Source organism: Camellia sinensis, chromosome 4 (assembly GCF_055761805.1).
Source record: "Camellia sinensis isolate YWXY chromosome 4, ASM5576180v1, whole genome shotgun sequence".
Classification (NCBI taxonomy): domain Eukaryota; kingdom Viridiplantae; phylum Streptophyta; class Magnoliopsida; order Ericales; family Theaceae; genus Camellia; species Camellia sinensis.
Window position 1 is genome coordinate 167,881,330 of NC_138964.1, and position 72,089 is coordinate 167,953,418.

General features: G+C 37.2%; 3 protein-coding genes across 3 annotated transcripts; all 3 read left to right on the forward strand.

Annotated features, from left to right (window-relative positions):
• The first annotated feature begins 19,628 nt into the window (after window positions 1-19,628).
• Window positions 19,629-20,264, forward strand: LOC114314157 (uncharacterized). The gene has a single exon (XM_028260622.2). It carries the CDS (start codon window positions 19,629-19,631, stop codon window positions 20,262-20,264), a length of 636 nt encoding a protein of 211 aa, XP_028116423.2.
• Window positions 20,265-48,534: 28,270 nt separating this feature from the next.
• LOC145824208 (uncharacterized) lies at window positions 48,535-53,041 on the forward strand. Its single transcript, XM_082923829.1, has 5 exons — window positions 48,535-49,164; window positions 49,611-49,839; window positions 52,090-52,191; window positions 52,772-52,836; window positions 52,916-53,041. Exons 1-5 carry the CDS (start codon window positions 48,535-48,537, stop codon window positions 53,039-53,041), a joined length of 1,152 nt encoding a protein of 383 aa, XP_082779955.1.
• Window positions 53,042-53,380: 339 nt separating this feature from the next.
• On the forward strand, window positions 53,381-55,000 carry LOC145824209 (uncharacterized). Its single transcript, XM_082923830.1, has 3 exons — window positions 53,381-53,998; window positions 54,152-54,329; window positions 54,552-55,000. Exons 1-3 carry the CDS (start codon window positions 53,381-53,383, stop codon window positions 54,998-55,000), a joined length of 1,245 nt encoding a protein of 414 aa, XP_082779956.1.
• Window positions 55,001-72,089: the final 17,089 nt, after the last annotated feature.

A 72,089-nucleotide genomic window follows, 5' to 3' on the forward strand; every position in this document is an offset into this window, starting at 1 on the left:
CTGGTACTTGTCTGTCCTAGGCTTCTTTTGTTGGACCTAATACACATGCTATAAGTGTTTCACCCTCTGAGTCTCCCCTCGTACCTCATTCTCATTGACCCTCGAGTGACTCACATTGATCACCCGAGGTCCGTCTACTTGCGATTGTAGTGCTGGTAGAGGTGGTGCTGCCGATGCCTGGGCCAGCCTTGCCTACTCTTCCCTCATTCTGGCTTCATCTACTAAGTCCCTTAGGTGACATTGTCTAACCAGGTCTTTCAGATGCGTCTTCAGGGCTCTGCACCCCTAAATCAGATGTCCATCCTCATTGTGGTAGGCACAGTGCTTCCCAAGGTTTCTTCCCATAAATTCGCCAGGAATCTTCTCTAGTGTTCTATAGTACAGCTGGTTTCTGATCTTTTCCAGGACTTTATAAACCGGGATCCGAAACACTGTGGTGACTGCCTGTGCAGCCCTTAGTCCTGTTTCTTGTCTATTAAAATTTGTAATACCTCAATCTTGCTTCGGCGAGTCGTTCCTCTTCTCTTGCTTTGACATATTCATTCCTGGCATATCCTCTTCTGCTCTAGCATATTTCTCGATCATTGCCATGAGCTCCTCCATGCTTTTTAGCAGAGTCTTTGCCAGTGACTTCTAAAGCATGCAATCATCTTCTAGGTCATTCTTAAAAGATACGACTGCTAACTCCTGGTTGCATCCTGGTATTCGGTTGAATACCTCATAATACCTTTGGGCATAAGCCCTGAGGCTTTCACCCTCGCCAATTTTCAGAGCCATTAGGGAGTCTACCCTCAACGGCTGCAATTTGTTTGTAACAAACCTGGCCACGAACATCTCCGCCAGGCCTTCCCAACTCTTCACAATTCCTTTCGGTAACTTGTGAAACCAATCCGACACGATTTCCCCAAAGGATGAGGAGAACACCTTGCATAGTAGCAGCTCGTTCCTGATGTATAGTGCTATTGAAGTCAGGTACAAGCCGACGTAAAAGTTTGGATCGGACTTGCCGTCATATATCTAGAACCTCAGCATATGGAACCTTTTTGGGGCCTTAAACCTATCCAGTTCTATTAAGAACGGCGTCTTTGGCTTAACCGGGGATGTGACCTTGGCCTTCTGCCTCTTTCTCTAGAGGTAGTCCCTTAGTTCCTAATTAGTCCGACCAGGAGCTCAGCTGTTAAGGGACTTCAGCCTCTTTGGTGCACTGCTCTTGGTGTTGTTATGCATCCTCTTGGACTTCTCTTCATTCACCGTGTCAAAACAAAGTTCATTCCTTTGAACATGGCAATGTTCTTTGACACAAGTTCCCTTAGCACGAGTGTAGACGTCCCCGAATGCCCCGGGAGGATGGGTCCCGTTCTGTTCATTTTGGGCTTACTACAGTTCGGACTCAAATTCTCACAGTTCTCAATCTAAACCAAAGAGTCCAAATCCAGCAAATCGTTTTAAGAAAACAGATTTTTTTTTAAAGAAGTGCCAAACATGGACTGCTTTGCCAGATACAGAGTCGCCACCTAAATATTTTATTTTGGGAAATTTAGGAAACCCTGGCTCATGCCTAAGGCCACGTGTCCGTCATCACCAAAGTTGCCTCGGCTCGGGAACTTGGGTATGATTGGGGAAGGTCACTTCGTGAGCACCCCCGCTCGCCCGATCAAAGATCGGCCTCTACTAATCATGATATCTAGTTTTGAAAACGTTATGTGTTCTTATTCTGGTTATTAGCCTAGATTTACTATGTGATGCGCACAGCATACAAGTATAGACTAGGTCGCCTGAATTGGAACAAAATATTTCATATTTGTTTGTTTGAAAGATGGTTTGATGGTGCTACCCGCAAGTAGGCTAAGACGTGGATTTGCCACCCTCGGGTGGGCTTGAGAAAACATGATTTTGCCACTATCTAGTGGGCTTAAAACTCACAGTTGATGAATTGTTCCAATCCAAATAACCCAACCTTCACCCACAAGCATTCAGGCAGATGTATCACATAAGCATATAGCCTCATGGTAAGCATGCTATCATGGCAGTTATTCACACGCATGCAAGGATGCTAAAGCATAAAAACTTACCGAGTACTCCAAGCCAAAACAGAAACTATGTTAGAAATCCATGCATGATCTTAAATATACAGAAATGCCTAATGCAACACATGCAAAATGCAACTATAATAGGCTCGGCTATTCTAAACATGGCATGTGGAATGCTACAGCTAACATGTATTCAACTTGGAATTGAAATACGAATGCAGTTAGTATGATGCGCCGAGCCCGGTGCATGCAAAACAGATGAATGAATGCAAACATGCTATCATACAGTATGCTAATTGAAATATGCCCTAATCTAACCATCATAAGCTAGTAAATAAAAGGGAGAAAGACGTGGGGTTGGAAGACATACATCACACGCACGCACACTTATTACAATTGTGCCCTCACTCGGAGGGTCCGAAAGAATAATACAGTCCCAAATAAATAATTACAGTCCAAATGAATACAAAACCCTAATTAATTAACAAATTAATCTAGGAAAGCAGTAAATTGGCACGCAAATCCATGGACTACCTCAGCTCTGTTCCGAATGATGGATGATGCATGCTTGAGTCGCCTTGCGCGAAAATCCACTGCGATGCCCCGGTTTGCCTTTGTTTGCAATTGTTCTCAGGATGCGTGGCAAGCTCCGGAAGGCTGCCGATTTCTGATTTGCTGCAACAGAGAGCAACAAAGAGGCATGGCAAGGTATTTTCACATATGTATGCATGACTACTCTTCAGGGAGTGTAGTCCTCGATCCTCGTGCCACCAATCACGCATCTCGATGCATGATGGTCGAGGAGTCGATTTGCACAACTCAATATGAAATGAATGCACATATGGACACAACAAGGCCCAAACTCCATCATGGATAATCCGAAATGTCGGCGACAGGGAATTGAGACACGTTCCGTCACTCGGAGTACGAAACGTCCCTCGTTTCGCGTGCTAGGGCTAACTCCTATCCCAAGCACAATGCAATATGCATGACATGCATGAATACAATCCTAACATGCAACCTAGCATACGCAATGCTATGAGATGGCATACACAATGCATGATGTAGCGAGACATACACGATGCTCTAACATACAACCTAGCATACGCAATGCTATGAATTAGAATGGCGTACATAATGCACAATGGACTTACACCAACATGAGTGGACCTCAACCACACTCACATCAGTGGCCATGAGATGAAAATGAGACACTCGAGATGCGTGCACACATGCACGCAAACCGAGGACCGATCCTGAGGCACGAATGCCACTCTAACAAGGCATGGCAAGGTATGCAAGATGGCATACAAACTCACAAATTCCAGCACTGAAATATGATGCTAAACAGCCCTGAAACATGCAAAAATGGCACCCGATGCATGAGATGAACCCCGAAACTCGAAACTAGGCACATGGAATGACTTATAGCTATACAAAGCATGCATTATTTGATCATGAAGTCTAAAGACAGAGCCAAGGCAGTCCCAAAACATGAACATTTTCAGTTCAAAGCATGGCCAAAAGATGCTAGCAAGATGGACTAAAATAGCATGCAACTTTGACTAGCAAACATGAGTTATATGGAAATTATAGGATGCACATGGAATCTTACCAAACTAGAAAAAATCAGTGAATAAAACATGTGAAAATATTCCCAAATAACCATGGAGATGCAACCAATACATGTAAAAATGATGAGCTCCTTTAGAGGGCCATGCAATGGATTATTAAGCACATACAAGGTGGACACTTAGCATGGCATAAGCAACTATGAAAATCAAATATGGTAGTCTTAGAACTCATCAAATTGACCCTGGAAAGTGACTTCAAAGCATGCAATATAGGGTCTCTTTGGAAGGCCAAAAATGACCACCAAACAAGTCAAGGTGAGAAGGGGTCACCCTCCTCTGATTTGGAGGCTCAAAACAGTGTGCTAGCCACTGAAAATCCACTGGATTTCAGTGGCTAGAAGGCCAAACCAAGCATGCAACAAGAGCTTAGTTGTAAGGCTCAAAATAAGGGACAATCAAGCATACAAGGAAGCATATGACCTCAAACAAGAAAATTCCCTTAATCAAACATGAAGATGATGTCAAAAGGAGACTTTTTCCAGTTTATAACGAATCTCAAAAGTGAACACAAATAGGGCTAATCTATTATGCAAAAATGGCCCTAAAAGAGAGATTAAACACAAAGGGTAAAGAGAAGACCTCAAACAGCAAAAAGTCCCTGATCAAACATGAAGATGAGCTCAAAATAAGACTATTTATAGTTCGGGTCGGATCCCAAAAATGCTTGCAAGTATGGCTTATAAATGAAGCAAAAAAATGCAAGTTTAAGGGAAATGTGTGTTTACCCTTGAAGATCAGTGAACCAGCAGCTTTTGGACCAAATTTCTGAGCTTCCAACCTCTGCAAATGGCCTCCAAGTTTCTGGAATGGAGTGTGGAGGTATGGTGCTATAGGTTGTAGTGAAAATGGTGCAAGACTCTTAGGGTTTGGAGGGTTGAAGGAGAGAGAGATGGAGGATTGTATGTAATGGCTCTAAACAATTTTTTGTAACCCTTAGAAATGAAGGGGAGAGGCTGGTTATATAGAGGGAGAGGGGTGGAGAAAAGGGGGAAAAATAAATTCAAATTTTCCCCCCAAAAGGCAGCCTCTCAGATATAGGATCTGGGGGGAAACAGCTGGCACAGCTGGAATACACTTGGAGAGAGGATCATGGCCGGTCAGGTTCAAAAGGTTCAGGGGGCCGGCCGGCCAGGGGTCAAAAGGGTCAATCAAAATTGCTGGCCGGCCATCCCAAAAAGGTGGCCTCCCATGCGTGCACAACACAAATATGTGGTCAAAACTCAGAAAATATGAATCAAGAAAGAGAAAAACCCACTTTTTAGAGGGGTTCAAAAGGGTCAGAGAAAATTACTGGTCGGCCTACCAATATTGGTGGCCTCCCAGGTGTGTACAACACAAATATGGGGTTTAGGGCTAAAGAAAGTGGCCCCGGAGTTGTCAACATTAGCTTTCTATTGAGGAAAACGGGTGACAAAGAGCGATGAAGAAATAAAATTAGCTTTTCAGAAAAATTGCTGGCCTCCCACCCTCCTACAAGCTTTATAACAATGAAAATAAGGTCTCCACCAAAAATGAACCAAAACGGATGCAAAACGGAGGTTCGGGGACCGAAACGCGCGGCCCGGGGCCCCGAAAATGGGCTGTTAAGCACCGGAAGTGGCATTTGACCACGAAGTTGGTCTCTCGGGCCACAGTGTTCCTCAAAAGGGAGGAAATAAGGTGTATGTCGAAAACCGGAGCAAACGGAGGTGGTTAAGCGGTCCCGAACCGAGGCACACGGCCGACGGCTCCAAAAATCGAGAACTGCGCTCCAAACGGGAAAAATGGCCTACGGCCACGAAACGTAGCCTACGGCCACTGAGAGATGGTCTACGAGACCTCTCCCTCTCTTTGGGAAGAGAAAACGGAGAAAACGAGACCCGGTTCGCAAATCGAGGCAAAGCACAAAAGAGCCCGAAAGTCCGGAGGCAAGGCTCGCAGCCGTGACTCCAAAACCTCAGGACGAGCACAATATGCAATATCACCGAGCGCTCAGTTGGTGACGTCTGAGTCTTAAGGTCGGTCAAAATGGGGTGTCTACAACGAGGTGTCTTCTGAGACTCTCCTCTCCTGTGAAGGCCAATGCAAATACTCATTTGTCCTGTCATGCTGAGGGACTGTAGGGACTGCTTTCTGCCCCCTTTTTAGGGCGTCGTTCTTGGTCACTAGAATCGGCGTGTCCATCAATGGAAACGGTGGTTGCATGACATTGTTCTGCATCATGAAGTTGACAACCGATTGTAGGTCTTCCAACTTGTCTGTCATTCCCGTCATCTCGCCATCCCTCCTTAGGCATCTATCTTTCCATACTTGGAGGTCACTTTCGTTATAATACTCACCTCGGCCTGCTTTCTTTGGTACGTCTCCCTCTTGGTCGACGTCCTTTTCCCCGAGATTATGCTCCAGGGGTTCTTCATTACAGTTCTCCTCTTCTACATTAGGATCGGTGTGTTTGCCACTCCCACTAGGGATGTCATCCCCGACCTTTTCTTTCTGTCCGTCGTTGGCCATCTATTCTCCTTACGTTTCCCATAGACAACGTCAAATTATGGGTGTTGATTTCTGACCACATAACCAAATAGAGAAACTCAACAAGAGAGCACCGGTAAAATAGATTACGCCCGAACAACCTGTTACAGAAAGATAAGGATCCGGTGGTGGTTCGTCTACCCTGGGGCACTCCGACGATCAAGTTAGTAATTATCTCTCAAAGATAGCCAATAGTGTTTAACTCACTAGATAGAGCATAAAAAGCATACCTTAGACCATGAGGGTGCCTTACTTTTATAGCCAGCACTAACATGTTCCCTGTAGAAGCCTAGCTTCAATGGACTTTGGCTCATTACTCATCTTGGACTCCCAACTAGGTAAAGATAAACACCCTAAGAGTTCTATCTTTATCCAAACTAAGGTCCTCCCCAATTTTAGGACTCTTGTCCCTTATTCGCTCATCTTGGATTCCAATATCTCTAAAGATAACATCGGCCTAGTTGAGATCATCTCGCACATGACCAAGCCACGTGGCACTCTGGCTGACACGTCGACATCACTTCAGCCACGTGCTATCATTCATAAAATATGCCGCCACAGTATATATATGAATGCCATATCTAAATTGATAATTCATTTCATACGAATTTACAATATATATACATGCAATCAAAATAATATCATAAATAATTGTGATGACCCCACCACTTATAATATCTTGCATTTAATTAATTAAAGAGATTTGCATTTTAATTAGTTATTATTCTGAGCTAGTTTGGGATTTATGAGAATTATGAAGTCTGATTATTAAGGATTTATTTTGAAATTAGAAATTGAACGTTTAAATGGCTTCAGGAGGTAAAATTGATGAGTTGAATCAGTTTAATTTCAAGTATTGAACTATATAGGAGTTTAATTAAATATTCGACTCAATTTAGTAAAATTAAGATTTGATTAATGGGGTCCAACTTGGAGTTAATTATGTTATGAGGATTAGGAATTATGATTCTTATTAATTAAATTTACTTATGAGGTATCCAATTTAGATATGTAATTTATGTTTATGAGTGTGTAAATGAGGAGAGAGAGTAGACAACTTCATTTCCCTTCTTTGTGCTTGAGCATTGAGTTCAAGAACTATCTCTCTCTCTCTCTCTCTATATATATATATATATATATATAGAGAGAGAGAGAGAGAGAGAGAGAAGAAAAGAACAAGAGCGCAAGTCTTGTGTAAGAAATTGGAAGAAGTAAACTCAAGAAATCAACAATCCAAGGTTTTAGGTAAGAAATCAAAGTTTAAATGATATAGATAATTTACCCAAAAGCTGAAATCAAGAAGTAATTAGGTTCATGATTTAGCCAAACAGATGGAGCTAGTATATGATTGAGCTCTCTTTTCAGTGCCAACCTATAGTTGGGATCGTCTAACTTAGCTATGTTACTTTTGCTCTTCCTTACTTTATTGATGCTTGTGGTGAATCTTGTACTTTCCCTATTATCAATAAAGCTTTCATTTTTGCTGATCAAAAAAAAAAAAAGTAATTACGTTCAATTTCATGAAATTAGAAAGAAATTAAGGAAAGAATGAAGAAAATTTCAGTTAAGTTTGATAGTTAAGAAATTAATATTGTAATTTAATATTTGAGTTTGATTTATGTCATCCTTCATAAATTTGAAGTTCATCCTTACTTGCATCTTGGAATTTCAAGGTTTTAGACTTTAATCCATGTTTTAAAGTTTGTGAGTTTGAATTTGGATTTGATATGAAGAAAATTAATAAAAATCTAAATTAGAGCAATTCAAGAATTAAATTATGATTTGATTTTGAAAATATAAAATTAGTTAGTTTTGATCTTAAATTCATACATGCAAATACTTTTCTAAGAGTTTCATAACTTCAGTTTCTTGATTTAAAGGAAAATAGAAAAGAATTTGAAATCAATTTCATGTAATTTAAAAGGAATTAGTAAAAGGGTGAAGAAATTGAATTAGATTCAAGATTATAGAAGTTAAATTGGAATTAACCATTTTGTGGGCTTGATTTTTGTTGTCTTGCATAAATTAGAGTTTCATCATGAAATTTTAAGAAGATTTGAAGAATTGATTTCATATTTTGAAGAGAAAAAGGGAAAATTTTATAAAAATCAAGTTTGTGAAAATTTGGAGTTTAATCTTGACATTAAAAGAGTTGGGATATAAAGGGTTTAAAATTGATCATGTTTTCTTGATTATTAAAAGAGATTATATGTTTTTAGCAAAGCCATACAAGACCCTAAGTTTTGGAAATGTGTTTGGAAACTATTTTACTGATTTTTGGAACCTAAAAAATTGTTGACTGCTCGAGTGGTCAAGTTACTGTTCGAGCAAACATTGAGGCGACCTAGAATCTGTTTCTATAGACCAAAATATTGAAAATCTGTGGTCACCATTCGAGCGACCAAATGTTCGCTCGAGCGAACTACTCTGTTTCAGCATATTTTATAAAATTGTTTTAAATTTATATTTCCGTCCTCATCTTTTTCCGAGCATCTTGAGGCATGAGTTAAGCCTCATTAAGAATTAATAAGTTAAAAACCAACATAAGTCAATTGGTTAAGAAAGAAAAGTAAGAGTTTAATTAAGAGTTAATCACGATAAAAACCCAACATAAGTAATTGAAGAATAAGTGAAGTGAGAATTCGGTTTATCTAGAAAAAAAAAATGAATAAGAGAGTAATATTGTGTTTCGATATGTTTGTTTGTGTGCTATGTGTAGGTTGGACATCTGATGAGTGATATTCATTCAAGCCCACTGTGAGTAATATCTCTATAAAGATATGTTTGAAAAGTATTTTGTAAATTGTTATGTGAATCATATTTATGAAAAAAAGAACGGTTGGGATGGATTTCGGTGGCAAGGCACAAAGTAAGGCAAGGCAGCAAGGAGGATGGATTCCGACGGTAAGACACAGAGCAAGGCAAGGCAGCAGGGAGGTTAACTTTGGTTTATTCACCATCTTTGTGGATAACTTGCCAAGAAATCCAAATCCAAAGAGCTTATTCAAATAATTTATGAAGTATGGAGTAGTTAAGGATGTTTTTATTACGTAAAAAAAAAGACGAGTAACAAACTTAAGATTCAGATTTAGAAGATCTGATTGCGCAGTAGCAGCTCAGGTAGCTGTGCAAAAAGCTAATGGTTTGTGGGCGGATGATCAAGCAATCAAGGTGAAGTTTGCAGAGTTTGGAAGGGAAAGAGTGGAAAAAGGCCCTAGTCATTGTCATCAACCAAAACCATTGAACCCAGTTGTTGAAAGTACAACTAGAAAGAGTACCTTTGTTGCTCGGAGGACCTACGTAGAGGCGGCAAACCCAGTTGTAGAAGGTACTAATACAAACAATGCCTTTGTCGATCGGCGGACCTACGTTGAGGCAATAAAAAGAGTGACTGGTGGTGGTGGTGGTGGTCTTTTAACAATAAAGGCAGAGGAAATTGGCAATGGTTGGTTACATGAGAGTGTTGTAGTTCGTTCCAAGGCTATTTATGTAGACATAAAGTTAGTCAAGGAACTAGAAGAAAAAGGTATGGAGGGCATCATGGTTCGAAAAAGAAGGGGTAGAGATGTAGTGATATCCTTTAACTCCAAGGAGGAAATGAACACTAAACTGCAGGTCGTCCGAGAGATAATTAGGGAATAGTGTGATGACATAATCTTATGGAGGCCTGGATTAGTTATGCAACAGGAACGAAGGGTTTGGCTCAACTACTATGGTATTCCGTTAAACCTATGGAATAGAGCAAACTTCCTTAGGATTGGTAGTTTATGGGGAGTGGTTCTATACTTGGAAGAGGATAAGTGTCAAACACAATAATTTGTTTGCAGAAGGATCATGATTCTTACAAGCAGTATGGATCAGATCAACAAGGTAATAAACTTGGACTGCAAAGGTACATTCTATCTTGTGAGGGTGAGTGAAGACCACACCATCATAGAACAAACAATTAAGGAATCATGTATATGTAAGAAGCATCAGGCTCTGGTGGATGATTACACTAGTTCAAATGGCCATAGAAAACAGAGTAATGAAGGGATGAACAGAGGTGAAGATGATCATGCTGACAGAGCTGATGAGTCAACCAAGAAGCTGAACCAAAACTCTGAGATAGCAAGAGGTGAGATACTATATGGACAGGATATTGTTGTCCCGATGGACAAGGATTCAAATAGGGAGAATGACACAGAAGTTGCAGAGTCGTGCAGCGTATTGGCCAAGCAAATTGAGGTAGGCGCAAGTCAGAAAATAATAGAGGTGGGTGATACCAAAGACGGCAATACAAAGATGTGTCAGAGAATTGATGATCAGGTATACACTCTTGGCTTTGTTAGGAGTTTAAGTGGATCAAATTTCAATAAGCCTAGGCTTAATATGGGCCTTACCAAAGGAAGTAATGAATTGGGAGAAATTAATACAAATCAGTCTAGGCCCAATGTAAATGATTGGGTTCGGGCAAATGGGCCTCTCAATATAATCCCTAGTTCATCTCTACTGAAAGAGAAGGATAGGAAGTGTAACTCTATCCTGCAGAGGAAGAAAGGAAAAAGGAAAGTAACTGTGAAAGCCAAAAATAGCTATCATCCCCCAGGAAGAGGATATTTTGACCTAGTAAGAAGATTTGGAAACAAAGGGGCATCATCAAGCAAAGCAACTACAAAAGGAGCAGTTTTTTGGGCAACTACAGCTGAAGCATCCCAATCAGCTTCGATGGAGAATGGTGATGATGGAGGCAGACTAATTCTGAACGAAGCCCAAGCTACATTGTAGATGGGAAAACTTTTGGGTGTGAATTTCAATGGGAAAGATGATGAAGTTCTCAACAAAATTATGGAACTTGAGGTGAAGGACAAAGAAAGAATTCAGAGGGTTATTGGAGCATCTAGATAGTATATCTCTGATTTGGGGTTCAAGAGGTATATTAGATGTTATTATGAAGATAATCCCATGGAACATTAGAGGTGTAGGTAGGCAACAGAACCAAGGAAATGTAAGATAGATTCTAAAGGAAAGAAAAGTAGATGTAGCCTTATTTCAAGAAACCAAAAGAGCTTCACTTACAGAAAAGGAAGTCAGATCAATATGGGCCAGAGACAAAATGGATTTTATGGTTGTAGACTCCATAGGCCTATCTGGTGGGCTCTTATGCATTTGGGATCCTGAGGTGTTTCAACTACAAGCTTATAGTAGCAGTGGAAGATTTATCCTACTGTCAGGTACTTTGTTCAATTCATTTGATTGTGTTATTCTTAATTTATATGCTCTAAATTCAGTTGGTGATAGAAAGAAATTATAGGATAGCTTGATTAAATTGAAGATGAACTTCCAAAATCCTTGGTGTTTATGTGGAGACTTCAATGAAATCGAGAATATAAGTGAGAGAAAAGGTTGTAATAGGAGAGATAGGGGTATGAAGGATTTGAATGATATTATTGACAAATGTGAATTAAATGACATGCCATTACTTGGGAGGAAGTTCACATGGTGTAACTCAGCAGAATGTGAGAAGTGGAGCAGAATTGATAGTCCTAGTAGACCCAAAATGGTTAGAGGAGTTTAATTTAAAACTTTAGGGACTACCTAGACTTATTTCTGATCACTATCCTTTATTGCTGATAGAGGATGGGCGAGATTGGGGCCTCAAGCCTTTCAAATTCCTTAATGCTTGGGTCTTGCATTTCAATTTTTCAGCTGTTATAGAAAATGTTTGGAAGGAAACAGTGGTTAAGGGTTAGGCTGGCTTTACTCTACAAATAAAATTGAAGACTTTGAAGCATACTCTAAAAGACTGGAGCAAGGAGGTATTTGGGAATGTTACTTTCAAGTTGAAATCAGTTGAAGAGGAACTTCAGTCATTAGATCTTATTACTGAATCTAGAGATCTTGCGGATGATGAAATATTAAGGAGAATATAAGCTTGTGTGGCTTCATTATATCCCACCCAAAGTTTAGTTCTTCTGTTGGTTATCCTGGAAAATAAAATCAAAACTTCTGTTTTCCTTCAAGGAATTGGTGTCTTACCAGGCAATGCCCCCACTCTCTGTATTTTCTGTAAGAATGAGAGTGAAATAGCATATCATCTATTACTATATTGCCCCTTTGCTTGGAGGTTATGGTCTACTATGTTGAGCTAGTGAGATCTACAAGGGGCCTTTCCATGATCAATCGATAACTTACTACTATGGTGGGATGGTGTAAGACTTAAAAAGTGGGAGAGGAAGATTTGGAGAGCTATTCCCCCTATTGTGTTGTGGTCCTTATGGAAGCATCGAAATGATTGTATCCTCAATGACATCGCTCCAAATCTGCCTAATCTATGAGAATTGGTCAATATTAGAATTGCAATTTGGCAAAGACCAATCCTCAAGGTGCATCATATAAATGTTCATGACTTCATAGCTAATTTACGGGAAATCAGGTTTTATATGGGCAATAGTAGCCAACTGAGCCTTGAAGATTGACAAAAGAGGAAGGTAGATGCACTGATCTGATATAGGGGTTGTTCATTGCTTCTACTACACTAATCTGATACGGGGGATAATTCACTGTTATGATCTGATATGGGGATTTTTTATCTAATATGTTTGTATACTAATTTGCGAGGTTGTCCACTTTTTGTGGAGACTGTTATGTTTTTGTGCTGTATTTTGTTGGTTGCTCACCAACTTCGGGGGTGCTAGCAAATGATAGGATGGACTTTTGGTGCCAACTTAGTTGGGATAATCTAACTCATCGTGATACTTTTACACTCTCCTTTCTTTATTGATGTAAATTGTTTCGTACCCTGTTCTTTGCTATTTCATTAATAAAGTTTCTTTTTTGCCGATCAAAAGAAAAAGAATCATATTTATGAAATGCTATTTTATATGAATGAATGAATGTCCCTTTTCGAAATGTATTCATGGCATCCATTAATAAAGCGATTGCTTAGGGAAAATAATACCATGGCCCTTCGTAAATAAGGCCCTCTCCTAGGTGAAAGAATACTATGGCCCTTTGTTTGATAAGGCCCTTGCTTGAGGGAAACAATATCAAGACCCTTTGTTATATGAGTACAGAGGTCTCTATTGAACTGAGTGGTCCCTTTGCTTGACCTCTAAGGTCTTTTTGTTTAGACCCATGTGGTCCCTTTATTGACCTTCATGGTCCCTTTGCTATATGCCTTTGGGTCCTTCGTATTCAACTGAATGTATCACGTATAATATTTTGTCAATGTATTCGATACGAAAAATACCTTATTTTATTCAAATATGTGTTTCATTTTAAAAAGTATGGATTTAAATATGATAAATTTTGGCTTTAAAAACGATGATATATGATATTGGAAATGCAAAATATGGCAAGTATTCTATTTTGAAAATGATATAAGATTCATTTTGAAAAATTAAGACTTGCTTTTCAATTGTTATGGATTTCATTCATTAACCTCTTTATTTTGGTATTACTCACTGGACTCTAACTCACCCCTCAACCTTATATATACGTAGGTGAGCAATTGAAAGATCAGTATTAGAGTTTGTTCTAGAGTCTGCCATTTGCATCAAGCCACCTAAGTGTGCCTCCGTGTCGAGGCTTTAATTTTTACTTTTATCGAGCTTTGGTCAACCTTTATATTTTGTTACAAATCCTTTATGTAGTGTGTGAGATATGTATAAGATATGTCTTCGTATATGTATATATTAGAAGTGTGTTGAGAATGTTTTAATTATTTCAGTTGATCATGTATGCACAACTCAATGGACATTATTCATTTTGTTTTGCTTCCGCTTCAAGCCCCGATATTAATTAAATATTTTTGAAATTTTGTCTTTGAGGCCTAATTACAGGCCAGTCATGGCCTAAACCTTTAGGGACGAGTTTGAGTCGTAACACCATCTCTTAAGATCATTGACTAAAAGATGATCTTTTCCTAAAATCAAATACAAAAACACGGATTGTTGACCTTCCAATTTATTTGTCCATATTCTAAAATCTCTACCTAAAATTTTATATTCCTTAAAATAAATTAAACAAAAATCAATTCAAATCTGTTTAAATTTTTTTTTTCTCCTTATAATTAATTTGTAAAACTAATTTGGTTGTTTTCCTATAATTAAATTGTTTCCCTATAAATAAATTAAATAAACTGATTTGGCTATTTCTCATACTAAATTTGTGAATTTTTAGGTTAAAAATAATTTTTTTCTTCATAATTTATGACTTAGAAAAGGAAAGATGAAGAAAATCCTTCTTCTGCATTATTTCTCTAACCAATTCTTTCTTCTACCCCAAAACTCTAGCCGTCATACATTTCACATTCTCTAAGTCATTCACATCCTCCTCATCCTATAAATATCACATTAATGGAATGGTACAATTCATTATTTCTTTCTCTATCTTTATGAGACAATTAGAGATTAGTTAATATTTAATTTCTTGCATTCTTTAAACAAACTCTTTCATCCTTTAAGTACACTTTTTTTTTATACCATTTTGTTTTTATTTTTGCATTTCATATTTTATGTATCATTTGTCCCTCTACTCTCTACGAACCATTATTTGTTTTTTTTTTTTTCGGCTTATAACCATTTTTTTTTTTTTTGTTGGAAAATATTATTTCACTAGAATTTTTATGCAGTATTTTACGCAAAAATAATGTGATAATGTCATTTGTATAATGAAAAATATGTCAATGGACTATTTATTACAAGGTGATTGATCAAAATTCAACCAAATTATTATTAATAATTTTTTTGTATTGATTTTATATTTGTATATTACTACTCTTTTTTATTTTCAATTTTTAATATTTTGTGACATCATGATATATGTTAATTGATAATTGGGGTAGAGTATTACTTCAAAAATACCTAATAATTTTTCCTTTAATATTTTTATAACTTTACTTTAATATTTTTATCTGCAGTTGATTTTATTTAAAAATATCAATTCAAAAAAATATTTACATAAGAAAATAACTATTAATTTTTTTTGAATTGAATTGATATTTTGTTTGAATTGATTTTTGTTTAATTTTGTTTTAAAGCATTATAAAAATATCTACAGTTGTTTAGATTAAAGTGAAATTACGAAAATAATTACAACACTATAAAAAATATTACATTTAATATGTTTTTTCAAAGCTATTAAATATGCACGAATATGTACATTTTATTATGAAAAAAAAATACTAATGATGTATGTTTACCAATTTAAAAATATTTACATAAACAAATTGGTTAAGTGACTCTTGAATTTGTGTTGACTGATATAAATCTAACATGACTTAGGTACCTTGATCATCTCATAAAATTTAAAAAAAAAATTAAAAATTAAAAATACCCTTATATTTTACAGTCAACTCTTCTTTTTCTTTTCTTTTTTTTATTATCGCAAAAACAAATCTTTATTGATGAGATCATATGAATTATGTATGAGTACATCAATAAAGAGGAGCTTGGAGCTAGCAAAAGCTCCAAGCTCCAGTTGGAGAGATACCAACAACAAACAAGGGAAGAAAAAACCCGACAAAACGAAGGCCAATCACATGAACCAACAGCAGCAGAGCAAAAGTAGCTGTGAAACCATGAACAGACAGATAGCAGATATAAACCATGAACTGCACTACAGCCCTTCAAGTCATTCTACACAGCCATTACCTCCCAACAGTAGAGTGAATAGAGCCAGGGCAGAGGTAAACCAGATAGAAACAAATAGCAGAGAAGAACCAAGACCTGTACTGCAGCCCTATAATTCATTCTACATAACCATGAACTCCCACCAAGCACACCTAGTTCCTGCACTTCTGCAGTAGATGGTACCTGCATTACCCTCAATCCTGCATGACTTTTGGATCTGCACATCATCAATCAAGAACAAGTATTCAACCAAACCAGGAAATCACCAAAAATATTGCTGCAGCATACTACCAGGAATTCACCCCTTTTGAATCTGTGCATCATCAACCAAGAATAAAGTAGCTTCTTCACAAGCTAGCAAAAACAGAGATGCCCTGACTAAACCCATCAAAACTCCACCCAGCTCAATACAACAAAGCACCTCCAAAGCACATTCTGATCTGCCCTAAATTACAGATGAAATCATTGGTTGAGAAATGGAACTCTTTCAAATTTGGAAGCAACCACAGAGCAATCCTAGTCTTAACCAATTCACACAACTCCATCAAATTTGAGTTAGCTACTTTAAATACACATTCATTTCTAAGTTTCCAAATTGACCACAGCACAACCAGTGGGATAGCACTCCAAATCTTTCTTTCCAGCCTCTTCATCCTTCCTCCAGCCCACCATAGCAATAGTTGATCTACCGAGCCTGGGATTTTACAGTCAACTTAAATTCATCATACATTATCAATTGACAAATCAAATTTTACCAATACAAGAGTATTTTTCCTAATGTACTTACTAAAATAAATATAAAAAGGTAAACATTTCAATTCAATTTTTTTGCCACATCACCCTAAAATAAATAGAGATAGAAGATGAGTGAGAGAGAGGAAGAGTGACAAAAAAAAAAAGAAAAAAAAAAGATTGTTATATCAGTTGACAAATTATGATAGAAGGACTTCGTTGATTATGTAATTATACATGACCGAAAGAATAATTTTTGTAATTTTAGAAAATTCGTTGGCTTTAATTTTACCAATTGAATTATTATATATCTATTTGTTATATAATACTTAGGACGAAATATTAATAGCAACAAAAACTAAAATAAAATAAAAATTGTGTAACTCATGCCATATTTGGGATGCTATCTTTTTGATTAAAAAGTCAAGAAACTTAAAGAATGCTAAAATGTGTTTGGAATATACCAAAAAAAAAAAAAAAAAAAAAAAAAAAAAAAAAAAAAAGAAAAGAGGCTCAAAAAATCTTTGTATTAGTTTGAAAACACCAAACAATCCTTATGAGTGAATGCATAGGTGTTTACACATTTGGAAGGATAAAACGGAAAATTTAAGTAATGAAAAAAATATTTGCATTTTCCCATACAATAAAAAACACATTCCTAAATACATTAACTTTTTTCTATCTCTTAAAAAATCCAAAAAGGCACTTAAAAAGTTAATTTCAAACACTCATTTTTGTTATAAAAAAAAAAAAGATTAAAACTTACTCTGCCTCTATTTGGGAAGATGGGTTGGGATGGATTTGGGACTATTTTGGCCCAAAGAGTTAAAATAGGCTTTTTAGCCTAATAAGACAAAATATCGCATCCAATTCATAATCATTACATTTTTCTCTCACAAAAAGTAAAAAAAGCCAAAAAATCATTCACAAACGAAACTTTTTAGTCTCAGACTAAAATAGTCAAAAAACTAAAAAGTCAACCCACTTTCCAAACGAACCCTTAATATTATTATTATTTTTTTTAAAATTGTTTTGAATTAATTTAAAAATAAATTTATTGATCATTATTTAATCTCGTACATTGCATGGGTGATATACTCGTGTATATGTATTTTTTTTTTTTTTTTTTTGATCAGCAAATAAACTTTATTGAAGTAACAACATATAAAAATATGGATTACATCAATAAAAAAAAGATAAAGAGCAAAGAGCATCAGAGTGCTACCTTTCATTCCAACAAAGTTGGCACCAAGAATAACACCCTATCATATGCTAGCTCAATGCAAGGGGGGTTGGTGAGAAACCAACACCACAAAAAGAAACAAAAAAGAACACAAACAACTACAGTGGGTAAAAACAAAACATCACCACAGAACACCCACAACTCCAGCATTTAGTAACCAATGTTTAGCATACTGATGCATAGTGTATATGTGTGTACATATATATATATATATATATATATATATATCAATTTTAAATATCTTTTTGAGAATCAACTATTATCGATCATGGTATTTTTTGTGAAATAATGAGTCTAGAAAAAAAGACGTACTTTTAATATATTTTTTTAAATTATCGGATTTTTAGATCATTATCTTATTTCAATTATTTTACTTTCCTAATAGCACCAATAGGCTATTAAAATTTAAAAACAAAAAATCCTAGTTGAGGATTCGAACTAGGGTGGGAAATCAAAGTTCACATAGTGGAGCTGGAGGTGTACTATGTATTGATTTCATGCAACATTTTAGTGGGAGATCCGACAGTAGTATCTAATAAACGCAACTCGCAAGTTGAGATAGAGATGTTCTATGTACTAATAATTAAAGAAAGAGAGGTTTTATATCACACAAGCCACAAGGTTGAGCTGGATTTCCTTGCTTACGTGTTGATCAACAGCTATCTCTCCCAATGGGTACAAAAATTAACCAGTTGCTATTATTATTATATAATAATAAAGTGTCCTCCTTTCAATATCTTCAAAGATCCATTCGTTTCCTATCAAGGATTTTGCCTTGTAAAGTTATCTTTTTTTTCTTTTTTTTTTTTAAATCGGCAACGGAAATTTTTATTGATGAAAGTATACAAGGTATGATACAATACATCAATAAAGAGGAGGTTAGAGCTAACACAATGCTCTAAGTGCCAGTTGTTGAGGAACCAACAAACCAAAGAACAAAAGATGCAGCCTCAACAACAAGTTTAGAAGAAAAAAAAAAACACAAAAAAACCCGAGATTAAAGTTATCTTAAATTACATAAAAATGAGATACACCCAATATATGATGCTCTGCTATTTGATGCTCATAAAATTTCTATGTTCATTCATATTCTGCCTAAATGAATATTCCAGAATTAAATTTTTAAATTTTCATATTGCACCTATAATCTTACAAAAAGTACTCTTATTGTTAACTTCTAAAACCTTAAGCCAACGCCCACTCACACTAATTAACCACATCATTAATTTTAAATTGTTTGCAACTCAACCTCGGATTTTTTTTTTAAAGATTTAGCACCACAAAGAATCTGAATAGCTTATTTTAATCATATGTAATCTTTCACACAATCTCTAAATACTCACTTTATGCCAATGTATAATATGTTATAAAAAAATTTATTCACATAATTTCTTCTCTATAAATCTCTCAAATAATATGACAAGAAAAAAATAAATTAATCACTCACGCTTCTCTTCTCTCAAAACCTTCCAATCAACATTTTCATGTCAATCGCAAAATTTATATAAATGTAGTACTGTATAATGAATAACTTATTTTAATCCTATGCAATTTTCACACAATCTCTAAAGTTCACATTTCATACCAATATATAATATATTATACAATAATCCCAAATGGATCACTTCATACCAGTTGCAAGTAAATAAATAATATAAGAAGAAGATCTAGGCATAAATTTAACTAAGATCTAGGTGGTGATTTCCTTTTATCTTTCGATTAAAAAATTAGAGCACCATCCTCATAAAGGAATACCACCTTCCTTCATGTCCATCCAATACGATACAACTATTTATATATACCTCCACCAGCCCACTGCATCTCTTCACCAAATAACTTATCAACCTCTCTCTCTCTCTCTAGAAATATGGGTGCTCCTCAAAATCTCTCCTCTTTTAGATGTGAACTTAGAATCGTTAGAGCCAAAAACATAGAGTTGAAATCCAATGGACACTTGTTTGTCAGATGCTATCTCTCTTCAGGAAAAAACAACAGGGTTCGACTAGACAGCCAAGAAATCTCATCAAAATCCGACTTGTTTTGGAATGAAACGCTCTCGTTAAAGTGTTCGGGTACCCAAGACTCCATGGAGATGCTGCTGATGCAAGGAAGTGTTGTTTTTGAACTTCGGTGGAGAAGCACTGTACCCTTTATTGGGAAAATTGGAGGATCACATCTCTTGGGTAGAGCTGAGATTCCATGGAAAACTGTCTCCCAGACCCCGGAGATGGAAATTGAGAAATGGGCAGTCATGGTTCCAAAAAGTAGACGCGTATATGAAGATATCAAGCCACCTACAGTGCAAGTAGCAATGAAGCTTAAAGTTCCGACAGTAAAAGAGGCGATGCCAGTGCCAGTGCCGGTGTTGATGCCGATGACGATGAGGAAGAGGAGAAATAATCAAAGGGTGACAAATTCAGATGAGTGTGGATGCATGGACGTTGGGTGCAATTGTGCAGATTATGATATGTTTGCACTAGGTGCAGCTTTGGATGGCTTTTAGGTTGGCAAGCCACTTAGAAGCTCTAGGGTTATTGTGAATATTTTTTTGCCTTCATTCCTAAATTTTTTAATTGAGACAACTGAATACATGATGGTGTGCGGCACAGTAGGACTCTTTAGAAATGCTTTGATACATGCGACAACGTACATCAATAAAGAAGAGAATTGTAAAGAGCATCATAACTAACGTTACGAATCCCAACTAGGTTGGCACCAATAAGGAAGCACAATTCTTTGCTAGCACTGAACTCATGATTGGTGAGAGGCTAATCAAAAGAACCAAAAAGAGAGAAAGGAGGTGACAACAGAGAATTACAAAAATAGCAACACACAAAGCAACCTTAACAGTCCTAAACTAGCAAAAAAATAGCAACAAGGCTAGTGGCTGCAACATCAATATATCTGAGGTTTTGTATGAGCAGCAGAACCAGACCAGCAACCACACACACAGCAACTAGCTGCACATGTTGGGTTGGGTTTCCATCCTATGTGGAGGAAGGCCCAAAACATTTAGTAAGCCCATGTGAATTCCAAAGCCCACATGGAGAGATTATGTTTTTTGAAAAGATCTGGCCCATAAGTTTAGGGTTACAAACCTTTTCTTTGTACACAAAAAGAGATATAGAAGCTGCCACCAAAACAGAGAGAAGAGGAGAAATTCTGTCCAGCAGTGATCAAGCTATCCGATCAACAAGAATCTGTGGTCCGATTGAGCTGAAATTTGGTAGGCGAGTTCACAACTCAAGACTCTAAATTCTGGACGGTGGAGATCAGATTTGGAGTTTTCTACTGCTGGTTTTTGGCCCGTGAACAGTACCGTTTTTTGTGAGATTTTTCCTAAACTTTGTAGTTTGATCTTTGGTTGCCAAGGAAGCTTATTTGTAAGTTGTTCTTGATTGTTTGCCTCTAGTTCTATCTAGAGAGAACTCTTGTATACCCATTATTTGTTTATAGTGGAGATATTTGGTAGACTACGGTCCCGTGGTTTTTCCTTTCCACATCGGGAAGGTTTTCCACGTTAAAAATTTGCTATCGCCTTGTTGTGTGATTGTTGGATCATCGCTTTCAAATTATTTTCAGAATATATTGTGCTCTATTAAATTACTTCTTAATAGGTTCACACAAAGAGGGAGAATAAACTACTTCTACTATTTTTGTGCCGGATTTGGATATTTCGAATTGGTTTTTTGTTTTGTTTTCTCCCAACATAGTGGTATCAGAGCTTGGTTCATATTTTTGTGCATCTTGTGTTGAATAATGGAAGCAAATTTGAGTAGAATGGTTACCTTGAATGGTTCTAATTATCACACATGGAAAGGAAACATGGAAGACCTCCTTTATGTGAAACAATTTCATCTATCGGTGTTTGCTACTGAAAAACCAGAAAATAAATCTGATGAAGAATGGACATTACTACATCGACAAGTGTGTGGGTACATTAGGCAATGGGTGGATGATAATGTTTTGAATCATATTAGTGGAGAGACACATTCCCGTACACTCTGGAACAAACTTGAACAATTGTATGCTCGGAAGACTGGAAACAATAAAATGTTTCTAATAAACCAATTGATGACCTTGAGATACCAAGATGGAACCCCATTGACAGATCACTTGAACACTTTTCAAGGAGTAATTAATCAGTTGGCTGGAATGGGTATCAATTCGACGATGAGGTACAGGGGTTGTGCTTGCTTGGTACATTGCCGGACTCTTGGGTGACATTTAGAATGTCATTATCTAACTCGGCTCCAGATGGTGTAATCAATATGGATCTGGCTAAGAGCAGTATTTTAAATGAAGAGATGAGGAGGAAATCACAGGGATCTTCTTCACAGTCAGAGGTTTTGGTTACAGAAAGGAGGGGGAGAAGCAAGAGCAGAGGTCCGAAGAACAGAGATAGAGGTAGAAGCAAGTCCAACAAGTTTGCTAATGCTGAGTGTTATCATTGTGGCATGAAATGGCACATCAAGAAACAGTGCAGAAAATTGAAGAGAGAGAACAAGGAGAAAGGGATTGAGCAGGATGGAAAGGATAATGATCAAATTGCCACCGCTACTTCCGAAGACTTTCTCATTGTTTATGATGAAGATGTTATTAACATAGCATGCCATGAGACCAACTGGGTGATTGATAGTGGTGCCTCTATTCATGCTACATCTTGAAAAGGTTTCTTCACATCCTACATACCTGGTGACTTTGGTTCAGTATAGATGGGTAATGATGGCTTGGCCAAAATTATTGGTGTTGGAGACGTGCACTTGGAGACGAATAATGGCACGAGGTTGGTTCTTAGAGATGTAAAGCATATTCCTGATATCCATATGAATTTGATTTCTGCAGGTAAACTTGATGATGAAGGGTATTGCAACACTTTCAGAAATGGTCAGTGGAAGCTCTCTGGGGGTGCTATGGTTGTGGCTCGAGGCAAGAAACATTCTACTTTGTACATAATGCAAGCAAGGCTCCCCAAAGAAGCTATTAATGCAATGGATGATGAGTCTACAGTGGAATTGTGGCATAAAAGGCTTGCTCACATGAGTGAGAAAGGCCTGGCAACATTGGCTAAAAAGAATCTTCTGTCTGGAATGAAGAATGCACTTTTGAAAAGGTGTACTCACTGTTTGGCAGGAAAGCAAAATAGAGTTTCCTTCAAGAGTTCCCTGTAGACACCCCATTTTTGACCGCCCTTAAGACTTGGGCGTTACTGATGGTTTGCTCGATGATGAAAGGTGTGCAGAGCAAACGTTCAATTTCCTCGGCAATGAGAGGGTCAAATCCCAACTTCACACCCCATTTTGGACTAAAGCTATTCTGAATGGTTTTTAGACCTTAAAACCCTCTCTTTCAAAACATTTTTGAAATAAAATTTCTACGATGTTCCGAGGCTCATATTTTGTCAAAAAATGCGCTTTTCGATAAGCCGAGCAAGGACAAAGTGGAAATGAATGAAAGAGAGATGAAATCTTTAACAAATCTTTCAAAACACCTTGCTTAGGGGTTTGAAGTTGAAGAAAAGAGGAGAAGAGGGGAGAAGCCAAGTTGGAGAAGAAGATAGGCAAGAATTGCTAAGAGAGGGACGAGCAGTCCTCGCTAAATCAAGCTTATCAGTCTATACACTTGGAGTTAATCTATGAGGCCACCACTGTTGGAAAGAAGACTTTCGGGGCTTCATTATTCATTCAAGAATCTCTTAAATCCGAGTCCGGAGGGTGGAGATATGATTGGTTGAAGTTGGGCATCATCCCGGTTGGACTGAAACTGAGCAGCCTTCACCAAAATAAGCATAACTTTTTGTACAGTTGGCATTTTGATGCAAGGCTGGTGCCATTGGAAATCTTACTTCCGGGGCTTCAATTTGGACACAAGATTGACCTGAAAAGGAGTTCATATGAAGAAGTTATGCCCGTATGAAGTTAGACCTGCAGAGTAGATTTTTCCTGCCGACCAACCAAATATATGGCCGACCGGCCAGAACAGATGGCCGACCGGCCAAATAGATTGCCGACCGGCAGGTTAAAGTAGCCGACCGACCATTTTTGCTAGCCGACGACCTTCCGGAGCATTCTGCAGATTGAATGGATGCCAGCTGTGCCAGCTGGAATGCACAGACTCTGCTCCCCATGCACGTGTGTGACTGTTTTGCACCCTTTGCACCCCTTTTGACTCTTTTCTTGCACCCTTTGCTCAAGGCTTCTTGAGGAAGCCTTGACCCCTTGTCTTGGCTTCCCCAAGAAGCTTACCAGCTGTCCTAGCTTCTCCAATAAGCCATGACCTCCCCTTAGCCCCCTTTGACCCTTTGTAGCTTGTCTTAGAAGCTTAGTCTTGCCTATATAAGGGGCCTCTCCTCCTCCATTAGTTGGGTTGGATGTTTTGAACAAAAAACCAGAGATATATAGATATATCTGATATATACATACATATATCCCTTCATCTCTCACTATACCTCTCCCATTCAACCATCAAACACCCTTGTTCTTGGGCCATTTCTTCATCAACTCATAGCACAAGGCATCCTTACTCCATTGCAGCAACTTGAGGCTGTTCTTCAGAGCTTAGGAGCACCTAAACTTGGTCCAACAGGTGCTGGTTTGCTGGTCTTCAAGGGTGAGTCCTCCTCTTCCCTTTTCTAGTCTTTTCTTGCTTCATATCTAAGCCATAGTTGCTTGCATTTTTGGGCTCCGACCCAAACTGTAAATCATCATATTTTGAGGTCCTCTTCATGTTTGATTGAGGAACTCTTGCTGTTTGAGAACAGTATCTAGCACTTCCTTCACTAGCCCTCTTTATGCCATAATTTTGCATAATATTTTTGGCTTGCGTGTGATCTGTTTTGAGGCATGTTATAAACTGTGAAGTTGCTTCTTTTGAGCCCTTCTTCAACATGGAAGAAGGGCTCAACACTTTTTGGATACTCCATGTGCTACTTGCTTTGAAATCCATGTGTTAGCCCCATTTTTGCATGCTTATTTAGCCCTATGTTTACCTACTGTTTGGCCATGCTTTGAACTATAAAAATGCTTGTTTTGGGGGTTCCATACTTCTGTCTTCATGCTTCATGTCCATATTGTGCATGCTTTGTATAGCTGTAAGCCATTTCATGTACCTAGTTTTGCATTTCGGGAGTGATTCCATGCATCGAGTGTCATTTCGCCTTGTTTCAGGGCTGTTTTCGCCCTCATTTAGCTACTGAAATTTGCATTGTCTGCATATCATATTCCATGTTTTGCCATGTCTTGTTAGAGTGGCATTCCATGCCTTAGAGTCGGTCCTCGGTTTACGTGCACGTGTGCACGCATTTCGAGGCGTCTCATTTTCATCTTATGGCCTCCTATGTGAGTGTGGCTGAGGTCCACTTGTATTGGTGTAAGCCCATCTTGCATTGTGTATGCCATGTTTGAAAGCGTTGCGCATGTTATGTTGTTAGCATTGTGTATGCCATGTAGTTGCATAGCATGCTTGTATTCTTGTTTGCATACCTAGGTTGCATTGCATTGGCATGCATGCCTTGCCTCTTGATCATGTGATAGAGGTTGGGCTTTATGTGTTTGTTTGGTTTGCATGACATTTGAAATCAAAGCGCATACTTGGTTTCTTGGACCATCACGCATCGAAATGCGCAATTGGTGGTCCGAGAATCAAGGAACATCCCCCTTTGAGTCAAAAGCATGATAAGGGATGTGTTGGTGCACACATTTGCTTGGAATTTCATGCCATACACTGTCTGTCCTTTGTTGCTGTCAAAACTGTCTTCTGTAGGAAGTTTCTGCCGACCGGCAACATTCAGTGCCGACCGGCCATTTATTCAGTGCCGATAGCTTTATCTCCAGCCGATGGATATTGTACACGGCCGGTGGCCATCCCTCCCAGCCGATGATGTTCTTCAATGCTCATAGAAGGTTCTCTGGGACTTTAACAAGTTTTCAGAGAAGAAAAGGCAGTGAAAACAGAGGCAGTAGTGCTATGGCAGCGAGTTTCCGGGCGATATGGGTCAAGCATGCATCATTCGCGCATCTCGAGGCGGGGGCCGTGGCCACCTTCCCTTTGCATTTAATTTATTAATTAAATAGGAATTCTGTAATAATTAATTAAGTAGTTAGTTATTTATTCGGACTGTAATATTTATTCGGTCCCTCCGAGTGAGGGCGTACTTGTAATAAGTGTGGGTGCGTGTGTGTATGTCTTCCAACCCCCACTTCTTTCTCCCTTTTATTTACCTGCCTATGATAGTAGACTAGGGTATATTTAAATTAGCATAGCAGTATGATAGCATGCGTGCATCCATACATTTGTCTTACATGCACCAGGCTCGGCGCATCATTCTAACAGCATTAGCATTTCAAATCTAACTTGAATACATGCTACATGTGCATTTTCACATGTCATTCATAGATTAGCCGAGCCTATTCTAGTGACATTTTGTATGCGATGCATTAGGCATTTAACATGGACTTGGATCATGCATTGATTGCTAACATGTTCCTGTTTTTTTTTTAGCTCGGAGTACTATGTAAGTGTTTATGCTTTAGCATCTCGTATGCGTGTGAATGTTGCCATGACAGCATATTTGCCATGCGGCTAAATGCTTACGTGATATTACTGTTTGAATGCCCGTGGGTGAAGGTTGGATTGTTTGAGTTGGAAAACTCATTGAAATCCGTGTTTTAGCCTACTTGCGAGTAGCAAATTCCGAAACGTTTTTCAAAACAAACGGATATGCAATGCTTGTTTCCAAATTAGGCAATCTAGTCTATACTTGTTTGCTGCGCGCATAACATAGTAATTCTAGGCTAATAAATGGAATAAGAACACGTAACGTTTTCAAAATCGGATATCATGGTTAGTAGAGGCCGGTCTTTAGACCGGGCGAAAGGGGGTGCTCATAGCTGACCTTCCCCGATCGTACCCAAGCTCCCGAGCCGAGACAACTCCGGTGATGACGGACATGTGGCCTTCGGCACCGAGTCAGGGTTTCCTAAATTTTCCCATTAAAAAAATATTTAGGTGGCGACTCTGTATCTGGCAAAGCAGTCCATGTTTGGCACTTCTTTTCAAAAAAATCTGTTTCTCAAAACGATTTGCCAGATTTGGACTCTTTGGTTCAGATTAAGAACCGTGACACAAAATCGAGTCCGAACTGTAGTAGCAAGGCCCCCTCCCGGGCGCGTCTACAGTTTCTGGCGACTCTGCTGGGGATTTTAGAGAGCTTGACTCGAACTCATGATATCCTGTTTTGATTTCATTTATGTGTCTCTTTGCATTGCATGTGCATTGGTGCGCCTAGGACACCGTGTTTGCCATCTGCCATTCCTGAACGGTTTGCCGGAGGCTTGACTTTGTCAAAGCATGCCATAAGGCTGACCGGTTATGGGCTCTGACAGTATGGGAACACAAACCCCGGTTTTTACCAGGGCACCCTTTTTGACCATTCGACCTAGTGCATATTGAAATCCATAGTGACCATTCCAAACTAGGACAGGTTGCTCACCCGATGTTAGGTTGTTTGAAACCGCTGTGTGCGTAGTGAAACCCTAGTTCCTGACAAAATAGGACAGGGAAACCCTACCCCAACATAGGGGTGTTTTGGCTCTCTCTTACTTGCTATGTGCTTTTAGAGTGTATCTCTACAGGAACGCATATACCAGTTTGCAAGTCTGGGTATCAGGCCTGTGGGCATCAGCATCAGTTTTTGGGGAATCAGTTTTACCTAAGGGTATCGGTTTACAGGCAGAATTTGGGGCATAATTCAGTAAAGAGTGCAGTCATTCAGCTATGCTCATATCTGTTTTGGTGAAATCAGGCTGAGGTGCTGTTTGTTTTCTCTCTTGCTAGGTAGTCTTGGAACTATAGCTTCAGAAGGCTTCACTATCCCCCGGGTACATTGAATTTTTGTTGATAGACTTTGTCAGGTCAGAGACTCAATTCAAGGGTAATCAGGGCCAGAGCAGGCTAGTCAGGCACAGATCATCAGTTCAACAGTCTTCAGATCAGCAGTCATTATCCATCTCGCCTGTGTGCAGTTGGGTTGAGATATCTGCTTTTGCCACAGAGACAGATATACCGGTTGCTCAGTTAGATCGGGACAATATGTCGAGTCTGGAAGAAATGGTGCGCCAACTCCAGGATAGTATGAAAGCCATGCAGCAAGATGCTGTCCGTCAAGCAGAATTCGCCAAGCAACAGGCCGTGGTCATAGCCCAACAAGCAGAGACAATTGCCAGGCTAGAGCAGCAAACTGGAGTATCTACTTCACACCAAGCTCCTCCCCCACCAAGGGTTCCGATACCCGAGGAGACACCAAATGTCCAGGCAGATACAGACATTCCAACAGGACCAGCTCAGCCCCCAATTTTTCCCCAACTGTCCAAAACACCTACCAATCTACCGAACTCTCCCTTCGAGTTCGAGGTCGACCCCACAGCGTTGAAGTTGAGCAAGCTTGAAAAGTTGTTCAAGAAATCCCAGGGGGTAAAGTCCATCCCGGGCATTGAGGACGGGTACACCAACGCAGCTGTAACTCTGCCGGACAGATTCAAGATGCCTCACATCGATCGTTTTGATGGGTCAGGAGATCCCATGGTCCACCTGAGCTTGTTTTCAGATGTTTTGCGCCCGATGGGCTTGACAAGATTACAGAAGCTCTCCCTTTTCGGCAGGACCCTGTCGGGTATTGCGGTCACCTGGTATGCCAAATTGGAGGATTCAGTGAAACGAAGCTGGGAGGAGATGGCCGAGGCCTTCGTCGCACAATATTCATACAATACCCAAATCGAGATTACGACCCGTGATCTTGAGGCGATGAGGCAGGAGCCGAAGGAGAGCTTCTCAGAATTCGTAGCCCGCTGGAGGGCCAAGGCTTCAATGATGACCCTTAGGCCCACTGACAAAGATCAAATTCGGATGATTGTGCGCAATCTCCAGCCCAAGCTAATGCAGAAAATGATCGTGATCCACTTCCCTACCTTTCCAGACTTGCATGAGATGGGAGTGCAGATCGAGGATGCTATGAAGCAGGGCCTCTTTGACCAGGAAAAGGAACAGCCTAGGAGGGCATTTACCCGCAGTTCGAATGCGACCACCAGCGGTGACGCAGCTGCAAGATCTTCCGAAGTGGGCATGGTCGCCACCACCGCACCAAGAGCAGCCACCCCCTTTGTTGGTGCATCCACTTCAAACCCCCGAACTTCAGACTATCTGCCCCGAGGCAAGAGGGTTTTCACCCCACTCTATATGTCTTTGTCTAAAGCCCTGGGGGTCCTACTCAGGAAAAGACATCTGAAACCGTTAGAGCAACGGCCTCTACCCGATCCTCTCCCTCCAAAGCATGACCTGACTAAGTATTGTGCTTTTTATCAACAAACCAGTCATGAGACCGACAGTTGTGTCCGTCTCCGCCACGAGATACAAAATTTGATTGACAACAGGGTCATCCCCGCACCGGGTCCTGGAAAGTTTATCGGCACTTGATTAGTGAACTTGTGGGGGATAATGTGAATTTGTGATCGGGGGATGAACCACCTACGGGCGGCGTTCATTTTATTCCAAGATGTGGCGTTTGGCACGCACTGTTTTGAGCATTTTGCGAATGCTAGTTTTTGTGTTTTCTGACTTGGGTATTGGGTCAGTCTTCTCAATTTGTATTGAGTCAGTCTTTTCATACTGAGTCAGTCGGGTCTGTCTTGTTGTATCGAGTCAGTCCTGTTTTGTTAGAGTCGGGTGATTCTGGGGGTGTCACCTCGGACATCACTATCTTGTTTTGTGTTTGTCTTTTTACTTTCTTTTGAGTCTGTTTCTGCCGTGGAGCCAGTTATGCCAACAGATTTGAATGGAACAACAGTGATTTTCACACTCTTGTGTTTGCTTCTGCCGTGTGCCAGTTGTGCCAGAAGTTTGAATGAAATGACAGTGCTCTTCGCTTGCCTTTTCTGTGCCTTAGAAGTCATTATAATGACCTAAGTTTTTCAAAACTTTTTTCAAAACATTGTGATAAAAAATGAAGAGGAAGGAATTCCTTGGGTTTTGCAAAACTTGATCAATTGAGAGAAAGAGAGGCATGTTAAGCCCTTAATGATTGAGATCATGCTTGTTAGTGTGAGTACTGGGAAGGATCCTGGCTTGATCCAGATTGGTCCTACACTGTCTTCAGCGCGAGCGATTTGTCGTTTTCTTAAAAAACTTAAAAAAATATTTTGCGTGGTCCTGCGAAGACTTGTGTGGGATCGCTCTTAAGATTGTGCAGCTTAGGATCGCTCTCAGCCTCGAGATTCGACCCCTCACTTTCAAACCTTGAACCTGAGTTCAGAACGTTCAACGGTCAACCACAACGTGAGACCTGTGTGGCCATTTTGAAGCAGCCCTCGAACAAGAGGCACCAAAGTCAGATCAAAAAGATCAGATCAAAGAAAGCTTGTAAAGCTAGATCAGAAGCCCCCCCTCAAACTAGGGGCAAAAATGTCAAATATGCTCGAAGAGCCGAAGATGGATCCTTCAGTAAATCAATACAACAGCCACTCTCCTGGATACGGATGGCTTCAAAACCCTAAAACCATTTGGTATGGACTTGTTACACTTTTACCCTTTGAGAGGCTCGCTGGGCCGAAAACCCGAAAGGGCGACCCAGGCAAAAGTTAGAATAAGAGAAAAATACAAAAAAAAAGCAAAAGAAATGCAAAAGAAAAGAAAAAAAAAAGAAAGAAAAAATGCGAAAAAAAAAAGAAGAGAAAAAGAAATATAAAAAAAAAATTGAAAAGAAAAGAATAACAAAGCTCGCAAGGTCGAAAACCCGCAACGGGCGCCTTGGCAAAAGTTAGAGCACAAAAGGAGAGGTTAAATACCCGAGTGTACCTTAAACCCGAACTACGTAAGGCTTAATTCCCATCTTTGGGATACGTAGGCAACTTCATTTTGAAGTCCAGCCATAAAACACTCCAAATTCAACTGTGTCCATGTGATGGTTCTAATCGTCTTTGTCTTTTCTGTATCTGGGAGTTCGGTTGCAATCATCGCTCTGAGGACTGATTACAATACACTACGGTGCCATTCAGACAAGGGGCAACTTTCCGTTGCCATTCAATGCACCGCGGTGTCATTCAAACAAGGGGCAACTTTCCGTTGCCATTCAATGCGCTGCGGTGCCGTTCAAACAAGGGGCAACGTTGCCATGCAGCTTCCCTCCAGCAAAGGGTAATTTTCGTCCAGATCCGAGGTTGTACGTCTCAAGAGTAAGTTCCGTGCTTGTTAAGCATCGGCCGTTTGCAAAAATAGTTTTTGAGAATTTTTACTGAGGTTGACTAATTTTCTCGAAAATTGTTCTATCTTTTCAAAAAACTGGACCATTTCTTGGACCCAAAAAAAGGGAAAATTTTCAGTGCTCATAGCCTGACTTGCATGATTTCAAATCAAAAATCGAACAAGTATGCTAATCTAACTCTCGTGTTGGTCAAAATTGTTTTCGTAGAAAACCAAAAAAAATGGTCAAAATGATGAACTAGGGGCACAGTTGAGTCAGGTGTTCTGTCTTTCCCCCGTCATCAACTACTCGCTAAGAAGGGCACCCTACCTGCCAAGAAGGGCACAACTGAAGTCAACAGCAAAAGGGCCGAAAAGCTCTCTCATCCTCCAAGCAACGAGGTATCGAGCCAAGTGCGAAGCACGAGTTGGAATGGATCATGATATTCCACTTCCTCATCTGGACAAATCTGATCACGTCCAAACTTCCCAACAGAGCATCGTCAACCGATGTCAACTGCAAATTTGCTACACATCCAGTTGTAGCGCAGCCCCTCTATGGGAGAAGCTCACTGTTGTGAACAAGATTGAGAATCTGGTAGAATACCAGCGGCAAGAGCCCACAATTTTCAGTTTATCCATCAACCACTCAGGGGAGGGATTGAAAAATGAGAGATTGAAGAATAGAGAGATGTGCGATGAGAGAAAAAGTAAGAAAAGGGCTTTTTTAGAAAAATAGAGCTTGAGGGCCGAGTGATGTGAGGATCACAAATGAGAGAGGGTGGGAAACAATACCCGGTGAAACAGGCTCCCTGTGCACGTCTGTGTGTCGTGTCTTTTGTCTTGTCTCGATTCTTGTCTTGAGTCGTTCCGAGCGTGTCTCGATGTGTTTAGGTTGTTTACCTTTTGTTTTTCGTTGTTGAGTCTTTTTCACTGTGTTCAGTCGTAGGCTCAATACCCGGTTAAAAACTCTTTTCTTAATTTCAAAAATAAAATTGTTTTGTGCTTAGAGTGCTGTGCCATTCTTCACGTTTGTGAAAAACAAGATTCGTTCTTTCATAAAATCACAGGGTTCAACCCAGGTCATATGAGAACAGTAAAACCAGGACCTATCTGAAGCTACATGGGTTTCGGACTGTAAAGCAAAAGAAAAGAGGGAAAATCGAAGCATCTGAGTGTGTTTCACCTTCAGCAAATTCCGTGATTATACTCCGGATGTACCTCTTCAGGCCTTGTCACTACTCCGAAGTATGGGTGTGCCCCTACCTCAAGCTCAAGATCAGGTCTACTTCAAGCCAGAATGGCAATCAAAGTGCTTCCTCAGAAAACCAGTCCTTGCCAGAAAAGAAAGGTAGTAACTGCGTTTTGGAAGTATAAGCAAAAGTAACCCACTTTCAGCTCAAATTGTTTCTGCGGAATTTTCAATTCATGTCTTCGATGCGTAGCTCATCGTCAGTCGGCATGCACGAGGTGTATCCTTTTGAAATATATATTGTGACCCTTCTGAGAGGTAAATCGGAGGTTGTGTTTGAATTGGTCTTGTTAAGGCTTGTATTCCTTTATTCGGCATTTTGTTCCAAATATGCGTTGTCACGCCTATTCCACTTGCATTGTGATGCACGTTCTAATTGCATTATTGTGCATATCTATCTAGCATTGTTATGCTTATTACTTGCATTGTTATGCACCTTTTCACTTGTAATTATCATTCTTTCTCCTCGCCTGTGCGATGAGTTAGACCTTCTCTGGTTAAGAGCATTTGGAATACGTTTCAATGCTCACACCAGTCCGAAACACCGGGATACGTCCCTATGTTTCTCCTTTCTTTTGAAACACCGGGATACGTCCCTACATTTCTCTCTTTTCGAAACACCGGGATACGTCCCTACGTTTCTCCCTTTTCGAAACACCGGGATACGTCCCTACGTTTCTCTCTCTTTCCGAAGCACCGGGATACGTCCCTACGTTTCTCTCTCTTTCCGAAACACCGGGATACGTCCCTATGTTTCTCCTCTCTTTCCGAAACACCGGGATACGTCCCTATGTTTCTCCTTCCATTCCGAAACAACAAGATACGTCCCTATGTTTCTCTCACCATTCCGAAACACCGGGAAACGTCCCTACGTTTCACTCCTCATTTTCCGAGACACTGGAATACGTCCTTATGTTTCTCTCCCTTTTCCGAGACACTGGGATACGTCCTTATGTTTCTCTCCGTTTTCCGAAACACCGGGATACGTCCCTACGTTTCTTTCTCCTTTTCTGAAACAACGGGATACGTCCCTATGTTTCTTCTCCTTTGTCGAACCTTGGGATACGTCCCTAACCTTTGGGATACGTCCCTAATCCTTGGGATACGTCCCTAATCTTTGGGATACGTCCCTAATTCTTTGGGATACGTCCCTAATCCTTGGGATACGTCCCTAACCTTTGGGATACGTCCCTAATCCTTGGGATACGTCCCTAATTCTTTGGGATACGTCCCTAATCCTTGGGATACGTCCCTAATCCTTGGGATACGTCCCTATGTCTCTCCCTCTTCAGTTAAAAGCGTTCGGAATACGTTCCAAAGCTCACACCATTCCGAAACACCGGGATATGTCCCTATGTTTCTCCCTGTCCCATTTCCCCACACGATTTCAGTGTGTTTGGAATTCATCTTAGGTTGCATTGTCATGCACACCTCTTCACTTGCGTTGTCACGCACATTCCACTTGCATTGTTTTATCAAACCGGCTTCGCGAAAGCGTATAAGTCCAATTACAAACCGGCTTCGCGAAAGCGTATAAGTCCAATTACAAACCGGCTTCGCGAAAGCGTATAAGTCCAATTACAAATCGGCTTCGCGAAAGCGTATAAGTCCAATTACAAACCGGCTTCGCGAAAGCGTATAAGTCCAATTACAAACCGGCTTCGCGTAGCGTATAAGTCCAATTATCAAAGTCTTCCTGCATGTCATTTGCATCCTACCCCTGAACTATGCTGGTTTGATTCCTTGCAAAGGGATACGTAGGCAGCCTGCGGGCACAACCATTCATTCATTTGTATTTTGTTTGTCCAAGTCTTCGGCCTTGTCAAAAATAGGTCGTCTCTGGGCTTTGACATTCACTCCCGTCATTCTTATGACTTCCGAGTTCTGTTAAAGAGGGGCAACTGTAGACACCCCATTTTTGACCGCCCTTAAAACTTGGGCGTTACTAATGGTTTGCTCGATGATGAAAGGTGTTGTAACATGCCCGGGGGGTACCCGCGCGCGTTAAACAGTTTGGACCCCCGAGATCTCTTTGATCTATTCTCATGAGTATAATGTGAAACATAGATGAGAGTCCAGATTTGGCAACTTTTATTGAAAATTCATTTTGTTGCAATTTTGTCAAAAATGGACTGCGTCATCAGATCTCAGAGTCGCCACCTAATATTTATTTTGGGAAAATTAGGAAACCCATGACTCGTGCCAAGGCCACTGTTCGTCGTTACCAAGGATGCTTGGCTCGGAACCTTAGGTATGAGAGGGGAAGGTCAATAATGAGCACCCCCGCCCACCCGATCAAAGATCGGCCTTTACTAACCATGATATGAATTTTATTTTATTTATATGTTCATGTTCTGATTAGTTAATAAATCCTAAAATTTACTATGTGAGGCATACAAGTATAGACTATGTCACCCATTTTGGAACAACTTGATTTCATGTAGTTTTGAAAGAGTTTCGAAAATGTATAACCCAAATAAATTGAGTTTACAAACATGAAAATCAACATCATTCCAAATTAAGCGACACAACCTCCATCCACTGGCATTCATACAATTATATCACATAAGCAAATAGCCACATGGTAGAATGCTTAAACATAGTAAGAAAAACATACACAAACGGGATGCTAAAGCATAAAAACTTACATGTTTGACGACCCGCGAACAAGCTACAAAACAAAGTTAGTAAAACATGCATGATCTTATATACAAAATCCTAATGCAATTCACTCATGAGATGCAACTAAAGATTCGGCTTCTAAAATATGATATGTGAATCATCTCAAGAACATGAGGTAGCGCACATAATCACATAGGAATTGATTAAATCCACAAATGCAAACTTAGCCGAATCAAGATGCATGAAACATGGATACAAAGCATAACTATGATGAAAAATAAATATGATGTTTATGTACAAATAAAGAAAGCGAGTAAAAGAACGGGATAGAAAGAAGAGGGGCGGGGAATTATTACAACATTTAAAGAATAATTACAAACCAAATTAGAGAGGGATGAGGAGAATATTACAACAAAATAAAAACCTCACAATACACTCAAAATAAAATAAATAAATAAAATAAAAGCTTCATGTTCTTTAGAACCGCCGGCAGAAATTGGTCAATATTGGGAGATTACGCCATCTTGTTCGGAAGAAGCTAACCGACCGGCCAAATAGGCCGGCCGGCGAACTAGGCCAAACAAAACCTGTCTTGTTGCAAAACCAAGAAAAGGAACAAACAAAAAAAATATGTAGGTGGCTCAACTAACCACTACCGGTTAGATTAAAAAAGAAAAGAAAAATAAAATAAAAAAAGTGCAAACTCACAATATAAGCCTAAAGCAATAAAACAAATATAAGATAGAACATGCAAGATTATAACGGAACTAATATGAGACTAATACACGAAAAAAAAATAAATATGAGGTAAAACATGCAAGATTACAACAAAACTAATATGAAATTAAAGTATGCGAATAAAACATAAATAAATAAATAATTATGAGCGAAACAAACCACTAGGATTATAACAACACACTATGAAATATAAAGTAAGAAAATAAATATGAGATAAACAAACTACTTGGATTATAACAAAACACAATGAAATAAGAAGCAAGAATATAAATATAAAATATAAGAAAATGAAAGATTAAAAATTCACCTTCCAAAGAAAGATTGAACTTCTTGATTTCCAAACTTCCTCTTGATCACCCTCAAGTGTAGGAAGTGTGTTCTCAAATCCTCAATTCGAAATTATGGAGTTTATGGAGTTTGTGGTATGGAAAGTGGCTAACTCTCAAGTTTTTCTCACTTTCAATCACTAAACATTCTTCCTTATGATCGAGGCGATTGATCTTTGGCTATATCAGAATTTTTGGAGTGATTTTGGTGTATGGAAATGAGGAATTTCAGTAGCTATGGAAGGTATGGGGTGTATATGGAAGATAGAAATATTTTTGGCTAAACAACTCAAATTTTCTCTCTTTTTTCACTCTTTTCTCACTCCTTTCTCTTCAATTTCGTGGTCCTCCTCCTCTCTTACAATATGATCATTCTATATAGGCAATGAGGGAGAGTAAAGGTCAAAAAGAAGGTGGGAGACAAGGTGGGAGACAAGAATGTGATAGGAGGGCAAATTTTCAAGGTGGTTGCATGGGATACTCCTTTATGGATGCAAACAAAATATCTTTTTGACTATGGAGGATGATTAGGTATAATGGAGGGTGAGTGGATGCACTTGAATGGCTCAAAAAATGGGTAAATGGGTTGTCCCAACCGAACCAAAACCAGGAAAAAATGGGCTATTGTTGTTTTGGGTCGAATCAACAAAATCTGCTTTTAAGCCCAACTTCAAATGGGCATATCTCCCCCATATGGACTTGGTTTTAGGCAGTTTGTTAGTCCAAATTGAAGCCCCAGAAGTCTACTTTCCAATGGTGGTGGACTCACATTTAAATTCCAAGTGTACAAAGAGATATGCCTAATTTAGTGAAGGCTGTCTCGGGCTAGATCAACAAAATCTGCTCTTAAGCTCAACTTCAAATGGGCATATCTCCCTTATTTGGACTTGGTCTAAGGTGGTTCTTGGGTCTAAATTGAAGCCCCAGAAGTCTACTTTCTAATGGTGGTAGCCTCAAATTTAAATTCCAAGTGTACAAACAGAAATGCCTAATTTAGTGAAGACTGCTCATTTCCTTCTTAATGATTTGATACTCATCCTTTTCCTAAACCAGCTTTCTTTCATCCCCTCCTATTTCCTTCAACTCCAAACCTATAAAGAAGATATTTTTAAATATTTTTCAAAAATTTCACCTCCCTTCCATTTATTTCCACTTTGTCCTTACTCGGTTTACTGAAAAGTGCAATATTTTAATCGAAATGGAAGCCTCGGAACATCGTAGAAACATTTAAAAAAAACATATTTTGAAAAGAGGGTTTTAAGGTCTAAAATAGTTTGGCCAAAAAATGGGTGAAGGTTGGGATTAAAACTTAAATTCCATCTTTCTTACTGAGAATTTTGTGAGAAACACATTCTAATTGTCATCATCGGGTAATCAAAAGAAAGCGCCCGAGTTTTAGGGCCGGTCAAAAATGGGGTGTCTACAGGTGTGCAGGGCAAAGGTTCAATTTCCTCGGCAATGAGAGGGTCAAATCCCAACTTCACACCCCATTTTGGACCAAAGCTATTTTGAATGGTTTTTAGACCTTAAAACCCTCTCTTTCAAAACATTTTTGGAATAAAATTTCTACGATGCTCCGAGGCTCATATTTTGTCAAAAAATGCGCTTTTCGATAAACCGAGCAAGGACAAAGTGGAAATGAATGAAAGAGAGATGAAATATTTGAAAAATCTTTCAAAACACCTTGCTTAGGGGTTTGAAGTTGAAGAAAAGAGGAGAAGAGGGGAGAAGCCAAGTTGGAGAAGAAGATAGGCAAGAATTGCTAAGAGAGGGACGAGCAGTCCTCGCTAAATCAAGCTTATCAGTCTATACACTTGGATTTAATCTATGAGGCCACCACTTTTGGAAAGAAGACTTCCGGGGCTTCATTTTTCATTCAAGAATCACTTAAATCCGAGTCCGGAGGGCGGAGATATGATTGGTTGAAGTTGGGCATCATCCCGGTTGGACTGAAACTGAGCAGCCTTCACCAAAACAAGCATAACTTTTTGTACATTTGGAATTTTGATGCAAGGATAGTTCCATTGGAAATCTTACTTCTGGGGCTTCAATTTGGACACAAGATTGACCTGAAAAGGAGTTCATATGAAGAAGTTATGCCCGTTTGAAGTTAGACCTGCAGAGCAGATTTTTCCTGCCGCCCGACCAAATATATGGCCGACCGGCCAAATAGATGGCCGACCGGCCAGAACAGATGGCCGACCGGCCAAATAGATTGCCGACCGGCAGGTTAAAGTAGCCGACCGACCATTTTTGCTAGCCGACGACCTTCCGGAGCATTCTGCAGATTGAATGGATGCCAGCTGTGCCAGCTGGAATGCACAGACTCTGCTCCCCATGCACGTGTGTGACTGTTTTGCACCCTTTGCACCCCTTTTGACTCTTTTCTTGCACCCTTTGCTCAAGGCTTCTTGAGGAAGCCTTGACCCCTTGTCTTGGCTTCCCCAAGAAGCTTACCAGCTGTCCTAGCTTCTCCAATAAGCCATGACCTCCCCTTAGCCCCCTTTGACCCTTTGTAGCTTGTCTTAGAAGCTTAGTCTTGCCTATATAAGGGGCCTCTCCTCCTCCATTAGTTGGGTTGGATGTTTTGAACAAAAAACCAGAGATATATAGATATATCTGATATATACATACATATATCCCTTCATCTCTCACTATACCTCTCCCATTCAACCATCAAACACCCTTGTTCTTGGGCCATTTCTTCATCAACTCATAGCACAAGGCATCCTTACTCCATTGCAGTAACTTGAGGCTGTTCTTCAGAGCTTAGGAGCACCTAAACTTGGTCCAAGAGGTGCTAGTTTGCTGGTCTTCAAGGGTGAGTCCTCCTCTTCCCTTTTCTAGTCTTTTCTTGCTTCATATCTAAGCCATAGTTGCTTGCATTTTTGGGCTCCGACCCAAACTGTAAATCATCATATTTTGAGGTCCTCTTCATGTTTGATTGAGGACCTCTTGCTGTTTGAGGACAGTAGCTAGCACTTCCTTCACTAGCCCTCTTCATGCTATAATTTTGCATAATATTTTTGGCTTGCGTGTGATCTGTTTTGAGGCATCTTATAAACTGTGAAGTTGCTTCTTTTGAGCCCTTCTTCAACATGGAAGAAGGGCTCAACACTTTTTGGATACTCCATGTGCTACTTGCTTTGAAATCCATGTGTTAGCCCCATTTTTGCATGCTTATTTAGCCCTATGTTTACCTACTGTTTGGCCATGCTTTGAACTATAAAAATGCTTGTTTTGGGGGTTCCATACTTCTGTCTTCATGCTTCATGTCCATATTGTGCATGCTTTGTATAGCTGTAAGCCATTTCATGTACCTAGTTTTGCATTTCGGGAGTGATTCCATGCATCGAGTGTCATTTCGCCTTGTTTCAGGGCTGTTTTCGCCCTCATTTAGCTACTGAAATTTGCATTGTCTGCATATCATATTCCATGTTTTGCCATGTCTTGTTAGAGTGGCATTCCATGCCTTAGAGTCGGTCCTCGGTTTACGTGCACGTGTGCACGCATTTCGAGGCGTCTCATTTTCATCTTATGGCCTCCTATGTGAGTGTGGCTGAGGTCCACTTGTATTGGTGTAAGCCCATCTTGCATTGTGTATGCCATGTTTGAAAGCGTTGCGCATGTTATGTTGTTAGCATTGTGTATGCCATGTAGTTGCATAGCATGCTTGTATTCTTGTTTGCATACCTAGGTTGCATTGCATTGGCATGCATGCCTTGCCTCTTGATCATGTGATAGAGGTTGGGCTTTATGTGTTTGTTTGGTTTGCATGACATTTGAAATCAAAGCGCATACTTGGTTTCTTGGACCATCACGCATCGAAATGCGCAATTGGTGGTCCGAGAATCAAGGAACATCCCCCTTTGAGTCAAAAGCATGATAAGGGATGTGTTGGTGCACACATTTGCTTGGAATTTCATGCCATACACTGTCTGTCCTTTGTTGCTGTCAAAACTGTCTTCTGCAGGAAGTTTCTGCCGACCGGCAACATTCAGTGCCGACCGGCCATTTATTCAGTGCCGATAGCTTTATCTCCAGCCGATGGATATTGTACACGACCGGTGGCCATCCCTCCCAGCCGATGATGTTCTTCAATGCTCATAGAAGGTTCTCTGGGACTTTGACAAGTTTTCAGAGAAGAAAAGGCAGTGAAAACAGAGGCAGTAGTGCTATGGCAGCGAGTTTCCGGGCGATATGGGTCAAGCATGCATCATTCGCGCATCCCGAGGCGGGGGCCGTGGCCACCTTCCCTTTGCATTTAATTTATTAATTAAATAGGAATTCTGTAATAATTAATTAAGTAGTTAGTTATTTATTCGGACTGTAATATTTATTCGGTCCCTCCGAGTGAGGGCGTACTTGTAATAAGTGTGGGTGCGTGTGTGTATGTCTTCCAACCCCCACTTCTTTCTCCCTTTTATTTACCTACCTATGATGGTAGACTAGGGCATATTTAAATTAGCATAACAGTATGATAGCATGCGTGCATCCATACATTTGTCTTACATGCACCAGGCTCGGTGCATCATGCTAACAGCATTAGCATTTCAAATCTAACTTGAATACATGCTACATGTGCATTTTCACATGTCATTCATAGATTAGCCGAGCCTATTCTAGTGACATTTTGTATGCGATGCATTAGGCATTTAACATGGACTTGGATCATGCATTGATTGCTAACATGTTCCTGTTTTTTTTTAGCTCGGAGTACTATGTAAGTGTTTATGCTTTAGGATCTCGCATGCGTATGAATGTTGCCATGACAGCATGTTTGCCATGCGGCTAAATGCTTACGTGATATTACTGTTTGAATGCCCGTGGGTGAAGGTTGGATTGTTTGAGTTGGAAAACTCATTGAAATCCGTGTTTTAGCCTACTTGCGAGTAGCAAATTCCGAAGCGCTTTTCAAAACAAACGGATATGCAATGCTTGTTTCCAAATTAGGCAATCTAGTCTATACTTGTTTACTACGCGCATAACATAGTAATTCTAGGCTAATAAATGGAATAAGAACACGTAACGTTTTCAAAATCGGATATCATGGTTAGTAGAGGCCGGTCTTTGGACCGGGCGAAAGGGGGTGCTCATAGCTAACCTTCCCCGATCGTACCCAAGCTCCCGAGCCGAGACAACTCCGGTGATGACGGACATGTGGCCTTCGGCACCGAGTCAGGGTTTCCTAAATTTCCCCATTAAAAAAATATTTAGGTGGCGACTCTGTATCTGGCAAAGCAGTCCATGTTTGGCACTTCTTTTCAAAAAAATCTGTTTCTCAAAACGATTTGCCAGATTTGGACTCTTTGGTTCAGATTAAGAACCGTGACACAAAATCGAGTTCGAACTGTAGTGGCAAGGCCCCTCCCGGGCGCGTCTACATTCCCCTCCTTCAAGAAAGCCAAATATACTTGATTTGGTATATTCAGATGTCTGTGGTCCTATGAAGACAAGAACACTTTGTGGCTCCCGTTACTTTTTGACCTTCATAGATGATTATTCAAGAAAGTTGTGGGTCTACACTTTAAAAAGCAAAGATCAAGTGTTGGAGACTTTTAAACAGTTCCAAGCCTTAGTTGAGAGACAGACTGGGAAGAAGCTCAGGTGCATCAGAACAGATAATGGGGGAGAGTATTGCGGTCCTTTTGATGCTTATTGCAGACAACAGGGTATTCGACATCAAAAGACACCCCCGAAGACTCCTCAGTTGAATGGTTTAGCTGAAAGGATGAATAGGACACTAGTTGAAAGAGTTAGATGCTTACTTTCACAGGCACGGTTGCCAAGATCCTTTTGGGGTGAGGCTTTGAGTACAGTTGTACATGTTCTTAATCTCACACCATGTGTTCCTCTTCAGTTCGATATACCAGACAGAGTTTGGACTGGCAAGGATGTTTCCTATGATCACCTGCGTGTCTTTGGATGTAAAGCATTTGTTCATATTCCCAAAGATGAGAGGTCTAAGCTTGATATGAAGACCCGACAGTGCATTTTTCTAGGCTATGGCCTAGATGAGTTTGGCTATAGGTTATATGATCCAGTTGACAAGAAACTAGTGAGAAGCCGAGATGTTGTATTTATTGAAGATCAAACTATACAAGATATTGAAAAAGCAGAGAACACAATATCCTGGCATAGTGATGGTTTAGTTGACTTGGATCCTGTTCCTCTGACAGATTTGCCTGCACAGGTTGAACATGATGTTCAGAATGACCAACAAGGTCTAGGTGATGCTGATGACCCCTTACAGATCGAGACAAGTGATGAGACTCTTGAGCAGTTGGCAACACCAGAGATACCACCAGATGTTCCAACCAGGAGGTCAGCCAGAGACCGACATCCTTCCACTTGGTATTCTGCAGATGACTATGTGTTAATGACTGATGGGGGAGAGCCCAAGGGTTATGCAGAAGCCATGGAAGATGATCATAAGCTGGAATGGGCTGATGCGATGCAAGATGAGATGCAATCATTGTATGACAATCACACTTTTGAGTTGGTGAAACTGCCTAAGGGCAAGAGAGCTTTAAAGAACAAGTGGGTGTACAGGGTGAAACATGATGAACTCACTTCACAACCACGATACAAAGCTAGACTAGTTGTTAAAGGGTTCAGTCAGAGAAAAGGCATTGATTTTGATGAGATCTTCTCACCAGTTGTAAAAATGTCTTCTATTCATGTGGTTCTTGGCTTAGCCGCTAGTCTAGACTTAGAGATTGAGCAAATGGATGTGAAAAATGCCTTCCTTCATGGTGACTTGGATGGAGAGATTTACATGGAACAACCAGAGGGTTTCAGGGTGAAAGGAAAAGAGGATTATGTGTGTCAGCTAAAGAAAAGTCTTTATGGTCTGAAGCAAGCACCCAGGCAGTGGTATAAGAAGTTTGAGTCAGTTATGGAGGAGCAAGGCTATGAAAACTACTTCTGACCATTGTGTATTTGTGCAGAAATTCTCTGATGATGATTTTATTATTTTACTACTCTATGTTGATAACATGTTGATTTGGCAGTAATCCTTCAAGAATTGACAAATTGAAGAAGCAACTAAGCAAGTTCTTTGCCATGAAAGACTTGGGCCAACAAAGCAAATTCTTGGTATTTGAATCTATCGAAACAGAAAAGAGAAGAAATTGTACATGTCACAAGAGCAATACATTGAAAAAGTGCTTGAAAGATTCAATATGAACAATGCTAAAGTGGTTAGCTCACATCTTGCTACTCATTTTAAGTTAAGCACTAATCAAAGCCCTTCTACAAATAAAGAGAAGGAAGATATGGAAAGAGTTTCATATGCCTCAGCTGTGGGAAGCTTAATGTATGCAATGGTCTACACAAGGCCAGATATAGCTCATTCAGTTGGTGTGGTTAGCCGATTTCTTTCAAATCCAGGAAAAGAACATTGGAATGCAATAAAGTGGATAATGAGATATCTTAGAGGCACTTCCAGGTTGACACTCAGTTTTGGAAATGGACAACAAATTTTAGTTGGCTACACTGATGCAGATATGGCAGGAGATGTGGATACCCGTAAGTCTACTTCGGGTTATTTGATCACTTTCTCAGGTGGAGCTGTTTCTTGGCAGGCAAGGTTGCAAAAATGTGTTGCACTCTCTACAACAGAGGCAGAGTTTATTGCGGCAGCAGAAGCTTGTAAAGAGTTGCTATGGATGAAAAAGTTATTGATGGAGCTTGGTTTCAAACAACAACAATATGTGTTGTTTTGTGATAACCAAAGTGCTATTCACTTGGCTAAGAACTCTACATTCCATTCGAGGTCGAAGCACATTGACGTGAGGTACCATTGGATAAGAGAAATTCTTAATCATAAGTTGTTGGAACTTGGAAAAATTCATACTGATGATAATAGTGCTGACATGTTGACAAAAGCTTTGGTAAGGGAGAAGCTTGAGACATGTTGCTCAATTGCCGGGATGGAGAATCCCTCCACCTAGTCGGAAAGGGAGAGATTTATTGGGTTGGGTTTCCATCCTATGTGGAGGAAGGCCCAAAACATTTAGTAAGCCCATGTGAATTCCAAAGCCCACATGGAGAGGTTATGTTTTTTGAAAAGATCTGGCCCATAAGTTTAGGGTTACAAGCCTTTTCTTTGTACACAAAAAGAGACATAGAAACTGCCACCAAAATAGAGAGGAGAGGAGAAATTCTGTCCAGCAGTGATCAAGCTATCCGATCAACAAGAATCTGTGGTCCGATTGAGCTGAAATTTGGTAGGCGAGTTCACAACTCAAGACTCTAAATTCTGGACGGTGGAGATCAGATTTGGAGTTTTCTACTGCTGATTTTTGGCCCGTGAACAGTATCGTTTTTGGTGAGATTTTTCCTAAACTTTGTAGTTTGATCTTTGGTTGCCAAGGAAGCTTATTTGCAAGTTGTTCATGATTGTTTGCCTCTAGTTCTATCTAGAGAGAACTCTTGTATACCCATTATTTGTTTATAGTGGAGATATTTGGTGGACTACGGTCCCGTGGTTTTTCCTTTCCACATCGGGAAGGTTTTTCACGTTAAAAATTTGTTGTCGCCTTGTTGTGTGATTGTTGGATCATCGCTTTCAGATTATTTTCATAATATATTGTGCTCTATTAAATTACTCCCTAATAGGTTCATACAAAGAGGGAGAATAAACTACTTCCGCTATTTTTGTGCCGGATTCGGATATTTCGAATTGGTTTTTTGTTTTGTTTTCTCCCAACAGCACACTTCCTAAGTTTCCAGCAGCCTTGCTTCCTAGTTGATCTATCCTTCCAATCAGACTAGCCCTCAATAACAAATGGTAAGATGCTACATCAACAGTGTAGCCCTCTGAAACCCAACCAAGCCTCTGAACACAACACCAAAGCTCATCCTGCAACCAAAAACTGCAACCACACAGCAAAATCCAACATCGCACCTGCAGCCACCAGCATCTAAACTGCAGCAACCAGCAACCAGATGCAACAGAGCAACATACCACCAGAATCCAGTTGCACAGACCAGATTAGCAGCACACGCCTAGACATTGACATTGTATAATGAAATCTAAGTTGGCAAAAAATTTGTATCGCTAGTGTTCTATTTATTTCATCTGAATTCATGGTATATATATGAATGCCATATCTAAATTGATAATTCATTTCATATGAATTTACAATATATATACATGTAATCAAAATAAAATCATAAATAACTATGACAATCCCGTCCCCTATTGGACGCGGTCCCTGCTGTGTTGCGGTCTCTCCTGTGCCTGCCGTGATTTCAAACGGCACTGTTTAATTTTTTTTTTTTTTTTTTTTGCCCCTAAAAAAGGCACAGTTTCATCCTTGTTTTTTTTTAATTTTTTTTATTTATTTTTCATCTTCTCATTATGTTTTTTGACATGATAAATTACACTTTACCCTAAGTCCTATAATAAAAAAATTACATTTTAAAAATTAAATCCTAAATACTAAACCCTAAAATAAAAAAAAAATTAAAAATTAAACCTTAAACATAAACCCTAAACCCTAAACCCTCAAACAAAAAAATATATATATTTTAAGAATTAAACCCTAAACCTTAAACATTAAACCATAAACCCTAAAATAAAAAATAAAAAATAAATTAATAATTAAACCCTAAACTCCAAACCCTAAAATAAAAAAAAAATAAAAAAATTTAAGAATTAAACCCTAAACCCTAAAATAAAAAAAAAATTAAGAATTAAACCCTAAACCCTAAACCTTAAAATAAAAAAATTAAATTTTAAGAATTAAATCCTAAATCCTAAAATAAAATTAAAAAAAAAAAGTGTTCCTTTTTTTTTTTAATGTTCTCACTATGTTTTTTGGTGTGATAAATTACACTTTTTTTATTTTATTTTAGGATTTAGGATTTCATTCTTAAAATTTTTTTTTTTATTTTAAGGTTTAGGGTTTTAGGGTTTAATTCTTAAATTTTTTTTATTTTAGGGTTTAGGGTTTAATTCTTAAAATTTATTTAATTTATTTTTTTATTTTAGGATATGGAGTTTAGGGTTTAATTATTATTTTATTTTTATTTTTATTTTTATTTTAGGGTTTATGGTTTAAGGTTTAAGGTTTAGGGTTTAATTCTTAAAATTTATTTTTTTTATTTGAGGGTTTAGGGTTTATGTTTAAGGTTTAATTTTTAAATTTTTTTTTATTTTAGGATTTAGTGTTTAGGATTTAATTTTTAAATTGTAATTTTTTTTATTTTAGGATTTAGGGTAAAGTATAATTCATCATGTCAAAAAACATAGTGAAAAGATGAAAAATAAATAAAATAAAATAAAATAAAAGGATGAAACTGTGCCCGTTTTACGGGGAGAAATGATTAAACGGTGCCGTTTGAAATCACGGCAAGCACAGCAGGAACCGCAACACAGCAGGGACCCCGCGTCCACCAATAATATCTTGCATTTAATTAATTAAAGAGATTTGTATTTTAATTAGTTATTATTCTAAGCTAGTTTGGGATTTATGAGAATTATGAAGTCTGATTATTAAGGGTTTATTTTGAAATTAATAATTGAACGTTCAAATGGCTTAAGGAGGTAAAATTGATGTATTAAATCAATTTAATTTCAAGTATTGGACCATATAGGAGTTTAATTAAATATTCTATTCAATTTAGTAAAATTGAGATTTGATTAATTGGGTCCGAATTGGAGTTAATTATATGTTATGAGGATTGGGAATTATGATTCTTATTAATTAAATTTATTTATGAGATGTCAAAATTAGAAATGTAATTTATTGACGGAGATTTTGAGTTTGATCTTGAATTGAAGGCATTAATGATTTGAGAAACTAAAATTAATGAGCTTAATAAGTTTAGTTGAATATTTGGAGCCTTTTGGGAGTTTAATTGAAAATTTAATTCAGATTAGTAAAATTAAATAGGATTAAATTAAGCCTTAATTGGGATTAATTAAGTTTTGTGGTAATTGTGACTAGTTAGGACTAAGTTAATTAAAGATTATAGATAATTCATTAAGCCTAATCATTGATTAATTAAGTTGATGAGAAATTAGCAAATTAATATAATCAAACTCAAGTTAATTAAAATATTAGTGAAAGTTCTAGAGAATTTGAGAAAATTCTTAAACCCTCACGTTTTTATGTTTATGAGTGTGTACATGTGGAGAGAGAGTAGGCAACTTCATTTCCTTCTTTGTGCTTGGGCATTGAGTTCAAGAACTGTATAGAGAGAGAGAGAGAGAGAGAGAGAAGAAAAGAACGAGAGCGCAAGTCTTGTGTAAGTAATTGGAAGAAGTAAACTCAAGAATTCAACAATCTAAGGCTTCAGGTAAGAAATTAGAGTTTAAATGTTATAGATAATTTACTCAAAAGCTGAAATCAAGAAGTAATTTGGTTCATGATTTAGCCAAACAAATGGAGCTAGCATATGATTAAGCTCTCTTTTCAATGACAACATTTAGTTGGGATCGTCTAACTTAGCTATGTTACTTTTTGCTCTTCCCTACTTTATTGATACTTGTGGTGTATCTTGTACTTTCCCTATTATCAATAAACTTTCATTTTTGCTGATCAAAAAAAAAAAGTAATTATGTTCAATTTCATGAAATTAGAAAGAAATTAAGGAAAAGAAATTTTCAATTAAGTTTGATAGTTAAGAAATTAATATTGTAATTTAATATTTGAGTTTGATTTATGTCATCCTTCATTAATTTGAAGTTCATCTTTACTTGCATCATGGAATTTCAAGGTTTTAGACTTTAATTCATGTTTTAAAGGTTTGTGAGTTTGAATTTGGATTTGATATGAAGAAAATTAATAAAAATCTAAATTAGAGCAACTCAAGAATTAAATTATGATTTGGTTTTGAAATTATAAAATTAGTTAGTTTTGATCTTAAATTCATACATGCAAGTACTTTTCTAAGAGTTTCATAACTTCAATTTCATGATTTAAAGAAAAATAGAAAAGAATTAGAAATCAATTTCATGTAATTTAAAAGGAATTAGTAAAAGGATGAAGAAATTGAATTAGATTCAAGATTATAGAAGTTAAATTGGAATTAACCATTTTGTGGGCTTGATTTTTGTTGTCTTGCATAAATTACAGTTTCATCATGAAGTTTTAAGAAGATTTGAAGAATTGATTTCATATTTTGAAGAGAAAAAGGAAAAATTTTATAACAATCAAGTTTGAGAAAATTTGGAGTTTAATCTTGAAATTAAAAGAGTTTGGATGTAAATGGTTTAAAATTGATCATGTTTTCTTGATTATTAAAAGGGATTATATGTTTTTAGCAAAGCCATGCAAGACCCTAAGTTTTGGAAATGTCTTTGGACACTATTTTACTGATTTTTGGAACCCAGAAAATTGTTGACTACGCGAGCGGTCAAGTTACTGTTCGAGCGAACATTAAGGCCATCTAGAATCTATTTCTACAGACCAAAATACTAAGAATATGTGGTCACCGCTCAAGCAACCAAATGTTGGCTCGAGCGAATCTATTTCTACAGACCAAAATACTAAGAATCTGTCAGGTAATTTGATTGTGTTATTCTTAATTTATATGCTCCAAATTCAGTTGGTGATAGAAAGAAATTATAGGATAGCTTGATTAAATTGAAGATGAACTTCCACAATCCTTGGTGTTTATGTGGAGACTTCAATGAAATCGAGAATATAAGTGAGAGAAAAGGTTGCAATAGGAGAGATAGGGGTATGAAGGATTTGAATGATATTATTGACAAATGTGAATTAAATGACATGGCATTACTTGGGAGGAAGTCATGGTGTAACTCAATAGAAGGTGAGAAGTGGAGCAGAATTGATAGAGTCCTAATAGACCCAAAATGGTTAGAGGAGTTTAATTTAAAACTTTGGAGACTACCTAGACTTATTTCTGATCACTATCTTCTATTGCTGGTAGAGGATGAGCAAGATTGGGACCCCAAGCCTTTCAGATTCCTTAATGCTTGGGTCTTGCATTTCAATTTTTCAGCTGTTATAGAAAATGTTTGGAAGGAAACAGTGGTTAAGGGTCACGCTGGCTTTACTCTACAAATAAAATTGAAGACTTTGAAGCATACTCTAAAAGTCTTGAGCAAGGAGATATTTGGGAATGTTACTTTCAAGTTGAAATCAGCTGAAGAGGAACTTCACTCATTAGATCTTACTGCAGAATCTAGAGATCTGATGGATGATGAAATATTAAGGAGAAGATTAGCAAGAGAACAAATCTGGAAGTTAAATAGGATGGTGGAATGGATATGGCTGCAAAAGTCAAGGCTTAACTAGAACATGAAAGGTGATAGAAATACCAGATTCTTCATGTGATGGCCAGGCGTAGACAAAGTATAAATGAAATCACTTCCATTACAGTTGATGATGTATTGTTTAAAGAGCCTAATCAAATTAAGTTAGAGGTTTATGAGCATTTTCGGAAGCATTTCCCTAAGGATTGGACTTCTAGACCTACCCCATGAGGGTCATTTAAGTCAATGTAATGTAGCTCTTATTGTGGGGTTCTAGAGGCAGAGATTTCAAAGGTAGAAATTAAAGCTATAATTAGAGATTGTGATGGCAACAAGGCTCCAAGACCCGATAGATTTAATTTGATATGCTTTCAAAATTTCTAGAAATTGATGAAGGGAGATTTGTGAAAAATTTTCACATAATTTTATTTGAATGGCAAATTGGTGAAGGGATTAAATAGCTCCTTTATTTCACTCATTCCTAAAAAGGAAAATCCAGTGGGTCTTGGGGACTATAGACCCATTAGCCTTATTGGATCAATTTACAAAATTTTGGCTAAGGTATTGGCTAGTAGGCTGAAAATTGTTCTACCACAAATAATTAGTGAATCTCAAACAGCATTTATAACGGGGATGAATATTATAGATGGTGTGCTAATTGCAAATGAGGTGGTGGACGGTTGGAAGAAATCAAAAAGGAAGGATGTGCTAATCAAACTAGATTTCGAGAGGGCTTTTGACTCTATGAATTGGCTATACCTCAAATCTATGCTTTTGAATTTTGGTTTTGGGGAAAAATGGACCAGCTGGATTGAAGAATGTGTATCCTCTGTCAAACTTTCAGTCCTTGTTAATGGATCTCCTATTGAGGAGCACTACAACAAAAACCATTTTTGGCAACGCTTTTTAGCAACCAAACAAAAATTTAGTTGCCAAAGATACATCATTGGCGACTGAATGGTTTTGGTCACTATAAACTAAACTTTTGGCGACGAATTTAAAATTTTGGTCACTATTGAGTTTGGCGCCAAGTGATTTTTTTGTGCGGGAGAGCTAAAAACAATTTGGCGACCAAATTAATTTTTAGCGACGAAAATTTTTGTCGCTAATTATATGTCTTTGGTGACAAGCATGACTTGGTCACCGAAAATTTGAATAATATTTATGGCAACCAAATTTATTTGGTTGCCAATAATTTATTTGCCTTTACCCTAATTTTTTATTGCCAAAAGTAATTGACTGATGAATGACCATCACTTTTGTTCTCACTTTCTCACTCCATCTGAAACGGCACACACAAGTTGCTCCAGGTAATGTCTTCTTCTTCTTCTTCTTTTTCTTCTTCTTCTCTTCTTCTTCTTCTCTCTCCCTCTCCCTCTCCCTCTTGCTCTGCTGCATCTCCGAATCTGAAAGACACCGAAGCTGTTGACAGCAGCGCTGCACGGCGGTAGATTGCACCCTCTTTTTGGGTCGATCCCCTCTTCTCTTCTCTATCTCTGATATGTTGAATGTAGTCCCTCTCCCTCTTGCTTTCTCGAGCCGTCAAATGCCAATGGCACAACACCGCTAGGCAGCAGCAGCAGCGCCGTTCGGCAGATCGATGTTCTCTTCTCTGGGCCAAATGATATTCTGAATGTATTTTCTTAAACCAATTTTTTAAGTTACAGAGGTGAAATAAACTAATTTTTATTTTATTTTTGATATGTATGATATCTGTTGTGTTACCTAGATGAACTATATATCTGGCGTGTCTTTAGGGATTGGACTGAAATCTAACCCACTGCTGTATAATAAATTGTTCTTTGAAATTAATTTGCATTTATTTATTTGATATTTGCAAGTTTTTTTTCTTTTTTGTTCAACTACCACAGATTGCCCATTTGATATTATGACTAACAAGTAATACGCCATTGTTTTCAAACAGGGCATGATTCAAGATTACCTTCATTGTTTTCATTACCTTCATTTTTTTTCCTCATGGTGCATGAAACTGAATGATTCATGGATGCTGCTGCCATTCTCGTTGTGATTTTTGTTAATACATTGATTTTCATTCAATATATATATATATATATATATGTATTCGAGAACTGCTTTTATTTATTGTAGTTTGTCAGAAAATATATATTATTTTATTATTTTTTTTGTTTTTTGCCATGTGACAAAAAATAGTTATGTTCTCCCATATATAACAATTGGATAGATAAATTCAAGAGAAATAAAATTTATGTAAATTGGTTTTAATTTTTCTTTACCCCTTCTGCTTTTTCTTTGGTCCAGTAGGAATAATATGAGGGGTTACTAAAAAAAAGAGTTGTCATATGAGGTGTAATGGGTGGAGAAGTTGTAGTAAGTTAAAAATAATTTCCGGTGTTTTGCTTTGTATATATGGTGCAATACGAGAACTAATGGTCATTGAAAACAGTGGAGAGATACCAAAAATTATATTATTTAAATTACAAATTTGTGTAACTAGGGATTTGTATTTGCACTAAATTTGTTCTAAAATTTTTACTGCCATTGTATGTCTTCGACCCAATCAAATTTTAATATGCTTTTAAGTACGTCATCTAGTGTTTTCTTTACCTTGTCCAATGTAATTAGCTTGTCCTTTCAGAACCTTAAATTTGCACCACACTGCTTTTTACTATGCAGCCACTATTTTTTGTTATTTCTGTTCATCCACATTGCTCTTTGGAATTCCTTACTGATTTGATTTACCTGTTCAACTTAGAGGATTTAAAAGATTGATTTGGATTGATCACAAAGTTAATTCTATCTGGATGAATCTGTCTGAGGCTTTTAATTGTACAATTGATCTATCATGTGATGAAGCCCAGTAGACAAGCCAACCAACCATGACAATGAAGGTGAAACCAAGTAACACTTTCACTTAATTGATAACTTGCTATCTGCAATTTTCTGAAAGACATACTCAATTGGGAAGATAAAGGAAAAGGTGATCTGATTCTTCGTTCTTGGGATATTCTTTTGCTATCAGCAACAAACTACTTCACTAAACTTATGGAATGTAACTTATAAATTAGTTAAATTTCTTCCTTAAGTGGATCCTTTTCTGTTGGTGGCTTGTCGTGCTGTTTAATGTGCTTCAGTGTGACACACATGCCTTCTTATATTAAATTATTGAGACATGTTTGACAAAATCACCATCTCAAGAGAAATTTACCAACTGTTTGCAAGCTTTTAGGCCCATGATAGAGCTTGAGAAATTCTTAAATGGCCATCATTTTCAGGGACAACACATCGTTGTATCCCTCTCCTATGAAAAATAAATAAATGAATGAACACCAGGTAGGAAGTATCTGGTACATCCTCTTCTATTACTTCTCATCTGAGAGACAATCATGCTAAATTTTGGATCTGTGTTGCTAATTTATGTGGTCCGTGCCTGCATTGACTCTTTGATTCTATGAATTATAGAATATTAAATTGAAGAAATTTAGTAGGACAAATAAGGTAGAAAATTAAAAAAAAAAAAATTGAAGACAGGACATGAGTATCCTTATATGTTATTTGACATTCATTTCATGCCCATAACTCTCCATTAATTTCGTGTATAGTGCGATTTTAATTTAAACTTTGATTTATAGGTTATCGGTTAATGCATAGAGATAAAAAAGCTGCACTTGTTCGTTGGGGGCAATTACTACATCAGGTAATATTTGACTATTTGTTAAGGCTTTTTTAATTTATTTGGAGAATTTTGACACTTTTTTTTTATATTAAATTTGTAGCTATTAGAGGATTCACTTATTGTATTATTAGTTTCTTTTTACTACTGTGAACGTATCATAACACATACGTACATAAAAATATGGAATCCTAATGTTTTGAGCATTCATGATATGACAAACAATTAGATGATCCAAGAAACTATGTGATATATAAATAAGATAAGACCAAATATGCTAATTAGGGGGTGGTTGTGTTTTGCTTAAAAATCTCAAGTCCATGTCTAACTCAAATAAATAAGTCAAATTGCTAAAATCACATCTATTAAAGAAATTGAATGAATTTGATTAGTTTTGTTTTTTTTTTTTAACATGCTTTATAAATAAAATAAAAAACTAGATGTGATTTCTATTCAATTTTTTCCCATCTAATCCATTCAACTAATCAATACTTTTTCGCAGTGGAGGATTTCTTTTTTCTATTTTTTAATTATGAAACGAAATAGTTGGCTTTGTAGGTGACCAAATATGGACAAGAGTTGGATGTTACTTAAGAATAGGATGAGTTCCCAGTATCGAGATGGGGTGAAGGCTTTTGTTCACTTCGCAATGTCAAATGTAAGGCCAAATGATAAGATTCTTTGTCCTTGTATGGACTGTTTGAATTGTGAACAACACACCAGTAAAATTGTGGAGTATCATTTGGTCGCGAAAGGTATGTCCCCTTCTTATAAGACTTGGGTGCATCACGGGGAATCTGTTCCCATTAATCAATCTCATGTATTGAATGATGACAACCACAATGACTACGGAAGTGTTAGGGATAGAATGGAAGAAGATACAGATGCAGATCAAGATGAATTCCTAAATTTGTTAGAAGATGTTTACATGGGGACTATCATGAATGATAATGAAAATGACGGGAATGAAGAGGACGATGACGATGATGTGGATAATAATGTTGAAGAAGAGGATGTGCACAACTTTGATAAATTGTTGAATGATGCTCAAAGAGAGTTGTACCCTGGGTGTCGTAAGTTTTCTGTTTTATCATTTGTTGTTAAGATGCTTCATGTGAAGGTGTTGAACAAGTGGAGCAATAAATCATTCAACATGTTGCTGGGGATATTAAAGGACCTTTTACCGGTAAGTGATCAAGTGATTCCATGGACCCTTTATGAAACCAAACAATTCTTGCATGACTTAGGCTTAGGATATGTGACGATTCATGCATGTAAGTATGATTGTGCACTTTTCTGGAAGGAGAATGCAAATTTGGAAAATTGTCCAATTTGTTAGGAGTCCAGATACAAGTTGAATGATGGAAAAGGTAAGAAAATTCCTCATAAGATCTTAAGATACTTCCCGTTGACACCGAGGTTGCAGAGATTATATATGTCGAGAAAAACAGCTATAGATATGAGATGGCACAAAGAAAAGCGAGTAGATGATGGGATATTGAGACACCCGGCTGACGGTGAGGCATGAAAGGATTTTGATAGGAAACATCCTGTGTTTTCCCAAGAGGCTCGAAATGTGAGGTTAGGGTTGGCCACTGATGGTTTTAATCCTTTTGGAAACATGAGCAACTCATATAGTATGTGGCTTATGATTGTTGTGCCTTACAACTTGCCTCCTTGGAAATGTATGAAACAACCATTTAGTATGTTGTTATTGTTTATCCTTGGACCACAAGCAGCAAGTAGGGATATCGATGTTTACATGCAACCATTAGTTGATGAGCTGAAGGAGTTGTGGGAAGATGGTGTGCTTACATATGATGCCTCAACTGAATTAACTTTTCGAATGCATGCAGCTGTTATGTGGACAATTAATGACTTTCCTGCATATGGAAACTTGTCTGGATGGAGCACGAAAGGTTATTTGGCTTGTCCTACATGTAACAAGAATGCATCCTCACAACGGTTGAGAGGTAAAATATGGTACACAGGCGCTCGCCGTTACTTGCATGATGACCACCCTTGGCATAGGAGTCGACTTTATAACGGTAAGGCTGAGTTTGTGTCAAGACCTTTGGAGTTATCAGGGAAACAAATCTTAGAACAATTGGATTCAGGGACATACAGACCATTTGGAAAGCATCCAGCCAATAAGAAAAGAAAAAGGGAAAATCCAATATTGAATTAGACCAAAAAAAGCATCTTCTTTGAGTTGCCATATTGGAAAACACTTAAACTCCGACATAACCTAGATGTTATGCACATAGAAAAGCATATATGTGATAGTTTGCTTGGAACATTATTGAGTATAGATGGAAAGAACAAAGACACAGAAAAAGCACGCATGGATTTGGAAGATATGAAAATAAGGAAGGAGTTGCACATAAAGAGGCGTGCCGATGAATTATTTGAAAAGCCCCCAGCATTGTACAGTTTGTCCTCAGATGAAAGACATGGTTTCTGTGAGTTTTTGAAGTCAATTAAGTATCCTGATGGTTATGCGGCAAACATCTCAAAGTATGTAAGCACAAAAGGTGATAAGTTAACAAGCCTAAAAAGTCATGATTGTCATATCCTTCTACAACGACTTCTTTCCATTGGAATGCGTGGATATTTTCACAATGATATATGTGTCACATTATTTGAGTTGGGAAATTTCTTTCAAGAGCTTTGCTCAAAGACATTGAAGGTGAAGGATTTGGAAAACTTAGAGGATCGCATAGTACTCATATTATGCAAGCTGGAGAAAATTTTCCCACCAGCGTTCTTTGATGTGATGGTCCATTTGGCTATTCATTTGCCTCGCGAAGCCATTCTTGGTGGGCCTGTGCAATATCGGTGGATGTATCCCATTGAAAGGTACTTACTAACTTCTTAATACACTAGAATAGTTAAATTGTAGCACAAACTATATACATATATATATTTATAAAAATGTGAGTATGTGTAATAAAAGTATTCTATTGTGTGTTTCATAAGCTACTTGGAATTCTAAAAGGGTATGTTGCAAATCGAGCTCGTCCAGAAGGTTCGATCGCAGAAGCTTATATTGTCAAGGAGTGTCTCACATTTTGCTCAATGTATCTGGGTGGGGTCGAAACTGTATTTAATCGAGAGGAACGAAATGTCGATGTTGGTGTGCATGAGTTGGGGTTAGAGGTCTTTACGCAAGATGTTCGTCCTTTTGGGCTAAAGACAAAGGCTTCTGATGTGTCTCAGAAAGAACGTGAAATGGCTCATTGGTTTGTCTTAAATAATAGCCTTGAGTTGGACCATTATCTAGAGTAAGTTTTTATCTTGTTTTTTTATTTATTTTTATTTTTTTATGTGAAATTATGTTTTCAATATAATATGCTACTTATCAACTATATGTTTGTAAATAGGCAACACAAAAATCTTTTAGAAAATCAAGGTGCACGTGACATCACAAAGAGACAAAAAGAGGAATTTCCCAAGTGGTTCAAAGAACATGTAAGATATAAGCGTAAACTTTATTGACTTATACTTAAATGAATACTAATATAATGATTAAAATTGATTATGTCCTTATGTAGATGAACCACTTACGAGCTCAAGGATTACCAGAAGCAACTGATGAATTGTGGTCATTAGCAAATGGTCCTAGTAGCATAGTTAATTTGTATTCAGCTTGCATTTCCAATGGTGTTCGATTTCCATTGCAGTAGTAGTTTTTTTTGTTGTTGTTGTTGGAGTGTCAGTTAACTTATGTTGCATTCGGTGGATTTGGGTGCCAAAACTTTGAATGAGTGCAAAGCATTCAAACACAATTCTGAAATCTCCTTTTGGGGAGTGATTGTAGATGCATGTGATAGATTAAAACTAACTTTATGAATAGTTTGATTCAAGAAATATGCATCAACAGTTAATCATACAAAATGCGTCAGCCAATACTTAGTGTGTTTCCCTCAATAACTTTATGTAGGCTGAAGTGTGCTGCATGCACTGTGGTAGAGCACGAGTATTGATCTTTAGGTTGAAAAAACGAACTAGGAATATGTACAAATTTATAGAGATATTGCTTGTGATTAGTTCATATATGCCAAGTTTAACTAGTGAATCATGTGTTACTTTTTGATTTTGGTATTTTGAAATTTTGTAATTCACCGTAGGAAAATTTGCTCTCAATTTGTTCATCTATAATGTGAAACCAATGTTTTTAGACCAGGACCTTTATTATTAACATTTTAACATTATAATTTTTTTTTTCATATGTTTGACAGATTGGCAATGGATGAATATAGTTCGGGGAGCATCAAAGGATTACATTTTGAATTTTTGGATATATTTTGTCATAGGTTTTTGTTATAAATTTGCAAGCTTGGAAGGTTTTTTGGAATTACATGTTTGAAGTTTTTTTCATATGTTTGATAGATTGGCATATGGATGAAATATAGTTCGGGGAGCATCAAAGGATTACATTTTGAACTTTTGGATATATTTTGTCATAGATTTTTGTTATGAATTTGCAAGCTTAGAAGGTTTTTGGGCATTACATGTTTCAAGTTTGGGATTGTAAGAGATTTGTACTTAAATTGGATGTTTTGGATTTGATATGTTGTTTATATTTAATATGGTACTACTTTTGAATTAAGTTTATATTTTGAATGCTTTGCACAAGTGTGTTAATTTGAATTATATTTTGCTTATGTTTATAGGTTTATGAATTATGTATTGAACAGGGAAATTGTTAAAAAAAATTATAAATAATGAATTTTTGGTGACAGGTTTTTTTAATTGTAAATTTACTTTTGGTGACATTTTATTTATGTTGCTGAAAGTATGTGTCCATAAATTTTTTAGCGACCCAAAACTTGATTGGTCGCCAAAAGTTTTAACATTCAACAACCAATTCTTTTAGTCACTGAAAGATATTTTTAGCGACGCATTTATATGTCGCTGAAACTTAACATGTCACCAGCTAAAGGCTAATTTTAGTGACTAAATGTTAATTTATGGCGACGAAATTTTAGTCTTTTGGCGACGGAAATATTTGGTCGCCAATTTATTTATAAAGGCAACCAAAATTGATTTGGTCGCCGAAGCACTTAGTGACAGGGCTTCAGCGACCAATTTTGTTCATGTCACGGATACTTTCAGCAACCAAAATTACACTTTTGGTGACTAAAAAACAGGTCGCTAAAAGTGTTTTTTTGTTGTAGTGGAGTTTACTCCACAAAGAGGCTTGAGGCAAGGGGATCCTTTATGGGTTTTTTGGTGAAAATCCCCCCTCATTGGGCATATTTTGTGTCCAACCCACGGAATAAAACAATGACCCCAAAAGCCCCTCAATTAAAAAAAATATTATGAATTAACTGAAATGCCCTTCCATATAAGTGGGGAAATATGAAACAATTCCATAAAATAAAAATTTTACTCTGAATAAGAGTAAAATGTTACACTCTGAATCTAAAAGTAATATTTTACTCTGTCTAAAAGTAAAATTTTACTCTGAAAAATGAGTAAAATGTTACACTATGAATCTAAAAGTAAAATTTTACTCCGTACAAAAGTAAAATTTTACTCTATATAAAAGTAAAATTTTACTCTGAAAAATGAGTAAAATGTTGGACTCTGAATTTAAAAGTACCAGAGTAAAATTTAAATGTCATTCTAACACCAGAGTAAAATTTTACTCTCATTGTAAATAGAGCACGTACCGGAGTAAAATTTTACTCTAATTCTCTCAAACAAAAAATAGAGCAATAGAACAAGAGTAATATTTTACTCTCATTCTCTGAAACAAAAAACAGAGCAATAGAACTAGAGTAAAATTTTACTATGGTTCTGTCAAACGAAATCAGATCAAACACAACAAAAATAAATCAAAAAAAAACAAACAAACAAAACAAAATAAATTAATCAACAAATCAACATACCTAATTGAGAAGAAAAACCTCTAAAACTCGATCAAAAGTCACAAATCTCAATGAAACTCTCATTTAATTGAAAGTGTTGATCGTCGGCGGCGAGATCGTCTATTGTTGACCAAGTGAGAGATCTTCGGCTGCGAGATCTTCAGATTTGGAGATCATCTTCATAGATTTTGTTCCTAATTTCGTTCCTGCGGGATCTTCAACTCACATTTCAATTATTTCAAATGTCTGATACGTATATATTGAAGGGCAATATTGTGATTAAAAAAAATAGAAATTATAAAATGTCCTTATTAAGGTAGACATTTCCTATTCAGGGGTTTTTTGAAAGAAAATTGATTGGGTTATCCTTTACCCTAATAAAAACGCCCAAAATGGGGGTTTCACCAAAAATCTCATCCTTTATCTCTTTTTTTATTCAATCTAGAGGCAGAAGGTCTCAGCATTCTATTGTTTAGAGCACAACAATTAGGCATCATTAAAGGTGTAAAGGTTGGTGCTAATGGTATGGTGTTGTCCCATCTTCAATTTGCAGATGATTCACTATTATTTTGTGAAGCACAGGAGATTGAAGTTTGTAACTTAAAGAGGATTTTAAGATGTTTTGAACTAATCTCAGGCTTAAGAATTAACTATCATAAAAGTTTGGTGTGTGGAGTAGATGTGCAAGAGGATGTCATTAAATCCTTTACAAAAACATTAAACTGTAAAACCAAATCCTTGCCTATTTAGTACATGGGGCTGCCCTTGAGAGCTAATCCAAATAGGAAAGCAACTTGGAAACCAATCCTGGACAAAGTCAGAAGCAAGTTAACTGGGTGGAAGAGAAGGCTACTATCATTTGCAAGTAAACTCACTCTAATTAAAGCTGTGACCTCCTCTCTGCCTATTGTAGACACCCCATTTTTGACCGACCTTAAGACTCAGACGTCACCAACTGAGCGCTCGGTGGTGTTGCATATTGTGCTCGTTCTGAGGTTTCAGAGTCTCGGCTGCGAGCCTTGCCTCCGGACTTCGAGGCTCTTTTTGTGCCTTACCTCGGTTTGCGAACCGGGTCCTGTTTTCTCCGTTTTCTCTTCCCGAAGGGAGGGAGAGGCCTCGTAGACCATCTCTTAGTGGCTGTAGGCTACATTTCGTGGTCGTAGGCCATTTTTCCCGTTTGGAGCCCGGTTTTTGATTTTCGGAGCCGTCGGCCGTGTGCCTCGGTTCAAGACCGGTTAGCTACCTCCGATTACTCTGGTTTTTGGCACACACCTTATTTCCTCCCTTTAGAGGGACACTGTGGCCCGGGAGACTACCTTCGTGGTCATACGCCACTTCTGGTGCCTAACAGCCTGTTTTCGGGGCCCCGAACCGCGCATTTTGGCCCCCGAACCTTCGTTTTGCATCCGTTTTGGTCCATTTTTGGTAGAGACCCTATTTTCATTATTAGGAAGGTGGTAGGATGGTGGCCGGCCACCTTTTTTCCTGAAAAACCAGTTTTCTCATTTTCTCTCTCCAAAAGCTGATTTTTCTGACAGAAAGCTGGTTTTTCTCACTTTTGAGCCACATTTTCTGGCTTTTCATACCACCATTGTGTTGTGCTCATCTGGGAGGCCACCAATATGGTAGGCCGACCAGTTTTCTCTTCTTGACCCTTTTGAACCTTGCTTAAAAGCTAGTTTTTCTCTCTCTTGGGTCACATTTTCTGGTTTTTCTCTACATAGCTGTGTTGCACTCATCTGGGAGGCCACCTTTCTGGGGTGGCTAGCCAGAAAATTTTGTTGACCCTTTTGACCCCTGGCCGGCCTGCTTCTTGCTTTTTGCTTTTTCTGAGTGTAGTTTAGCTGTGCCAACTGGAGGATATTTGGGGACCTTTTTGGATATTTTGGAGCCTCTCCTCTATAAAGGAGAGGCTTGGCTTCATATCAACAAGTTGAACAAAATTGACTAAGGCATATAACCTCCCTCCTCCATTGTCACTATTCCAAGCTCCAAAACCCTAATTTTCTTGGTCCATTTGCACTACAATCCTTAGCACCACACCTCCATCATCCATTCCAGCACCTTGGAAGTCATTTGCAGAGGTTGAAAGCTCACTAACTTGGTCCAAAAGCTACTGGAGGTCAGCTCTTCAAGGGTAAGTGTCTATTTCCCTTAAACTTGTATTTTTTTGCTTCATTACTTAGCTTCACTTGCAAGTATTTCTGGGTTTTGTCATAAACTAGAAAGTGTCATATTTTGAGCTCCTATTCAACTTTGTTTAAGGGAACTTTGCTGTTTGAGGTCATCTACTTCTCCTTACCCTCTATCTCTCTTTTAGGGCTATTTTTGAATCATACTTTAGCCTTAATTGTGAACATTTTTTAGATTTGTTATAAACTAGAAAAAGCCTTGTTTTGACCTCCTCCTTAAGTTTTCTTGAGGTCACTTTTCTGTTTGGAGTCATCTCCTTCCTTGCATGCTTCATTCCTTCATATTTAGGGCTATGCATTAGAGCATTCGCATTGGACTTGTTTTGGCCTCTTAGCCACTGAAATCCAGGGGATTTTCAATGGCTTTGATGAGGTTTTGAGCTTTGAAATCATAGAGGGGTGACCCTCTTTCAGTGGCTTTGATGAGGTTTTGAGCTTTGAAATTATAGAGGGGTGACCCTCTCACCCCTCATTTTCTTTACTAGCATCATTGGCTTTCCAAAGGGGCTCTATTTTGCATGCATTAAAGTCACTTTTTGGGTCCAATTTTGTGGGTTTTAAAGTCTACCTTAGGTCTGTCCAGGGCCCTTTTGATCATATTTTATATCTATAGTGCATGTGTAGAACAATTCCATTCAAGGCCTTTTGAGGGGGCCTTTCATCGTATGCTTCCTTGACTGATTTCAGGGTCAATTTTGTGAGTTTTAGGGCTGTCATAACTCATTTCTAGAGTTGGTTTGGTCATGCTAAGTGTCTATCTTATATGTGCTTAACAACCCCTTGAATGGCCTTCCAAAGAAGCCCCTCATTTTTGCATGTATTGGCGGCATTTCAGTGATCATTTAGGCATATTTTGGCATGTTTTATTCACTGTTTTTGGCTGGTTTGATGAGTTCTCATTTGCTTCATATACATGCCATGTAAACCATGCTTGCTAGCCAATATTGCATATTATTTTAGTCCATCATGTTAGCATCTTTTGGAAATGCTCTAAACTAGAAATGTGCATATTTTGGGACTGCCTTGGCTCTGTCTTTTGACTTCATGATCAAATAATGCTTGCTTTGTATACTTGTGGTTCAATACATGTGCCTAGTTTTGAGTTTCGAGGCTTATTCCATGCATCGGGTGCCATATTTCCATGTTTTGGGATCATTTAGCATCATGTTTTAGTGCTGAAAATTACATGTTCATAGGCCATCTTTCATTCTTTGCCATGCTTTGGTAGAGTGGCATTTGATGCCTTAGGTTCGATCCTCGATATGCGTGCATGTGTGCACGTATTTCGGTTGTCTCATTTTCATCTAATGGCCACTGATGTGAGTATGGCTGAGGTCCACTCGTGTTGGTGTAAGTCCATTATGCATTGTGTATGCCTTTTCAATTCATAGCATTGCGTATGCTAGGTTGCGTGTTAGTGCATTGTGTATGCCATGTTACATCGAGCATTGTGCATGCCATCTCATAGCATTGCGTATGCTAGGTTGTATGTTAGTCGCATTGTGTATGCCATCTCATTTGCATTGTGTTTGGGATAGGAGTTAGCCCGAGCACGGGAAACGAGGGATGTTTCGTACTCCGAGTGACGGAACGTGTCTCAATTCCCTGTCGCTGACGCTCTAGATTACCCATGATGGAGTTTAGGTCTTGTTGTGTTTTCATGTGCATACATCTCATATTGAGTCGTGCAATTCGGCTCCTCGGCCATCATGCATCGATATGCGTGATTGGTGGCACGAGGATCGAGGGCTACACTCCTTGAAGAGTAGTCATGCATACATATGTGAAATACTTTGCTATGCCCCTTTGTTGCTCTCTGTTGCAGTAAATCAGAAATCAGCAGCCTTCTGGAGCGTTGCGCAATATTCCGAAAACAATTGCAAACAGAGGCAAACCGGGGCATCGTAATGGATTTCTACGCAAGGCAACTCGAGCATGTATCATTCATCATTTGGAACAGAGCTGAGGCGGTCCATGGATTTGCATACCAATTTACCTGCTTTCCTAGGTTAATTTGTTAATTAATTAGGATTTTGTATTCATTCGGACTGTACTATTCATTCGGACTGTACTATTCATTCGGACTGTAATTATTATTCGGACTGTATTATTCTTTCGGACCCTTCGAGTGAGGGCACAACTGTAATGAGTGTGCATGCGTGTGATGTATGTCTTCCAACCCCACGTCTTTCTTCCTTTTATTTACCAGCTTATGATGGTTAGATTAGGGCATGTTTCAATTAGCATACAGTATGATAGCATGTTTGCATTCATTCATCTGCCTTGCATGCACCGAGCTCGGCGCATCATACTAACTGCATTTGTATTTCAATTCCAAGTTGAATACTTGTTAGTTGTAGCATTTCGCATGCCATCCTTAGAATAGCCGAGCCTATCTTAGTTGCATTTTGCATGTGTTGCATTAGGCATTTCAGCATAGTTAGGATCATGCATTTGATTTCTAACATAGCTTCTATTTTGGCACGGAGTACTAAGTAAGCTTTTTATGCTTTAGCATCCTTGCATGTGTGTGAGTGACTGCCATGATAGCATGCTTTACCATGAGGCTAATTACTTATGTGATATAACTGTCTGAATGCTTGTGGGTGAAGGTTGGGTTATTTGGATTGGAACAATTCATCAATTGTGAGTTTTAAGCCTACTTGAGAGTGGCAAATCACCTTATTTCAAGCCCACCCGAAGGTGGCAACTCTACGTCTTAGCCTACTTGCGGGTAGCACCATCAAACCATTTTCAAAATAAACAAACATGAGATGTGTTGTTCCAATTCAAGCGATTCAGTCTATACTTATGTGCTGTAAACATCATGTAGTAAATTTAGGCTAATAACCGGATTAAGAACGCATAATGTTTTCAAAACTAGATATCATGGTTAGTAGAGGCCGATCTTTGATCGGGCAAGCGGGGGTGCTCACGAAGTGACCTTCCCCAATCATACCCAAGTTCCCGAGCTGAGGTAACTTTGGTGATGACGGACACGTGGCCTTAGGCAACGAGTCAGGGTTTCCTAAATTTTCTAAAAATAAAATATTTAGGTGGCGACTCTGTATCTGGCAAAGCAGTCCATGTTTGGCACTTCTTTCAAAAAATCTGTTTTAAAAAAAATGATTTGCCGGATTTAGACTCTTTGATGATTCATCGGTCTTGCATTGCACTCCGCGAGATTAGATACAGGACCGTGACATTGAGTCCTGAACTGTAGTGACCCCAAATGAACAACACGGGATTTCCCTCCCAGGACGTTCGGGGACGTCTACACCTATCTGTTACCTATCTCTATTTAAAATGCCAGAAGGGGTAGCTAGAGAGTTTAAGAAGCTTCAGGCCAAATTTCTCTAGGAGGGGATCTGATTTGAAGAAAAAAAACTCCATATGGTAAAATGGGAAGAAATTACAAAAATTGTGAATCAAGGTGGGCTTGGCATCAGGAGAGTAAGAGAGGTTAATGCCTACTTATTAATCAAGTGGTGGTGGAGAATGGAACTGAACTAGAGGCTTTGTGGAGGAGGATAATTTGTAGCAAATATAACTTGGCATCAAGTGGCTGGCTCCCATCTTTTAGTCCAAACAGTAGACACTCTTAAGTATGGAAAAACATCTTATCAATAGCTAAGCACAGAAGCAATTTATGGGAGTTCTTTTCGAACAATCTGATTATTAAGGTCGGAGATAGACGTAGAGTAAAATTTTGGAAAGACAAATGGTGTTTGAATGTGTGTTTGAAAAAAGAATTTCATGTTCTCTTTAGATTGGAGGTTGATAAAGAATAATCATTGAGATCAATGTCTGAGAAAAAAGATGGATCAAGCAATTGGAACTTCAATTTCAGAAGGAGGTTGTTTCATTGGGAGTCTAGTGAGGTTTTCAGGCTCACTGATCTGTTGTTGTCTTTCCCTGGCATCAGGATTGATCAACCTGATATTTTGTCTTGGAATGCTACAAACACATGTGTGTTCTCTGTCTCTTCTGCTTACAAATTTTTTGCATACTCTTTTGGTACACCTCATTTAACCTATATTGTGTGGCTTCATTATCTCCCACCCAAAGTTTAGTTCTTCTGTTGGCTATCCTGGAAAAATAAAATCAAAACCTCTGTTTTCCTTCAAAGAATTGGTGTCTTTCCAGGCAATGCCCCTACTCTCTGCATTTTCTGTAAGAATGAGAGTGAAACAACATATCATCTATTGCTGTATTGCCCCTTTGCTTGGAGGTTATGGTCTACTATGTTGAGCTAGTGAGATCTACAAGGGACCTTTCCAGGATCAATCGATAACTTACTACTATGGTGGGATGGTGTAAGACTTAAAAAGTGGGAGAGGAAGATTTGAAGAGCTATTCCCCATGTTGTGTTGTGGTCCTTATGGAAGCATCGAAATGATTGTATCTTCAATGACATCGCTCCAAATCTACCTAATCTATGAGAATTGGTCAATATTAGAATTGCAATTTGGCAGAGACCAATCCTCAAGGTGTATCATATAAATGTTCATGACTTCATATCTAATTTACGGGAAATCAGGTTTTGTATAGGCAATAGTAGGCTGTTGAGCCTTGGTGACTGACAAAAGAGGGAGGTAGATACACTGATCTGATATGAGGGTTGTTCATTGCTTCTGCTGCACTAATCTGATATGGGGGATAATTCACTGTTATGATCTGATATGGGGATTTTTTATCTAATATGTTTGTACACTAATTTGCGGGGTTGTCCTCTCTTTGTGGAGACTGTTATGTTTTTGTGTTGTATTTTGTTGGTTGCTCACCAACTTCGGGGGTGCTAGCAAATGATAGGATGAGCTTTTGGTGCCAACTTTGGGATGATCTAGCTCATCATGATACTTTTACACTCTCCTTTCTTTATTGATGTAAATTGTTTCGTACCTTGTTCTTTGTTATTTCATCAATAAAGTTTCTTTTTTGCCGATCAAAAGAAAAAGAATCATATTTATGAAATGCTATTTTATATGAATGAATGAATGTCCCTTTTTCGAAATGTATTCATGGCATCCATTAATAAAGCCATTGCTTGGGGAAAATAATACCATGGCCCTTCATAAATAAGGTCCTCTCCTAGCTGATAGAATACTATGGCCCTTTGTTTGATAAGGCCCTTGCTTAAGGGAAACAATATCAAGACCCTTTGTTATATGAGTACAGAAGTCTCTATTGACCTAAGTGGTACCTTTGCTTGACCTATAAGGTCTTTTTGTTTAGACCCATGTGGTCCCTTTGTTGACCTTCATAGTCCCTTTGCTCTATGCCTTTGGGTCCTTCGTATTCAACTGAATGTACCATGTATAATATTTTGTTAATGTATTCGATACGGAAAATATCCTATTTGATTCGGATATGTGTTTTATTTGAAAAAGTATGGATTTAAATATGATAAATTTTGGCTTTAAAAATGATGATATATGATATTGGAAATGCAAAATATGGCAAGTATTCTATTTTGAAAATGATATAAGATTCATTTTGAAAAATTGTAAGACATGCTTTTCAATTGTTATGGATTTCATTCATTAACTTCTTTATTTTGGTATTACTCACTGGACTCTAACTCACCCCTCAACCTCATATATATGTAGGTGAGCAATTGAAAGATCGGTATTAGAGTTTGTTCCAGAGTCCGCCCTTTGCATCAAGCCACCTAAGTGTGCCTCCGTGTCGAGGCTTTAATTTTTACTTTTATCGAGCTTTGGTTAACCTTTGTATTTTGTTAAAAATCTTTTATGTAGTGTATGAGATATGTATAAGATATGTCTTCATATATGTATATATTAAAAATGTGTTGAGAATGTTTTAATTATTTCAGTTGGTCATGTATGCACAACTCAATGAACATTATTTATTTTGTTTTGCTTCCGCTTCAGGCCCTGATATTAATTAAATATTTTTGAAATTTTGTCTTTGAGGCCTAATTACAGGCCAGTCATGGCCTAAACCTTTAGGGACGAGTTTGGGTCGTAACATCATCTCTTAAGATCATTGACTAAAAGATGATCTTTTCCTAAAATCAAATATAAAAACACAGATTGTCGACCTTCCAATTTATTTGTCCATATTCTAAAATCTCTACCTAAAATCTTACATTCCTTAAAATAAATTAAACAAAAATCAATTCAAATCTGTTTAAATTTTTTTTTTCTCCTTATAATTAATTTGTTAAACTAATTTGGTTGTTTTCCTATAATTAAATTGTTTCCCTATAAATAAATTAAATAAACTGATTTGGCTATTTCTCATACTATTTGTGAATTTTTAAGTTAAAAATAATTTTTTTCTTCATAATTTATGACTTAGAAAAGGAAATATGAAGAAAATCCTTCTTGTGCATTATTTCTCTAACCAATTCTTTCTTCTACCCCAAAACTCTGGCCATCATACATTTCACATTCTCTAAGTCATTCACATCCTCCTCATCCTATAAATATCACACTAATGGAATGATACAATTCATTTTTTTTTTCTATCTTTATGAGACAATTAGAAATTACTTAATATTTAGTTTCTTGCATTCTTTAAACAAACACTTTCATCCTTTAAGTACACTTTTTGTTTATACCATTTTGTTTTTATTTTTGCATTTCATATTTTATGTATCATTTGTCCCTCTACTCTCTACTAACCATTATTTTTTTTATTTTTTTTGCTTATAACCATTTTTTTTTTTTGTTGGAAAATATTATTTCACTAGAATTTTTATGCAATATTACCCAAAAATAATGTGATAGTGTCATTTGTATAATAAAAAATATGTCAATGGACTATTTATTACAAAGTGATTGATCAAAATTCAACCAAATTATTATTAATAATTTTTTTGTATTGATTTTATATTTGAATATTACTACTCTTTTTTATTTTCTATTTTTAATATTTTGAGACATCATGATATATGTTAATTGATAATTGGTGTAGAGTATTACTTCAAAAATACCTAATAATTTTTTCTTTAATATTTTTATAACTTTACTTTAATATTTTTATCTGCAGTTGATTTTATTTAAAAATATCAATTCAAAAAAATATTTACATAAGAAAATAACTATTAATTTTGTTTGAATTGAATTGATATTTTGTTTGAATTTATTTTTGTTTAATTTTGTTTTAAAACATTATAAAAATATCTACAGTTGTTTAGATTAAAGTGAAATTACGAAAATAATTACAACACTATAAAAAATATTACATTTAATATGTTTTTTCAAAGCTATTAAATATGCATGAATATGTACATTCTATTATGAAAAAAAAATACTAATGATGTATGTTTACCCATTTAAAAATATTTACATAAACCAATTGGTTAATTGACTCTTGAATTTGTGTAGATTGATATAAATCTAACATGACTTAGGTACCTTGATCATCTCATAAAATTTAAAAAAAAATTAAAAATTAAAAATACCCTTATATTTTACGGTCAACTTAAATTTATCATACATTATCAATTGACAAATCAAATTTTACCAATACAAGAATATTTTTCCTAATGTACTTACTAAAATACATATAAAAAGTTAAAAATTTCAATTCAATTTTTTTGCCACATCACCTTAAAATAAAGAGAGGTAGAAGATGAGTGAGAGAGAGGAAGAGTGACAAAAAAAAAAAAAAAAAAAGATTGTTATTTCACTTGACAAATTATGGTAGAAGGATTTCGTTGATTATGTAATTATACATGACCGAAAGAATAATTTTTGTAATTTTAGAAAATTCGTTTGCTTTAATTTTACCAATTGCATTATTATATATCTATTTGTTATATAATACTTAGGACAAAATATTAATAGCAACAAAAACTAAAATAAAATAAAAATTGTGTAACTCATGCCATATTTGGGATGCTATTTTTTTTATTAAAAAGTCAAGAAACTTAAAGAATGCTAAAATGTGTTTGGCATATACAAAAATAAATAAATAAAATAAATTAAAAGTTTAAAAAATCTTTGTATTAGTTTGAAAACACCAAAGAATCCTTATGAGTGAATGCATAGGTGTTTACACATTTGGAAGGATTAAACAAAAAATTTAAGGTAGCATTTGGTAATGTTTACATTTTTTGTTTATGTTTATAAAAAATTTATAAACTGATTTTTGTTTATTTTTACAAAAACATAAATTACAAACACGTTTTTGTTTGAACAAAATATTTAAAAAAATTTAAAAACATAAGCTAAAAAATATGTTTGTTCAGGCCTAAAATATTTATATTTATTTTTATTATTTCTCATAATGGAATCACACACATTATAATTGAAAAAAAAATTAATTAAAAAATTAATTGAAAAAAATTTTAATTCAAAAAATAATTAACTGAAAAAAAATTAATTGAAAAAATATTTGAAAAAAATTTAATTGAAAACAAAATTATTTGAAAAAAATTATTTGAAAAAAATTTATTTGAAAAAAAAATTATTTTAAAAAAATTATTTGAAAAAAAAATTATTTGAAAAAAGAAATTGGAAACTGAAAATGTAAACTCATTTTTTGAGTTTACATTTTTTTCTCAAATTTATAAACTGAGACAACCATTTATAAACCAAAAAAATTATCAAACAAGTTTTTATAACAGTTTTTTAAATTTTTTGTAAAATAAACTAAAAACGGAATGGTTACCAAACAGACCCTGAGTAATGAAAAAAATATTTGCATTTTCCCATACAATAAAAAAACTCATTCCTAAATACATTAATCTTTTTCTATCTCTTAAAAAATCCAAAAAGGCACTTAAAAAGTTAATTTCAAACACTCATTTTTGATAAAAAAAAAAAAAAGGTTAAAACTTATTCTGCCTCTATTTGGCAAGATGGATTGGGATAGGTTTGGGACTATTTTAGACACAAAAAGTCAAAATAGGCTTTTTTAGTCTAACAAGATAAAATATCACATCCAATCCATAATCATTACATTTTTTTCTCACAAAAAGTCAAAAAAGCCAAAAAGTCCTTCACAAACGAAACTTTTTAGTCTCAGACTAAAATAGTCAAAAAAAAACTAAAAAGTCAAAAAGTCAACCCACTTCCCAAACAAACCCTTAATATTATTATTTTTTTTTTAATTGTTTTAAATTAATTTAAAAATAAATTTATTTATCATTATTTAATCTCGTACATTGCATAGGTGATATACTAGTGTATATGTATTTTTTTTTTTTATCAACAAATAAACTTTATTGAAGTAACATCATATAAAAATATGGATTACATCAATAAAGAAAAGATAAAGAGCAAAGAGCATCACAGTGCTACCCTTCATTCCAACAAGGTTGGCACCAAGAGTAACACCCTATCACCTGCTAGCACAATGCAAGGGGGGTTGGTGACCAACACCACAAAAACAAACAGAAAAGAATACAAACAACTACAGTGGGTAAACACAAAACATCACCCCAGAACACCCACACCCCCAGCATTCAGTAACCAATGTTTAGCATACTGATGCATAGTGTATATGTGTGTACAAATATATATATATATATATATATATATCAATTTTAAATATCTTTTTGAGAATCACTATTATCGATCATGATATTTTTTGTGAAATAAAGAGTCTAGAAAAAAAATTGTACTTTCAATATATTTTTTTAAATTAACAAATTTTAAGATCGTTATCTTATTTCAATTATTTTACTTTCCTAATAGCACCAATAGGCTATTAAAATTTAAAAACAAAAAATCCTAGTTGAGGATTCGGACTAGGGTGGGAAATCAAAGTTCATATAGTGGAGCTGGAGGTGTACTATGTATTGATTTCATGCAACATTTTAGTGGGAGATCCGACAGTAGTATCTAATAAACGCAACTCACAAGTTGAGATAGAGATGTTCCATGTACTAATAATTAAAGAAAGAAAGAGAGGTTTTATATCACACGAGCCACAAGGTTGAGCTGGATTTCCTTGCTTACGTGTTGATCAACAGCAATCTCTCCCAATGGGCACAAAAATTAACCAGTTGCTATTATTATTATATAATAATAAAGTGGCCTCCTTTCAATATCTTCAAAGATCCATTCGTTTCCTATTAAGGATTTTGACTCGTAAAGTTATCTTAAATTTCTTTAATTACATAAAAATGAGATTAAAGATTTTGTTGGGGGTCACCTGGTCAATTGGCTACGTACACCCAATATATGAGATTAAAGATTTTCTTTAATTCCTACTATTTCTAAGTTCATTCATATTCTGCCTAAATGAACTTTGCAGAATTAAATTTTTAAATTTTCATATTACACCTATAACCTTACAAAAAGTACTCTCATTGTTAACTTTTAAAACCTTAACCCAACCCCCACTCACACTAATTAAGCACATCATTAATTTTAAATTATTTACAACTCAACCTCGGATTTTTTCTAAAGATTTAACATCACAAGGAGTCTGAATAGCTTATTTTAATCATATGTAATCTTTCACAGAATCTCTAAGTACTCACTTTATGCCAATGTATAATATGTTATAAAAAAATTTATTCACATAATTTCTTCCCCACAAATCTCTCAAATAATATGACCAAAAAAAAGTAAATTAATTATACAAGCTTCTCTTCTCTCAAAACCTTCCAATCAACATCGTCATGTCATTCGCAAAATTTATGTCAATGTAGTATTATATAATGAATAACTTATTTTAATCATATATAATTTTCACACAATTTCTAAAGTCCTGATTTCATGCCAATGTATAATGTATTATACAATAATCTCAAATGGATCACTTCATACCAGTTGCAAGTAAATAAATAATATAAGATCGAAGATCTAGGCATAAATTGAACTAAGATCTAGGTGGTGATTTCCTTTATCTTTTGATTAAAAAATTAGAGCACCATCCTCACAAAGTAATACCGCATTCCTTCATGTCCATCCAATATGATACAACTATTTATATAGGTTGGAAATTAGGCCGGGTATTGGACCTAAATTTAGGCGCCCATGTGGCATGACTCATGGTCTATTCAAATTATCCATGTAATTTGAATTTGATTTCTTTATTATCCTATTTTATTAGGATAACCCTTTATCTATCTACATCTATCATATCCTTATGAGATATGGATAGATGGATATGGATAGATGGTTATATATCTGATTATATGTATCTGAATGACATAAGAATATCAGATACGTTATGTGGTTTTTACCCATAACAGTTTGTTTTCATATTCTCTCTCTAATTCTCT

What these genes read in the sequence shown, in the direction of transcription:
- LOC145824208 (XM_082923829.1), top strand. Translation starts at nt 48,535, where the DNA reads ATGAACTTCCACAATCCTTGGTGTTTATGTGGAGACTTCAATGAAATC. An exon ending in TCTGGAAGTTAAATAGGATG is followed by an intron (nt 49,165 to 49,610) that starts GTGGAATGGATA and finishes AAATTGGTGAAG; the next exon opens with GGATTAAATAGCTCCTTTAT. An exon ending in CTTCACTAAACTTATGGAAT is followed by an intron (nt 52,192 to 52,771) that starts GTAACTTATAAA and finishes TTTGATTTATAG; the next exon opens with GTTATCGGTTAATGCATAGA.
- LOC145824209 (XM_082923830.1), top strand. Translation starts at nt 53,381, where the DNA reads ATGGACAAGAGTTGGATGTTACTTAAGAATAGGATGAGTTCCCAGTAT. An exon ending in TATTAAAGGACCTTTTACCG is followed by an intron (nt 53,999 to 54,151) that starts GTAAGTGATCAA and finishes CCAATTTGTTAG; the next exon opens with GAGTCCAGATACAAGTTGAA. An exon ending in ATTGAGACACCCGGCTGACG is followed by an intron (nt 54,330 to 54,551) that starts GTGAGGCATGAA and finishes GACCACAAGCAG; the next exon opens with CAAGTAGGGATATCGATGTT.
- LOC114314157 (XM_028260622.2), top strand. Translation starts at nt 19,629, where the DNA reads ATGGGTGCTCCTCAAAATCTCTCCTCTTTTAGATGTGAACTTAGAATC.